Here is a 67605-nt window from a genome sequence, read left to right on the forward strand (position 1 = left end):
CTGACCAACGGCAGAAGATGACGATGAGGACGAAGAGGATCTGAGAACTGGAGATCAGGAGTCGGGTAAGTCTTTCACATACGCGATAGACGAGACCAGACGATTAGGAGTCTGTGAATGCGGGTTTATATGCACGTCTTGATTGGGCAGCGGCAGGTGCAATGACTTAATACTCAGGTGAGCAGGAACGGGAAGGTTGAGCTGTAGGGTCTGACGCTGGTTGGTTGGCTGGATCCGTGACAGTACCCCCTCCTCCACGGGCAGCTCCTGAAGCCCGATGATGGTGGCGACGAGGACGGCCTCTTCCTCTGGGTGCTGGGCGATCGGGGTGATTGGTGTGGAACTCCTGGAGTAAGGCAGGGTCTAGAACATCCTCATGTGGAATCCAGGACCTTTCTTCAGGACCGAAGCCCTCCCAGTCAATGAGATATTCCAGTTGGCCTCCTCGTCGCCGTGAATCCAGGATGGTCCGTACAGTGTAGATGGGGTCTTCCTCCGGTTCGATTGGAGGAGGAGGTACCTCAGCCACATCAGACCCTGTGGGAGAAGGGAGAAGAGAAGGTCGGTGAGGTTTTCGTAGAGATACATGGAAGGTAGGGGTAATTCTGCAATTTGGAGGTAATTTTAGACGATAAGTGACAGGATTGATCTGCCTTAAAATATTGAATGGCCCCATGTATCTGGGACTCAGCTTGCGGCAGGGCAGCCGGAGGCGTATATCCCTAGTAGAGAGCCAGACCTTCTGTCCAGGGAGGTATGTAGGTGTTACTGCTCTGTGAATGTCTGCCTGGATCTTGTGCCTCCTAACTGCCCCTTGCAGATGGACATGTGCTGAGTCCCAGACCCTCTCGCTCTCCTGAAACCAATAGTTGACTGCTGGGACCTCAGAGGGCTCTCCTGACCAGGGGAACAGAGGTGGCTGGAAGCCAAGCACGCATTGGAAAGGTGTTAGGCCTGTGGTGGACTGGCGGAGAGAGTTTTGAGCGTACTCGGCCCAGGGAAGATACCGGGCTCCAAGTATGTTGGTGGCCATGGCAGTACGACCTTAGGAAGCGTCCGATCTCCTGAATTTTCCTTTCAGTCTGCCCATTCGATTGCGGATGGTAGCCAGATGTTAGGTTAACTGATACACCTAGGAGACGGAAGAAGGCCTTCCAAACTCTGGAAATAAATTGAGGTCCTCGGTCCGAGATTATGTCTTCGGGTAGCCCATAGTTCCGGAATACCTGATTGAATAGGGCTTCAGCAGTCTCCATTGCTGATGGCAGACCCCTTAGTGGAATAAGGCGACAGGCCTTTGAGAAACGATCTACCACCACCAGAACACAAGTGTAGGAGTTAGAGTTGGGCAGATCCGAAATGAAATCCACTCCTAGGTGTGACCAGGGTCGGCGAGGAATAGGCAGTGGAAGTAACTTCCCCTCGGGAAGATGGTGTGGTACGCTGGAGATGGCACAGGTAGAACATCCTTGAACAAGGCGTTTGATTTCTCTGGTCATGCCAGGCCACCAATATCTGTTGCGGATGAGCGAGAGGGTTCGTTGGCTCCCTGGATGTCCTGACCCTAAGGAAGAGTGTACTGAGTTCATGAGGGACAGTCTTAGAGCTGATGGGACATAGGTCAGACCCTCGGGGACTCCCGGTGGAGCAGGTTCAGTAAGAGTTGCTTGGGCGATCTGATCATCTAGAGCCCAATGGATGGGACTGACGATGATGGCTGGAGGGAGAATGGATTCTGGTAGACTGGTGGGTTGGTCTGGGGCATGAATGCCGGAAAGGGCGTCGCTCCTTTGATTCTTTGTTCCTGGACGATACGTCACTGTGAATTTAAACCGGGTGAAGAATAATGCCCATCTGGCTTGACGAGGGTTTAGGCGTTTAGCTTCCCGGAGGTACTCTAGGTTGCGATGGTCAGTGATGACTTCAAACGGATGATTGGCTCCCTCCAGCCAGTGACGCCATTCTTCCAATGCTAGTTTGATGGCTAGCAGTTCTCGATTGCCAATATCATAATTCTGCTCCGCCGGGGATAACTTCTTGGAGAAGAAGGCGCACGGATGGAGCTTCGGTGGGACACCCACACGTTGTGATAACACCGCTCCCACACCTGTCGTAGAGGCATCAACTTCAACAATGAAGGGTAATTCCGCGTTAGGGTGGATCAAAGTGGGAGCTGTAGTGAAGGCTAATTTTAGCTGGGAGAATGCCTGAGATGCTGCTGGAGACCATGATAGATGCTTGGGTGTCTTCCGTAGGAGGGAAGTGAGGGGAGCTGCTAAGGTACTAAAGTTACAGATGAAGCGGCGATAAAAATTCGCAAAACCCAAGAATCATTGGAGTTGCTTGATCGAAGTGGGAATGGGCCACTGCCGGACAGCTTCCACCTTCTTCAGATCCATTTGTATTCCCCTGGCATCAATGATGTAGCCCAAGAACTGAATAGAGGAGCGGTGAAACTCACATTTTTCAATTTTGAGGTACAGGTGATTATCCCTAAGTCTTTGGAGGACCTGTGCCACATGGAGATGATGATCGGCCTCGTTCTGCGAGTATATGAGGATGTCATCTATGTAAATGATCACAAACCGATGTAGGTAGTCCCGGAATACCTCATTCATGAAGGCCTGGAATACGGAGGGTGAATTGGCTAGTCCGTATGGCATGACCCTGTACTCATAGTGCCCTGAAGGTGTGATGAAGGCAGTCTTCCATTCATCCCCCCTCCGTATCCGGATGAGGTTGTACGCACTGCGCAGGTCTAGCTTGGTGAAAATGGACGGCCCTCTCAACATCTCGAGTGCCGCTGGTACCAGGGGAAGGGGATATTTGTACTGTACGGTCTGCTTGTTAAGGGCCCGGTAGTCAATGCATGGTCTTAAGCCTCCGTCTTTCTTGGCTACAAAGAAGAAACTGGAAGCGGCAGGGGATGTAGAAGGGCGGATGTAACCCTGACGAAGAGCCTCTTCTACATACTCTTCCATGGCCTTCTGTTCTGGGATGGATAGGGGATACACTCTTCCCTTAGGTAGGGTTGCACCTGGCAGCAGTTCAATAGCACAGTCCCATGGTCTGTGCGGGGGCAAACGGGTGGCGAGTTGCTTACTAAAAACATCCCGGAATGGGCTATACTCCTCTGGGACTGCTATATCATGCTGACCTTGGGGACTCTCGATGGTTGTGGCCTGGAGGAGTAACTGGGTTGATCTAGTAGGGGAAGAGGGTCTAGTAGGGAGTTTTAGACAACTTTCAAAGCAGGAGGCGCTCCAAGAGAGGATGTCGCCAGTAGTCAAGGAAAGGTGAGGGTTATGCTGCCTAAGCCAAGGGCGTCCCAGGATGATATCTGCTGTTGATCCATCCAGCACCAGCAAGGAGATCCTTTCATAATGGGTTACCCCAATGCGTAGGGTAAGGGATGGTGTACAGTGAGAAATAATACCTTTTCCGAGAGGTTTCCCCAGAATGGAGTGTACATTCATCTTCTGGCAAGGGATTTGTGGGATGTGGAACTGGCTGACGAGGTGTCTGGAAATGAAGTTTCCCGCGGAGCCCGAGTCAATGAGGGCCTTCGCTGAAATGGAATTGGTGGCCGAGATCACCGATACAGGAAAGTAGACTAATGATACAACTTCAGCCCTAGAGGTCAGGCTACTCACCGCTGGACGAGGTGGACGAACGGGGCATTCAGACCTGAGATGACCATCTGCTCCACAGTAAAGACACAGCCGTCTTTGACGTTCAGCAGGTGAGAGATGGAAGGAGTCAAATTGCATCGGTTCGATGGCTGATGCTGAAGGATATTGCACTGGGGAAGATAGGGCTACTGCGGTGGTGGTAGGTGAAGTAGGAGGCGCGGGCAATCCCAGATCACATGCTGCTAGCCTCTGGGCTACCCGGATAGAACGTTGGATCAGATTCTCCAAACCAAAGCTATCATCATAGATGGCGAGATGTAATCGGAGAGATGGGGATAGCCCCTGTCTATAAGCTGTGATGAGAGCAGCCTCATTCCATCCGCTCGCAGCTGCTAAGGTGCGGAACTTCACTGCATACTCCGCCACCGAGGATCTTCCCTGCTTTAGGTGATATAATTGGTCATGTACAGAAAGGGAGTTTGCAGATTGATCAAATACCTCCTTAAAATGTGTTACGAAGGTTTCCAGGGTACGAGTTGCAGGCCCAGCTTGTTCCCAGATGGTTTTAGCCCACAGGAGAGCACGGCCAGAGAGCAGTGAGATAATAAATGCGATCCTGGCTCTATCTGTGGGGAAGCGCTGAGGTTGCATCTCAAACAATAAGGTGCACTGCAGTAGAAAGCCGCTGCAATTCTCCGCCGCGCCACTGAACGGCGCTGGTAGGGCCATAGGACCGGCCGGCAGTTCAGGTGAGGAAGCGGCGCCTGGAGGAAAGAGTGACTGCCGGAGCTGATTCACGAGTTCGGCAAATGGATCGATTTGTGACGTGGTCGGAGAACTGGGGTCCATATCTTCGTGAAAATAGAGGTCTGGTCTTCTGTCACGCACCACTGAAGCACAGGAGACAAGATGAGAATTCACAGAATTTTAATGAAGAGATAATACTTGATTGGGGAAACACCGCAGAGATGAACGGATGTGAAAGCCCAGTATCCGAGAGACTTATAAACTTCCACAACGCAAGTCCTGGTGTACTTCAGGGCAGAGGAGAATGGTAGGCAACTGACCAACGGCAGAAGATGACGATGAGGACGAAGAGGATCTGAGAACTGGAGATCAGGAGTCGGGTAAGTCTTTCACATACGCGATAGACGAGACCAGACGATTAGGAGTCTGTGAATGCGGGTTTATATGCACGTCTTGATTGGGCAGCGGCAGGTGCAATGACTTAATACTCAGGTGAGCAGGAACGGGAAGGTTGAGCTGTAGGGTCTGACGCTGGTTGGTTGGCTGGATCCGTGACACAACCTTTTAAAAGGTTAAATTCATTCTTTTTTTTCTTTTTTTTTACTTAATGAAATTCAGTGTGAATATCCCACCTTTCTGTCACAATCCCATGGTGCAGTGAGTGTTACCATGGTAAATGATGGCAATGTTTAGATTGAAAAGACTTCTGGCTGTCTCGTTTGTTGCACAGTGTTTCTCCTGTTTGGCTTTAAACTAGTTTAAATAACACAGTCATTTATGAAGGTAAAGCAATGACTACAGTATTTGCATATATTTATATTTGCAGGGCAGGAGTTGTGGAAGTGTACATAAGACTGTGAGTTTAAATTAAATTTGCATGCACAAGAGAAGATTTGTAAAGGTGTAAATCGTGCTTCAAGCGTAAGAAAAATGATTTGCAGCATTTTACTGTCACTCGTAAGTGTAATTCATGTTTTGTGAAACATGCTTCAGCTTCATGCTAACGCAAAATAAATCTGATTTGCATTCTTCTTACAACTTCTGCAACATTGAGATCCTCTCATCAACTTTATTTTTAACAAGCTGTGACAATGAGATGCTATTATGGTTTTTATTAAGATTTAGATTTTTAGATTCAGTTAAAGGTTATTTTATTTCAAATAACAGAAATGTTTTCTGTAGGTTTCAGTTAAGTAATTAAATAATTCCTAAGGTTTTGATGTTTTTGTCTCTGCATGCTGGTTTAGGCTCAGTCTGGAGCGGATCTCTGTAGCATCAGGACTCTGGTTTGAGCCGGCGCTGCGTGTCCAGCTCCTCCAGCATCCACACAGAGCCCTCAGTCACGCTCCAGAGTGAAGCAAAGCATTACAAAACACATGAAACGCCTGCTGTCCTCTCGTCCTCACTGCAGGTGTCCAGCTGTCTCTGCTGCTCCTGTGTCCTGCACTCCTGCTTACACTATGTTCACAATTACAGACAGTTACCTACATTGATCCTGACAGGACAATCCAACTGTCCAATCAACACGGAGTCATTGAGATGAGTGTGCTGTGATTGGCCACCTGTGGAGCGTAACCAGGGATGCTGTTCAATGTCCTGTAAGCTGGGACGCTCGTCCGCTGCTGCTCTAAGACACCATCTAATCAACTGACGGCAGTCTGTCACATACAACACAGTACTTGAGCAACACAACATCAACTTCTGCTCGCTCCGGCCCTGATTTCTGACTGTGAACAGCTGCATGTTTGCCATCTCTTGCCTGCAGACAGGTGACTCGGGAAGCGCAGTCTGCGAACCCTCCGTGCGCTTTGGAAAGGTAGAGAGCCGCACAGGAGCTTGTAGAGCGTCACACCCAGCGACCAAGCAGTGGCTGCTCCGGCACGATAGCTGTGGGAACGAAACCACTCCGGAGGGGCGTATGAAAGAGTGCCTGAGAGACCCCAGAAGAGCAAGAGATCAGCTCAAACGCTTCCAGTCCAAAACACACACTTCCACAGAGATCTCCTCCTGACCAACCTGCAAACTCTTCATACTGCGAGTCCTTCAGGAGGTGTCCGCAGCCAAAGTCCAGCAGCTTGATCTCGCTGGTATCGGTGCAAATGAGCAGGTTCTGTGGCTTGATGTCCCGGTGGAAGACGCCGCGGCTCTCGCAGTGTTTGAGAGCGTCGATGAGCTGCAGCAGCACCTTCTTGGCCTGGCTCTCATCCAGACAGCCGTTCTCCTCACAGAAACTGTGGAGATCCTGGCAAGGATCCGGCCGTTCCAGGATCATGACGTAGCGTTCGGGATGGTCAAACCACTCCAGCAGCTTCAGGACACTGGGACAGACAGGAGCTGAATTGACTCGTGTCATCAACGCGACCTCCAGCGGCAGCAGACCCTGACCTTCCTGCAGCGGCAGAGACAGCAGACCCTTGAGTCATCGCTAGAGGCCTGAGTGTGGCTTTATGTGTGTATCAAACCCTACATGTGACTGAACTTACAACTTCCACGTCCTCGTGCTCCTCGTCTTTAGTCACGTACTTGATGGCCACCTGCAGACAGATGAACCACAGTATTTTACACCTGCTAATGAAGACAATAACCTCAAGCTCCGTACAGATTAAATACAGTTTATGTCACGAGTGTCGTGAATGAGGACTGTTTGAATGAATCGAGGAGGAAAGAAAATGTCTTACTGGCAATCCATCAGAGCTGCGGGTCCCAGCAAACACAGAGCCGAATCCACCTTGACCCAGCATTGGGCCCTTTATATACGCATCTGCAACAATCACACGATCACAAGAAATGAGAAAACAGGTGACTACAAGACTGTTCCTGTAATCATCATCAGTGAATGAACATGTCAATGGCAAATCACTTAATTCAGCCATGTCTTGAGAATCAGCCTGACCTTCAGCAGAGCGTTTGGTGGGTCTGGGATCTTCATCCTCCGAGCTCTGTCTCTTCCTCTTCCTTTGAGTCGACTCAGAAGGCACAGGACAGATATAGCCAGGCCGGGTCGGGGTTGACAGTGCTTTCTGAATGTGGTCTCCACACTGTCTCCCAGCCTCCTGACCAGCAGCCATCTGGGTTAAAACAGCAGTGGATCTGGAGCGACCCAAAGCTGAGAGAGCACCACTTCACTGTTTCACACTGTGTGACTTTCTTCTGCTTTTAATGAATTTCTTCAAATAAATCAGCTCAACAATGTCTTGAGATTTGTTAACCGTGGTATAAGTGGAATAATTGACTCTGGTCAGATTATTATTGAAAATAATGCACATCCCAGATGAAACCAATCATGTGAAGTAGGGATGTCAACGATTAATCGATGATCGATTAATTGTCGATAAGAGATGCAATCGATTAAGGCTATCGATGGTCGGTTAACCGATTCAATGTTGGGCTGCGTGCGGCTCATGCGCACTCAACACGTGCGAGCGGCTGTGAGTGACGGTGACGATATATAAAAGCATCATCATTCATTCACAATGTACAAATTAAGCTTTTAATGTGATTTAAACTTTAAAGTACATTAAAATAGAAACAACATAAAAGTTCTTCAACATTAAATGCAATAGAAATGTAGTTACTAATCATTTCATCAGATAACTGTTTTATATCGTGCGCTTTGCAGGGCTGCGGGACACAGTGACAGGACAGGTAGTCTATTCATTCCTACAACTTGTTAATTAATTCCTACGAATTATTAATGTGGCAATTGTCCATGTTTCATTAATTTTGTTCCCTAAATAACCCATGATTTAAGTGAAATAAGGGAACAAATTAATAAATCGAACGAATTCTTAATTCATTAAATCTTTAATTTCCCTTCCCATGTTTACCACAGTAAGAGATGCGAAAACAGTTATTAAAAGCGAAAGATAATAAAATAAACCTGGGAAATTAGAGGGTTAGACTATGAAGATTAAGGAAAAGAAACAATAACTAAATATACTGAATTTGTGGAAATTCGTGACCAACCGGCAAACCAGAACAAAGCCGCGTAAATGAAGACTATGGGGTCCAAAAGCATGGTCGCGATGTAACATTTTCCAGTTAACCTATTATTCCTCTAATAAACAAAGCTTTTATACCACACTTGTCATAATCAGATCTTATCATTTCTAAATAAATAATTGCTGGATTCAAAACAGCGATTAATAGGCGCTGTGACCGACACATTCCTGGAGCATTCAGTTTAAATAGACCGTAGTATACCGGTCCTCTCTGCTGTTCCAAGGACGTTTTAGCTCATATGAAGAGGATCATCTTTTCCGTCTATATGCGAATGCGTGTTAAGTACAAGCCTAGTTTACATTATAAATAATAGTTTAACATTCAAATACATTGCGAATATGGAAACATTTCGATTTGTGCCGAATGAGACATGAGCAATAACCTCCAAATAAATCTAGCCAAAGCCGCGCTCGCTCATCCTCGTGTGCACGCATGCACTGTCACGATCTAATGCGCTGTATGCCGGATTTTTAAAAATCTGACATTTTCTAGGACAGAATCCAGCAGGATCAAATTAATGTGAGCAACTGTGTTTTGGTGCAGCAGCGCCGATGTAGTTCACTTAATGTGCAGCGCAGTCACACGCGCTCCACATTTCGGATAATTTTATACAATAATGTCAGTTGAAAACATTGCAATTGTGCTTTAAAATACAACAACGAGCACCACAAAACCATTTAAAGATGCGCGTTCAGCGTTCTCCGTGCGGGATTGGAAACTGTCAACAAAGTAAAATGACCTCAAAAGTATGGCGCGCTCTCTTCATTTTATCAAATGATCATAATCGCATCTATTCATTTTATAATCCTGCTACTAGCATTTTATTCAGATTAAAACCTCTTTAATTCAAGTGAGAAAGCGTTTTGTGTGTGTGTGTGGCTTTTGCACATCCTGTCATACCTCTGACTGTGTGCCTGCAATAGACGCATTTTGCAGTATTATGGTTAACGATTAATCGATTAATTGATCGTTAATTTAAACGACGATCGATCATGGAAATAATCGAAATTTGACATCCCTAATGTGAAGTGACACATAATACACTTTCTTTACTAAAAAAAAAGGCAGTTTTTCATATTCAATGAGTACAATATGTGCTTATTTCACTAGTGTTCGAGATAAATCTGCTAAACTGCACAACGTTATTAATGTAAGGGTAATCTAACAATACAACATCAAACCAAAGCAACAACAAATATGAAAAATTAAAACACTCACCTTGTCTTTCGCCCATGTGAGCCATCGAAAATATCCTTAATATCTCTCCTTCACAATGAGAAAAGAAAACAATAGATAAGAAAAAGAAGAAACTCCTAAAACCAAACAAAAACAAATATATGAAATAAAACTCTCCTCAGAATAATCTAAACTCAGAAATGCTCCGAACTCCTTCAGACATAAAAGTGTGTCTCGAGAGTCTCGTCTTCAAACACACAACAATCAGAAACAGAAGACTTCAGACTTTTATAGCTGCAGATGGAACTTACAGGTTGCTATAGCAACTCAGATTCGATTCACGCACAATCGAGCTCGCGCTGCAGACTGTAGCATGACGTCGTGTAACATTACTTTCGTGACGTAATGTGCGCCGACTGGTGAGATATGTGTAAAATAAAACCTTTACAAAGTTGCTTTTTTAAGGGCTGGAAAAAAAAAACATGTTCACTGAGATAATGATTATTATATCATACGATTAATTTATGATTAGATTGTGATTATTTTCACCAGCAGAGAGCGCTGTGAGCTATTAGTCCTAGAGATGATGAATATAATAATAAAATAAATAAATAATAAAATATTTACTCCAAGAGGACAATTCTGTGAAGACATAGGTATTTTTTTAAAGTTATGCAGGGTATGCCAATTTTATCTCAGTTCCAAATATTGTAATGTAAGGACTGTTTGTCTAATGATACAAGGATTTTTCCTTTCATGATTTATTGTTATCTCTACACATTGCCTGATTTTCTGTAACAGAGTTGACAAACAATACCATGAAGACAGGACAGACCTCAGTAAGAGTCCTCAGTGTTGATCAAGTACACATAACCCATCTAGAGATGGAATCATCTTTGAAGAAAACTTTGTAATGAATGAACTGACCAATTTCAGGCCGTCTATGTAATTGTTTTTTTTTTTCAGACTGATTTATGCCCTGCACCTGGACTAAGTATTTGAAAAGCACTTTATATTTTATTCAGCAGGAAATGCTCAACCTCAGAAAAGGTGAGTTAGCACCCAAAAATTAAGGACTGCCAATATTGTGGAATAAAACCTTATAGTTTTGATGCCATTTGTTGTGATTCTGAGATAAACTGTTTTATGTTAGTTTGTTAAACAATTTTTTTCATGTTTTATGGGGAAATGTTTTCAGATAAAAATGTATATTTTGCTGTGTTTTTAAATTAACATTTGGAATTGAATTAAAATAAAACAGAAAAAAAAAATGCATGAACGTTCCTTTTACTTGAAAAAAAAACAACAAAAAACAACAACAACTGATATAGATTTAACTTTGAAATTACACTGAAAATGTTTTCATTCATCCAATTAAAATATGTAGGGTAATGATTTCACATCTATATTTTTTAACTGAAAAATAAATAACTTGCCCTACACAATATTTACTATGTCTATGAAAACTATAAAAATTAATTTCTTAAGATTTTTTGTTTTGATTAAATCTTAAAACTCTATTTTTTGTTTTTTATTGGATGAATGAAAAAAATTCAGTGCAAGAGACCAAAAAATTAATTCCCCTCAGTCAAAGAAACCTGGGCTTCCATACCACCACAGCAGTGCCATAAACTGATCACCTCCATGCCCCGCTGAATTGAGGAAGTAATATACATTTAGTTATTTAGTAGATGCTTTTATCCAACATGACTTTCAAATGAGAACAGTTGAAGCAATCAAAAAGTGCAATGATATATAAATATAAGTTTGTGTGTATATATATATATATATATATTGCTGCAGACTGTAGCGCGGTGACATCACATACGTACATCACGTATGTCAATATAAAATATAGACTGATGTACCAAGTACACACACAGTAAACATTTAGTGATTAAAATTTGCACACACAAATAAATATCATCCAGAATTCACAAATTCTTTATTTTTTTTTATTGCATAATACAAACTCTCCTACAGTCCAGTCAGTCACCATCAGTCACACTCGCGCGCATTTATTAAAAGTTTACGTCACTCACTGATGACGTTTTCCTAACCAGAAAAAAAATCAGATTGCCCTGCTCTGTCTCTGATTGGCTAGTACTCGTTCCCATCTGGGTCAGAGCCAATTAGAAGCAGGATGTGGGTGGGAAAAAAACTCTGCTGTCTCCTGTGTATATGGGGAAAAGGGAGGGACAGAGTATAATGAGGACTGTATAATAAGCAGGCGGCAAGGAACTCGACCGGAAGTTGAAGTCGGCCGCGTGCCGCCATCTTGTAGCAGAACTTCACTTGCGTTAGCATCCCATTGACTACCATTCATTTTGGCGTCACTTTGACAGAGAATAACTTTACATCTAAGGTGTGTAAAGACTCCGTTTGTCCAGTATTTATTTCTAAAGATACACGACAATGTATAAAGGGCTCCATTACCTTCTATGTTACATTATGGCCCCGTAGAAACAGTTTTTGTAAAAATAGGCTAACGATTGCGTCATAACCACTCGACTCTCTGTCGCATTACCGTACAGACAGGAGGAGAAGCTCGCAGGCAATTAACTTAATATGGCACACTGGCGTTACATTTTAAAATACTATACAAAATAATTAATCAGAATACTTACTCCTGCTCACTCACGACAAAGAACTCCCCGCTCAAGCTCGGCGTCTCTGCAAGATTAACGATGGCAGTTTGCACGCACAACTACTAGAAGATTTACGTCTGTCAGACAGGTTGCTGACGTCGTCAAGCTTAGTTTGAGTCTGCGCGTCAGAAACGGAAGTGCTAAAAAACGCTAAAAATGGGCTTCACTTGTCTCAATTGAGTTTCAATGGGGTCGCTGTGTCCATTTCTTTTACTGTCTATGATAAAAAGCAGACTTGGAATCACTGTTTTCGAAGTGCCTACTGATCGCTAGTGACGCCTGCTGGTCAAAACTGTGTACATGCAAACAAATAAAACACTTCAGGCTAAAACATGCTTACACCGCTTCATAAGCACATTTTATTGAAAGTTTAATACATTAAATGCTATAAAAATAATAAAATACCATTAAATATGAAGTGCCTGTATAGTATGTGGTTTTAAAAATGTTTTATATTCATTAGCAGGGCTTGCTTTATATGTTTTATGAAGAGATTTTATACAGAGGCCAGTTAGAGACTATTAACTACTTCTCATCCTTTTAATTTCTCAGATGTCTCATAAACAATTCTAAAAATTGATGAAACTGATCCGAGATCAGGTCAAACTCATAGACTGTAAAAACACTCGGTTCGCCGCTGGGGGGCGCTCTCGATGTACTCGCCTGATTGACGGGTTCACAGAGATTGAACCATTGAAATTTCGGCTACATTCTTAAACTGAAAAATGCTGTCTTCAGAGGACACACTCCAAGGAAGGCATCAAGGCACTTCTGTATCTTCATCTAAGAGCTGGGCGATAGGCCAAAAAAAAATTCACAATTTTTTTTTTTTTCATATAAGTTGATATCGATAATTATCACAATATAAGTCAAATCTTTATTTTTCTCCAGTTTAAAGCTACATTTATGTTCTAAAGTGAAAGTTGTAGAAACCAGACCATTAACGTTTCTTTACAAAATACATATCTAAATAGAAAAATTTATTTCTCAGTTTTCTGCATGTTCTAATGAGTGATATCGTTTAAAATCCAGAAATAGGTTTGGGTTGCCTGATAATATTAATAATAAAAACACTTTTTTGTCTCTTAGAAATGCACATTAGGATGCAGAGATAACATTTTTGTTCATTAAAATCAGTAGCATCTATAAAAATAATACCAACCTTTTATAAGGTTTTTATATTTATTCTGAACAAGGTTTTTTTTTTTTTACTTAATGAAATTCAGTGTGAATATCCCACATTTCTGTCACAATCCCATGGTGCAGTGAGTGTTAACATGGTAAATGATGGCAATGTTTAGATTGAAAAGCCTTCTGGCTGTCTCGTTTGTTGCTCAGTGTTTCTCCTGTTTGGCTTTAAACTAGTTTCACGAGTTCACATCTTTGTATATTAATACAGTAAGTTTATGCGTATTTGGCGTGCTGTCCGGGTGGAGGGCTCCGAGCTCGGGATGTGGCCCGAACCCAGAGTACTCCCCCCGGTTGTGGTAAGAGTAGATGGATCTATAGTGAGGAGAATGGGGTGGAGGAGGGATGCTGAAAACTGTCAATGAACAGAGGTAGGTTCTGCTGTTATTTACACCTTGTCATGAGTTGATTACTGATTGGTCTCCACTTGTGTTAATCAGGTTAATGAACTGCGACTGCTCCTCTCGAACTTTGTTATAAAACTACATTTAAATAACACAGTCATTAATGAAGGTAAAACAATGCCTACAATATTTGCATATATTTATATTTATATTTGCAGGGCAGGAGTTGTGGAAGTGTACATAAGACTGTGAGTTAAAAATTTGCTGCACAAGAGAAGCTTTGTAAAGGTGCAAATCGTGTTTCAAGCGCAAGAAAAAATTATTTGCAGCATTTTACCAAAGAGTATAGAAGCCCAAGAGGCGAAACTCTGTTGTGTTATGGGTAACAGTCTGTAGATGGCGCTGCGGAGGCGCCGCCGCCATTATGGACTGAAAGCTGCTGAAATCGTTAGCGCCAGTTTGCGCGCCACACAACCAAACTGTGAAGAAGATGAGCAAGTGGTCAAAACACAAGCAGTGTTCTGCAATAAATTGCAAAAATTACCAGTCCACCAGAAGCGATTTGGCATTTCATCGATTTCCAAAGGATGCACAAAGGTATAACTCATTTAAGTAGAAATATTTTAATGATGTCGTGATTTAAAGGGGGGGTGAAATGCTCGTTTTCACTCAATATCCTGTTAATCTTGAGTACCTATAGAGTAGTACTGCATCCTTCATAACTCCAAAAAGTCTTTAGTTTTATTATATTCATAAGAGAAAGATAGTCTGTACTGATTTTTCCCGGAAAAACACGACCAGCTGGAGGCGTGACGTGTGGGCGGAGCTAAAGAATCACGTGCGCCAGTAGGCTTTTGCATTGAGAGCGTTTGGAAGTTTTGACATTACCGTGAGGAAAAAAAACCATCATCCAAAACAAACCATGGCTAACAGTCAGATTCAGCCGTGTATTTATGATCCCGAGGCTGAAACTGAACGAGAGCAGCAGCAGCAACAACTCGCTCCGAGCGGGGCTCAAACCCGGGTCTCCGGCATGGGAGGGGACGCACTAACAAGGAAGCAGAGATATTTTAAGCAGTTTTACTCACCGCCTGCGGTTACAACACACGATCGTGACCCTTTTTCATTGGGATTGCATCATCCTTAAGAAATAAATGATACGCAAATCCGGTGTCAAACTGGGTCTTGTTTGTAAAACAAGCATCTTCGAAATGCAGGGAACAAACACAAACACTTGCACAACTCCGTTGATGCTCTGTAAAAATGAACTCCATCCACTGGTCCCTTAATGCTGTTTCTCTTTTGGTAATCTGTGCAGGGTTGTCTTGCCCTGGCAACCAAAAACACACTTCTTTTGTGCTCTCAGTGCTCTGCTATACAGGAGCGCGCTCTTCCGGCAGACGTGCCTCAGGACCCATATAAGGAAATTCCGCTCCATCTAACGTCACACAGAGCCATACTCGAAAAAAACTTTCCGAAACTTGCGACAAACTGGAAGGAGTATTTTGGGAACAAAAATACTCCTTCAAACGTACAACTTAATTTTTGAAACTTTGTCCATGTTTAGCATGGGAATCCAACTCTTTAACAGTGTAAAAAACTCAGTATGCATGAAATAGCATTTCACCCCCCCTTTAACTTGAATGTTGAATGTGAACGACAGCATTGTTAGCATTGGTAAATGAATGTTAGGCTAGTGCATCTCTGTCAAGTTTGCCTTATAAACTAATGATTGACATATTATTAGATCGGATTTATTTTCCATAGCATAGACGTGCTTTTTTAAGAATAAAATTGGTGTTTTGAGTGTGGTGGATGAAATGGTAACGTTAACAATTTTCAGGCTCAACCTGGCGGGAATTTCTTTTAGCAGGGAATGCTAAATGAAAGATGCTTGCATGAGTTGATTAAAACCCGCACCAGCTTAAAATTAAATAACAGAAATCACAATCTACTACTGTGTGTTGATGGTATGCAACAGGAGAAGTTACTTAATTTTGCTTAATGCCTGACCAAAATGAATGGTACATTTAACTGAGGCAAAGTGTTTGCACCCAGATAGCAATTGCTATCCCGTGCGTGCTTTAGCTACATGAAAATGCACACCAGGTGCAATGCCATTTTATGTTCGCACTATAAATAGATTTAAGTGTAACAGAAGTTAATGCTATGATCTTCAATTATGTGTCTGACAGTCAAGGTCTATCAGCAATTGCAAAAGTGCATTTGAGTTGTAGCATCAAATGTACTGTGGAAAATGACAACTAGAGTAAAGAGGGAATAGGTCTGAGATCAATGCAATTTTTAAAAATGTTCATATTATATTATCTCCAGTCACACCCAATTGCATGGACATTAATGGTGTTACCGATTACCAGACAAATATGCAGATAGCCTAGTCTCTGCATTTCTGCATAAAGTGCAATGCTATTTTCTTGTTCAAAATAATTTTGACACTTGAAAACATTTATTCATCATGTTTAATATATATACATTGCAGGTGTGCCAGGTGGGTCCAAAATCTAAGGAATGCATCCCTTCATGGCATACCTTTGGATCAGCTGCATCGGACCTACAGGGCGTGCGGTGCCCCTTTCCACAGCAGCCAGTTCAAAAGACCATCTGATGTGTATGTGTAATATAAAACTGTAATATCAGCCGTTCTATCAATCAGTTCAAAGGATCAGTTCTTCCAATCAGTTATTGTTCATTTTTAGAAATCTATACAAAACTTGAACTGATATTTATTGTTTGTTTGTTCAAATCTCTACTAGTGTAGAGGTTTTGCTGTTCGTTTTTAGAAATCTATACAAAACTTGAACTGGCTAGTAGTACACTAGTTTCCGAAAGATGGTCAGAGTTATTTTTTGTTCATGTGTGCATTTGCTAGATTATACACCTTTTTGACTAATGCTTCCATTCTATGTCAATGCCTCTTCTCCCACAAAAAGAAAAAAAAAATACAAACAAACTTCTCATACACAAATGCACACACAATAGATTAATAACCGAGATCTTATGGCACCACCTCCATTTTAGTACTGTTTATAGTTCATGTGTGCACTTGCTAGATTGCACATCTTTTTTTGTACCTTTCCGTCTGTAAGAGGACATTCACAGATTGATTTTGTTCTTGCCATTGAAACGTTTTCTGTGTGCACTTTCACTGAAGATGTTGAAAAACAAGTTGTTAATATTTTTGTGAAATTATGTAAAAGATGAACTGTCTTTAGAAATGCTCATTTATAATTTTATTTATTTTTCCAAATCATATATATGGTGATGTTCACTAATGTCAAAATCAACATTTGAATAAATCTTATTACTGTGTCTCTGCCTATATATATTATTTCATGAATTTCTGTTATTCATATAACTAGGAAAATGCATAATAGAACATAAATATTGATAGATTAAAGGTTTGCAGTAATTTTACAATTGTATCTTTGCAAACCGTAAGTGGTAGGCTAATGAAGGCGATTCGGTGAGGGACATACCCTTACGAAAAAGTACTATAGGAATCTTATAGTATTTTGGGACAAAATATTATAGTAATCTTATAAGAATACTAGGCCTATAGTAATTTGGGACATACTACAGAAGTACTATAAGACTACTATAGAAATACTATAGCAGCTTAAATATTATAGAGGTATTACATAACACCACAGAAGTATGTTATGTTCTGTAATACCTCTATAATATCCTAGAGACGCTATAGTATTTCTATAGTAGTCTTATAGTACTTCTATAGTAATATTTTGTCCCAAAATACTATTTTCCTAAGGGTAATTAGGCCATGCATAACCGACACATAGACGTATATTTTCTGTCATTTAACGTCGGTCATCCTCATTAATGGATTTTAAATTGTTTTCATATTTAGATATGACGGCCAGAAAGGAATAAGTTATGTTAAGTTTTTGTTATGTTAAGTTTTTCAGTGCCATTGACTCCCATTATTTCTCGTCGTTTTGCTTCAGTTTTCAGTCCATAATGACGTAATGGGGACAACTGTTGCTATGGAGCGTTCTATTGAGTTTCGCCTCTTGGCTTCTATACTCTTTGATTTTACTCTCACTCGTAAGTGTAATTCATGTTTTGTGAAACTGCAGCTTCATGCTAACGCAAAATAAATCTGATCTGCATTCTTCTGACGACTGCGACATCTTTATTTTTAACAAGCTGTGACAATGAGATGCTATTATGGTTTTTATTAAGATTTAGATTTTTAGATTCAGTTAAAGGTTATTTTATTTCAAATAACAGAAATGTTTTCTGCAGGTTTCAGTTAAGTAATTAAATAATTCCTAAGGTTTTGATGTTTTTGTCTCTGCATGCTGGTTTAGGCTCAGTCTGGAGCGGATCTCTGTAGCATCAGGACTCTGGTTTGAGCCGGCGCTGCGTGTCCAGCTCCTCCAGCATCCACACAGAGCCCTCAGTCACGCTCCAGAGTGAAGCACAGCATTACAAAACACATGAAACGCCTGCTGTCCACTCGTCCTCACTGCAGGTGTCCAGCTGTCTCTGCTGCTCCTGTGTCCTGCACTCCTGCTCACACTATGTTCACAATTACAGACCGTTACCTACATTGATCCTGACAGGACAATCCAACTGTCCAATCAACACGGAGTCATTGAGATGAGTGTGCTGTGATTGGCCACCTGTGGAGCGTAACCAGGGATGCTGTTCAATGTCCTGTAAGCTGGGACGCTCGTCCGCTGCTGCTCTAAGACACCATCTAATCAACTGACGGCAGTCTGTCACATACAACACAGTACTTGAGCAACACAACATCAACTTCTGCTCGCTCCGGCCCTGATTTCTGACTGTGAACAGCTGCATGTTTGCCATCTCTTGCCTGCAGACAGGTGACTCGGGAAGCGCAGTCTGCGAACCCTCTGTGCGCTTTGGAAAGGTAGAGAGCCGCACAGGAGCTTGTAGAGCGTCACACCCAGCGACCAAGCAGTGGCTGCTCCGGCACGATAGCTGTGGGAACGAAACCACTCCGGAGGGGCGTATGAAAGAGTGCCTGAGAGACCCCAGAAGAGCAAGAGATCAGCTCAAACGCTTCCAGTCCAAAACACACACTTCCACAGAGATCTCCTCCTGACCAATCTGCAAACTCTTCATACTGCGAGTCCTTCAGGAGGTGTCCGCAGCCAAAGTCCAGCAGCTTGATCTCGCTGGTATCGGTGCAAATGAGCAGGTTCTGTGGCTTGACGTCCCGGTGGAAGACGCCGCGGCTCTCGCAGTGTTTGAGAGCGTCGATGAGCTGCAGCAGCACCTTCTTGGCCTGGCTCTCATCCAGACAGCCGTTCTCCTCACAGAAACTGTGGAGATCCTGGCAAGGATCCGGCCGTTCCAGGATCATGACGTAGCGTTCGGGATGGTCAAACCACTCCAGCAGCTTCAGGACACTGGGACAGACAGGAGCTGAATTGACTCGGGTCATCAACGCGACCTCCAGCGGCAGCAGACCCTGACCTTCCTGCAGCGGCAGAGACAGCAGACCCTTGAGTCATCGCTAGAGGCCTGAGTGTGGCTTTATGTGTGTATCAAACCCTACAAGTGACTGAACTTACCACTTCCACGTCCTCGTGCTCCTCGTCTTTAGTCACGTACTTGATGGCCACCTGCAGACAGATGAACCACAGTATTTTACACCTGCTAATGATGACAATAATCTCAAGCTCCGTACAGATTAAATACAGTTTATGTCACGAGTGTCGTGAATGAGGGCTGTTTGAATGAATCGAGGAGGAAAGAAAATGTCTTACTGGCAATCCATCAGAGCTGCGGGTCCCAGCAAACACAGAGCCGAATCCACCTTGACCCAGCATTGGGCCCTTTATATACGCATCTGCAACAATCACACGATCACAAGAAATGAGAAAACAGGCGACTACAAGACTGTTCCTGTAATCATCATCAGTGAATGAACATGTCAATGGCAAATCACTTAATTCAGCCATGTCTTGAGAATCAGCCTGACCTTCAGCAGAGCGTTTGGTGGGTCTGGGATCTTCATCCTCCGAGCTCTGTCTCTTCCTCTTCCTTTGAGTCGACTCAGAAGGCACAGGACAGATATAGCCAGGCCGGGTCGGGGTTGACAGTGCTTTCTGAATGTGGTCTCCACACTGTCTCCCAGCCTCCTGACCAGCAGCCATCTGGGTTAAAACAGCAGTGGATCTGGAGCGACCCAAAGCTGAGAGAGCACCACTTCACTGTTTCACACTGTTTGACTTTCTTCTGCTTTTAATGAATTTCTTCAAATAAATCAGCTCAACAATGTCTTGAGGTTTGTTAACCGTGGTATAAGTGGAATAATCGACTCTGGTCAGATTATTATTGAAAATAATGCACATCCGAGATGAAACCAATCATGTGAAGTGACACATAATACACTTTTTATAAAAAAGGTACAATATGTGCTTATTTCACTAGTGTTCGAGATAAATCTGCTAAACTGCACAGCGTTATTAATGTAAGGGCAGTCTAACAATACAACTTCAAACCAAACAAACAAATATGAAAAATTAAAACACTCACCTTGTCTTTCGCCCATGTGAGCCATCGAAAATATCCTTAATATCTCTCCTTCACAATGAGAAAAGAAATAATAGATAAGAAAAAGAAATAACACCTGAAACCAAATAAATCAAATAAAACTCTCCTCAGAATAATCTAAACTCAGAAATGCTCCGAACTCCTTCAGACATAAAAGTGTGTCTCGAGAGTCTCGTCTTCAAACACACAACAATCAGAAACAGAAGACTTCAGATTTTTATAGCTGCAGATGGAACTTACAGGTTGCTATAGCAACTCAGATTCGATTCACGCACAATCGAGCTCGCGCTGCAGACTGTAGCATGATGTCCTGTAACGTTACTTTCGTGACGTAATGTGCGCCGACTGGTGAGATATCTGTAAAATAAAACCTTTACAAAGTTATTTTTTTAAGAGCTGGAAAAAATATGTTCACTGAGATAATGATTATTATAAGGTTATTATAGCGTTAGGGGTGGGCTAATGGGGCTGGAGCCCCGAATGTTTTCAGTAAAGCCCCGAATATTTTTATTACCACCATGCCATCAATGAGTTTTCATGCCCAATAAAGTAATTTATATTAGAATTTAAGTAAATATCTCTCGACTCTCACGTCCACAGTGTCTGTACTTGTAAATTTACCCAAGTAAGTAACGCGTTGTCATTCAAACCCGACGAAAACCGCCCACTGAGTCTAGTGCTTCTGACTGACATGGAAACTGGCCAACCAGCGATGAGCGTCTGTACGATCCAGCCAATGAAATGAGATCTTTTGGAGCCAGGCGGTTTGATGGCGTGTAGTATTTTACTAGATCAATTCATTTGAAAATTAAAATGGATATTTCAAAATTAATCTTCTTCTTCTTCAAAAAAGGAAGTAACCCCTCCCCCCAGCCAAAACACTTGAACACCAAGATACATCAGCTTCAGGTATCTGTAACTTTTAATCATATTATTATATTTATTTTTAGGTGTGTTTATTTTTAAAATGTGTCTGAATTAACGTTACATTTTGAACATCTAACAGTTAACGGTTGCGCAGCATAGTCTTTAGGACACACACAGACACACACACGCACACACACTTTTTCTGAATGAATCATCCGTTTCTAACGAATCCATTGATTAAATGACTGACCGACTCACTGTCTCACTCATTAAGGCAGTGGCATGCCGCCACCTAGTGGCAAAGTACCATTCAATTTTTTTTTTTTTTCATAATTTCATATTTCTGTATTCCAAATTTTATATTTGATACATTTGCCTCATAAAATTATTTATGCAATTTGTAAGTGCTGTGTAAGTGCTCCTTCAAAAATATAAGTGTATAGAGCCCTGCGTTTATAATTATACTTGGCTTTAAGTGTACATAAACACAGAGATAAAGTCCTTTGACCAGATATCTTTGTAGAGTAAGAGTGTGTCAGTGCACTGCTTAATGTTTGCTTCTTATCCCTGTTCTACCAGGACGAGTGTAGCCAGTCAGGCTTGATTGGAAAATAAAATAAAACAGAGACAGAGACAAAAAAAAAGTGAGATAGAGACACAACATCAGCATATGTGTCAGGATACAAGAGATAAACTTTAAATAAAATGTTTTAAATTTGTTTTTTTGTTTTTATTGTTTTTGTATATTTTAAAAAAGGTAAATCTTTCTGATTTATTAAAATAAAAAGTCACATTCATGTATTTTTCTGGGCTAAGCCCAGGATCTCCACTCACCCTAGAACCACCCCTGCTGAAACTTAAACTTTCACAGCTCCGATATTAATATTATGAGAAATAATAAACAAATTACACTTGCACAATTACATTTGCAGGCAGCGCATACTTTGTGATCAAAATGAACCTAAAATACAAAATATTAAGCCTGATTATTGATAGAAAAAATTCAGATCCAAAAGCATAAACAATAGGCCTAATTGAAAAGGTCTTTGCTACTGTAGCCTCCTCACAGCTTGTGGAGATGTTCAAGTTCCCTTTCATAGGTCACTTCAATGCTGCGGTGACGTCACCACTATGGGAACACCTTCGGTGTGACGAATGTCTGAAGCCCTATACAATCCCGCCAAACCTATTGGACAAATAGCGCTTGTCACAGCTCTACGCATGCGCACGAATCGTATACCTGGGTGCCGTGCGCCATTTCGCTCAGATTTCATTCCTTCAGGGAAGCGAATCATCTGTGCCCTAAGACTCATCTCGCGTTCTCCAGCGGTTTCTACGAGCAGTGTTTAACTCCTTAACTCCTCCGCGATGAGTCAACGAAAGGTAAGAGCCGTATAATGGGTTTATCACAAAGAGGCACTCATGAGAGATTCGTTAGCAGCCTTCTTTACATGTTCTCTCTGTGATAGCCTACGGCTATGGTTAAAAAAAAAAAATAATAAAAAAAAAAATAAAGGTATCCGCGCTCTGTAGTGTATTTCTTAAGTCGCCTCGTGTCTAACCCCCACCGTTCGCTTCTGTGGTCGCCGAGGCCCCGCACGAGGTGTTGTTTGGGGCGAGATGTGCGGCTTGACTATGAATACAGTGATGCACTGGAGTTTTTCCACTTGCTCGCTCTCCCCCACTCGAGCGTGTTAATCAGAGCAGATTTGCTTTTTCTACTATGTTTGTCTAACTGCGGCTTCGAACTCAGAGTAGGCTCTGGCCGGCATACGCGGTTCTCTCCCTCCGAGTGGACAGGAGAAACGCGCCTCCCCTTCCTCAGTGAGCTATTTATGTGGCTATCCGCGTGGTGGATAAACTATCGCCACCCCCAACCCCCCCGCCCCCATGAGCCGCTACCCTTCTCACGGTCCTCCACCAAGAGTTTTTGAGGTCCTGGAAGCAACCTTAATCAACACGTGTCACGAACGCCGCCATGTCAGTGACATGACTGCTATTATACAGTGATGCCGTGTTGACTACCTCTCTAGCCGAACGGATCACGCCGAACTCGGCCGCGGCCTAAGTCTCGTCGAAGGCATATCGAGTCGTGTCTAATTTCGGCAAATTTACTTCTCTTATGGCAGTTCTTAGCGAAAAGCCTCTCGTTCTCAACCCCCACGCTCTAACATTGACTGTCTTGCAGCAAAGGCACCTCGAGCGTCATTGAACTGATCAATCATTTGAGCTCCCCCTCAGACACTCTGCACAATTCAGTCTTCAGAGTTTGAGAGACGGCACAAGAGGCTGGCAAAGATGGCCAGTTTATGACGGCTCACACAGCTGCCGCGTTCTCGCTAGCGGCGTGGCCCGATGTTTATCTTGTTGGATGAAATCCTGCCGTGGACACGCTTCAGGATTAAACACAACGAAACGTAGCGAGTTTGGCGGATGCGCTTTCCTTCATGTTTAATTTAAAGTTTACGTCACTCACTGACTGACATTTTCCTAACCAGAAAAAAAAAATCAGATTGCCCTGCTCTGCCTCTGATTGGCTAGTACTAGGTCAGAGCCAATTAGAAGCAGGACGTGGGTGGGAAAAAACTCTGCTGTCTACTGTGTGTATGGGGAAAAGGGAGGGACAGAGAGAACAGGCTAGAACTACGTTTAAATAACTTATAGAAACGATCTGCTTCATAACTTATTATGGAGCTGGAAACAAGCCCAAATAAGTAACTACACATTAGAAACAAGCACCTCCCCCATTTTTAAGCACTTCCGTTTCTGATGCGCAGACTCAAACTGCCATCGTTAATCTTGCAGAGACGGCGAGCTTGAGCGGGGAGTTCTTTGGCGTGAGTGAGCAGGAGTAAGTATTCTGATTAATTATTTTGTATATAGGGCTGGGTACCGAACTTCGATACCTTTATGGTATCGAACGAAAAACTTCGATACTATGAGTATCGAACAATTATTTATCTTTCGGTGCCAAATTTCGGTTCCAAAAACCAAGCGGCCGTGTTTTTTTTTTTTTTTGCCAAGCGGCTGTGTCTGTGTGAGCTTGTAGCATATGTGCATGTAAGGACCTAAATTCGCCGTGAATGGCTGTCGACCACCACGTGACTTGACTGGGAGGATTTTTGAAGATACTCGTAGTCACACAACACAAGTGTAGTTGTTTTTTCTCAAAACGTTTCCGTTTTACGATGTCAAAAGGTCTAAAGTGTGGCTACACTTTTTTAAAAGTGGATGCCGAGTCAGCAAAGTGCAACATATGCGATAAGAGTATTGCAACCAAAGCCGGCTTGCCCTCCCTCCCTGTTTAGTTTGGTCTACTCCATTGCGTATCTTGAAACACGCCCCCTATCACGTTGTCTAAAAAACAGAGAGAGAGACAGATTGATCCGGTACAGCGAATTTCTCTAAGCAGCAGGCCACTGTATACGTTCACTTAAAACATAACCGACTGTGTTTACGAGAATACTTGCAGAGACAATTACTTTGATATAATTGTGTGTATGTGTTCATTCAGAAGCTACGAAACGCGAAAGATGAATTCATTATCTGTACACGCATTGTCTGAAATGCTGCTCGTAGCGCATGCTTTGAATGAGTGAGTGCAAGCTCAACGCGCGCGAATTGTTTAAAACGCTTGAATCAGCAATATTTAGAAACGAGTGCAAACGATCAGCTATGATACCGTTTCACCCCTTCAAGCGAGTGAACAACGCGAAGCAAGTTAGGAATTTTACATTACTATTCACGATAGCCCATCGGACTGGAAAACACAATAGCCTCGGGACGTGGAGGTAGCGATTTTGCGAGCCCTGCACCTCAGATCTATCCAGTTTGTGAAATACTGATTTGCACACTGGTTTCGTTAAACAAAATAAATAATTATTTTAAAAGATTGACTCAAAAGAATCATCGGTTCACTAATCGGATCATGAACTTGCCAAAGATTATCTATTATTGAACATCTTGAATGAATAAAGACTTCAAGTTCATCTGTAAAGCACATAAAGCTATCGTTTGAGTTTATAAACTTCAATTTCAAGCATGATTTGTATGGACCTGATAACTGAATGCAAAGTGTGAGTTCTAGAATAATGTTTGTGTCTTGATGAGCAAGTATAGCTCACTAGGAGTAGCTAAATGAACAGCTGTTGTTCATTTTTTTTTATTTTTATTTTTTTTTTTTTTATGGAGGATCAGTTGCCATATTGGTTAAAATCCCCAAACTGTTTACTTAAATATTAAATTAATAAATGACATCAAAACAGGAGCGTTTGCGTTATGATGTGGTGGGCTGCTGTGGGCCAGAAAGTCCAGGGCCACTTTTTGGTCCCAGTCTGCCCCTAAATGGCGCACCCCTATCCAAAAAGCACAACCAGTTGTATTAATAATGTTATCCTGAGTGTGAAGTGTTACCAGAAATTGTTTTAATTAAGGTGAAAAATAAAAGTTTTGTGTTTCATGTATTTGTGTTGATGTTGAAATGGATTTTAAAACATATGGTATCGAAAAAAGGATCGTTAGGAACCGGTATCGAAACTGAGGTATCGAAATTGGCACCGGATCGAAAGATTTTGAACAATACCCAGCCCTATTTGTATAGTATTTTAAAATGTAACGCCAGTACGCCATATTAAGTTAATTGCCTACGAGCTTCTCCTCCTGTCTGTACGGTAATGCGACAGAGAGTCGAGTGGTTATGATGCAATCGTTAGCCTATTTTTACAAAAACTGTTTCTACGGGGCCATAATGTAACAAAGAAGGTAATGGAGCACTTTATACATTGTCGTGTATCTTTAGAAATAAATAATGGACAAACGGAGTCTTTAAACGCCTCAGATGTAAAGTTATTCGCTGTCAAAGTGACGCCAAAATGAATGGGAGTCAATGGGATGCTAACTCAAGTGAAGTTCTGCTACAAGATGGCGGCACGCAGCCGACTTCAACTTCCGGTTGAGTTCCTTGCCGCCTGTGTATAACAAGCGGACTTGGCATCACTGGTTTTGAAACGCCTACTGATCGCTAGTGACGCCTGCTGGTCAAAACTGTGTACATGCAAACAAATAAAACACTTCAGGCTAAACCATGCTTACACCGCTTCATAAGCACATTTTATTGAAAGTTAAATACATTAAATGCAATAAAAATAATAAAATACCATTAAATATGAAATGCCTGTATAGTATGTAGTTTTAAAAATGTTTTATATTCATTAGCAGGGCTTGCTTTATTTGTTTATAAAGAGGCCAGCTAGAGACTATTAACTACTTCACATCCTTTTAATTTCTCAGATGTCTCATTAAAATGTCTAAAAATTGATGAAACTGATCCGAGATCAGGTAAACTCATAGACTATAAAAACACTCATAGACACTGGTTCAGTGGTTCTCAATGTACTCGCCTGATTGACGGATTCACAGAGATCACCCCCAGAGCCGAACCATTGAAATTTCAGCTACATTCTTAAAGGGGGGGTGTTTTTTACACTGTTAAAGAGTTGGATTCCCATGCTAAACATGGACAAAGTTTCAAAAATTAAGTTGTACGTTTGAAGGAGTATTTTTGTTCCAAAAATACCTCTTCCTGTTTGTCACAAGTTTCGGAAAGTTTTTTTCGAGTATGGCTCTGTGATGTTAGATGGAGTGGAATTTCCTTATATGGGTCCTGAGGCACGTCTCCCAGAAGAGCGCGAGCTCCCGTAGAGCAGAGCACTGATAGCAAAACAGAGCGATTCACTGATCAGAGCGAGAGCGTCGCGAAATGTCACAAAAGAAGTGTGTTTTTGGTTGCCAGGGCAAGACAACCCTGCACAGATTACCAAAAAAAACAGCATTAAGGGACCAGTGGATGGAGTTTATTTTTACAGAGCATCAACGGAGTTGTGCAAGTGTTTGTGTTTGTTCCCTGCATTTCGAAGATGCTTGTTTTACAAACAAGGCCCAGTTTGACGCCGTATTTGCATATCGTTTATTCCTTAAGGATAATGCAGTCCCAACGAAAAAGGGTCACGATCGTGTGTTGGAACAGCAGGCGGTGAGTAAAACTGCTTCAAATATCTCTGTGTTGTTAACTTAGCTATCGGCGCGTAAGCACATCAAGTAAACAACATGCAATGTTGGCATCAAACTGCACTTTCCACATGTACAGCTTAAAAAAAAAAAAAAAAAAAAAAGACGACATAAAGTGGAACTTAGTCATTTTCCAAAACCGCTAAGCAAATATATACAGTTTCAGTACATACCACATAGAGACGTCATTGCTGATGCTGCTCTTGTTAAATTTCAGCCTCTGGATCTGATTCTGGATCATAAATATACGTTGAATCTGACTGTTAGCCATGGTTTGTTTTGGATGATGGGTTTTCCGACACGGTAATGTCACAGCTTCCAAACGCTCTCAACGCAAAAGTCTACTGGCGCTCGTGATTCTTTAGCTCCGCCCACACGTCACGCCTCCAGCCGCTCGTGTTTTTCCGGGAAAAATTGGTACAGACTATCTTTCTCTTATGAATAAATACTTTTTGTAGTTATGAAGGATGCAGTACTACTCTATATGTACTCAAGATTAACAGGATATTGAGTGAAAACGAGCATTTCACCCCCCTTTAAACTCAAAAATGCTGTCTTTAGAGGACACACTCCAAGGAAGGCATCAAGGCACTTCTGTATCTTCATCTAAGAGCTGGGCGATATGGCCAAAAAAAAAAATTCACGATTTTTTTTTTTTCATATCAGTTGATATCGATAATTATCACAATATAAGTCAAATCTTTATTTTTCTCCAGTTTAAAGCTAAATTTATGTTCTAAAGTTAAAGTTGTAGAAACCAGACCATTAACGTTTCTTTACAAAATACATATCTAAATAGAAAAATGTATTTCTTGGTCTTCTGCATGTTCTAATGAGTGATTTTGTTTAAAATCCAGAAATAGGTTTGGGTTGCCTGATAATATTAATAATAAAACCACTTCTTTGTCTCTTAGAAATGCACATTAGGATGCAGTGGTAACATTTTTGTTTATTAAAATCAGTAGCATCTATAAAAATAATACCAACCTTTTATAAGGTTTTTATATTTATTCTGAAAAAGTTTTTTTTTTTTTACTTAATGAAATTCAGTGTGAATATCCCACATTTCTGTCACAATCCCATGGTGCAGTGAGTGTTACCATGGTAAATGATGGCAATGTTTAGATTGAAAAGCCTTCTGGCTGTCTCGTTTGTTGCTCAGTGTTTCTCCTGTTTGGCTTTAAACTAGTTTAAATAACACAGTCATTTATAAAGGTAAAGCAATGACTACAATATTTGCATATATTTATATTTATATTTGCAGGGCAGGAGTTGTGGAAGTGTACATAAGACTGTGAGTTTAAATTAAATTTGCATGCACAAGAGAAGATTTGTAAAGGTGTAAATCGTGTTTCAAGCGTAAGAAAAAATGATTTGCAGCATTTTACTGTCACTCGTAAGTGTCATTCATGTTTTGTGAAACTGCAGCTTCATGCTAACGCAAAATAAATCTGATTTGCATTCTTCTGACGACTTCTGCTACATTGAGATCCTCTCATCAACTTTATTTTTAACAAGCTGTGACAATGAGATGCTATTATGGTTTTTATTAAGATTTAGATTTTTAGATTCAGTTAAAGGTTATTTTATTTCAAATAACAGAAATGTTTTCTGTAGGTTTCAGTTAAGTAATTAAATAATTCCTAAGGTTTTGATGTTTTTGTCTCTTCATGCTGGTTTAGGCTCAGTCTGGAGCGGATCTCTGTAGCATCAGGACTCTGGTTTGAGCCGGCGCTGCGTGTCCAGCTCCTCCAGCATCCACACAGAGCCCTCAGTCACGCTCCAGAGTGAAGCACAGCATTACAAAACACATGAAACGCCTGCTGTCCACTCGTCCTCACTGCAGGTGTCCAGCTGTCTCTGCTGCTCCTGTGTCCTGCACTCCTGCTCACACTATGTTCACAATTACAGACAGTTACCTACATTGATCCTGACAGGACAATCCAACTGTCCAATCAACACGGAGTCATTGAGATGAGTGTGCTGTGATTGGCCACCTGTGGAGCGTAACCAGGGATGCTGTTCAATGTCCTGTAAGCTGGGACGCTCGTCCGCTGCTGCTCTAAGACACCATCTAATCAACTGACGGCAGTCTGTCACATACAACACAGTACTTGAGCAACACAACATCAACTTCTGCTCGCTCCGGCCCTGATTTCTGACTGTGAACAGCTGCATGTTTGCCATCTCTTGCCTGCAGACAGGTGACTCGGGAAGCGCAGTCTGCGAACCCTCCGTGCGCTTTGGAAAGGTAGAGAGCCGCACAGGAGCTTGTAGAGCGTCACACCCAGCGACCAAGCAGTGGCTGCTCCGGCACGATAGCTGTGGGAACGAAACCACTCCGGAGGGGCGTATGAAAGAGTGCCTGAGAGACCCCAGAAGAGCAAGAGATCAGCTCAAACGCTTCCAGTCCAAAACACACACTTCCACAGAGATCTCCTCCTGACCAACCTGCAAACTCTTCATACTGCGAGTCCTTCAGGAGGTGTCCGCAGCCAAAGTCCAGCAGCTTGATCTCGCTGGTATCGGTGCAAATGAGCAGGTTCTGTGGCTTGACGTCCCGGTGGAAGACGCCGCGGCTCTCGCAGTGTTTGAGAGCGTCGATGAGCTGCAGCAGCACCTTCTTGGCCTGGCTCTCATCCAGACAGCCGTTCTCCTCACAGAAACTGTGGAGATCCTGGCAAGGATCCGGCCGTTCCAGGATCATGACGTAGCATTCGGGATGGTCAAACCACTCCAGCAGCTTCAGGACACTGGGACAGACAGGAGCTGAATTGACTCGGGTCATCAACGCGACCTCCAGCGGCAGCAGACCCTGACCTTCCTGCAGCGGCAGAGACAGCAGACCCTTGAGTCATCGCTAGAGGCCTGAGTGTGGCTTTATGTGTGTATCAAACCCTACATGTGACTGAACTTACAACTTCCACGTCCTCGTGCTCCTCGTCTTTAGTCACGTACTTGATGGCCACCTGCAGACAGATGAACCACAGTATTTTACACCTGCTAATGATGACAATAACCTCAAGCTCCGTACAGATTAAATACAGTTTATGTCACGAGTGTCGTGAATGAGGGCTGTTTGAATGAATCGAGGAGGAAAGAAAATGTCTTACTGGCAATCCATCAGAGCTGCGGGTCCCAGCAAACACAGAGCCGAATCCACCTTGACCCAGCATTGGGCCCTTTATATACGCATCTGCAACAATCACACGATCACAAGAAATGAGAAAACAGGCGACTACAAGACTGTTCCTGTAATCATCATCAGTGAATGAACATGTCAATGGCAAATCACTTAATTCAGCCATGTCTTGAGAATCAGCCTGACCTTCAGCAGAGCGTTTGGTGGGTCTGGGATCTTCATCCTCCGAGCTCTGTCTCTTCCTCTTCCTTTGAGTCGACTCAGAAGGCACAGGACAGATATAGCCAGGCCGGGTCGGGGTTGACAGTGCTTTCTGAATGTGGTCTCCACACTGTCTCCCAGCCTCCTGACCAGCAGCCATCTGGGTTAAAGCAGCAGTGGATCTGGAGCGACCCAAAGCTGAGAGAGCACCACTTCACTGTTTCACACTGTTTGACTTTCTTCTGCTTTTAATGAATTTCTTCAAATAAATCAGCTCAACAATGTCTTGAGGTTTGTTAACCGAGGTATAAGTGGAATAATTGACTCTGGTCAGATTATTATTGAAAATAATGCACATCCCAGATGAAAAAAAATCATGTGAAGTGACACATAATACACTTTTTTATTAAAAAAAAAAAAAAGGCAGTTTTTCATATTCAATGAGTACAATATGTGCTTATTTCACTAGTGTTCGAGATAAATCTGCTAAACTGCACAACGTTATTAATGTAAGGGCAGTCTAACAATACAACATCAAACCAAACCAACAACAAATATGAAAAATTAAAACACTCACCTTGTCTTTCGCGCATGTGAGCCATCGAAAATATCCTTAATATCTCTCCTTCACAATGAGAAAAGAAAACAATAGATAAGAAAAAGAAGAAACACCTAAAACCAAATAAAAACAAATAAATCAAATAAAACTCTCCTCAGAATAATCTAAACTCAGAAATGCTCCGAACTCCTTCAGACATAAAAGTGTGTCTCGAGAGTCTCGTCTTCAAACACACAACAATCAGAAACAGAAGACTTCAGACTTTTATAGCTGCAGATGGAATTTACAGGTTGCTATAGCAACTCAGATTCGATTCACGCACAATCGAGCTCGCGCTGCAGACTGTAGCATGACGTCATGTAACATTACTTTCGTGACGTAATGTGCGCCGACTGGTGAGATATGTGTAAAATAAAACCTTTACAAAGTTACTTTTTTTAAGGGCTGGAAAAAAAACATGTTGACTGAGATAATGATTATTATATCATACGATTAATTTATGATTAGATTGTGATTATTTTCACCAGCAGAGAGCGCTGTGAGCTATTAGTCCTAGAAATGATGAATATAATAATAAAATAAATAAATAATAAAATATTTACTCCAAGAGGACAATTTTGTTAAGACATAGGTATTTTTTTAAAGTTATGCAGGGTATGCCAATTTTATCTCAGTTCCAAATATTGTAATGTAAGGACTGTTTGTCTAATGATACAAGGATTTTTCCTTTCATGATTTATTGTTATCTCTACACATTGCCTGCTTTTCTGTAACAGAGTTGACAAACAATACCATGAAGACAGGACAGACCTCAGTAAGAGTCCTCAGTGTTGATCAAGTACACATAACCCATCTAGAGATGGAATCATCTTTGAAGAAAACTTTGTAATGGATGAACTGACCAATTTCAGGCCGTCTATGTAATTTTTTTTTTTTTCCAGACTGATTTATGCCCTGCACCTGGACTAAGTATTTGAAAAGCACTTTATGTTTTATTCAGCAGGAAATGCTCAACCTCAGAAAAGGTGAGTTAGCACCCAAAAATTAAGGACCGCCAATATTGTGGAATAAAACCTTATAGTTTTGATGCCATTTGTTGTGATTCTGAGATAAACTGTTTTATGTTAGTTTGTTAAACTATTTTTTTCATGTTTAATGGGGAAATTTTTTCAGATAAAAATTAAAATTTTGCTGTGTTTTTAAATTAACATTTGGAATTGAATTAAAATAAAACAGAAAAAAAAAATGCATGAACATTCCTTTTATTTGGAAATTGAAAAAAAAACTGATATAGATTTAACTTTGAAATTACACTGAAAATGTTTTCATTCATCCAATTAAAATATGTAGGGTAATGATTTCACATCTATATTTTTTAACTGAAAAATAAATAACTTGCCTTAAACAATATTTTCTATGAAGACTATAAAAATTAATTTCTTAAGAATTTTTGTTTTGATTAAATCTTAAAACTCTCTTTTTTTTTAATTGGATGAATGAAATAAATATTCAGTGCAAGAGACCAAAAAATTAATTCTCCTCTGTCAAAGAAACCTGGGCTTCCATACCACCGCAGCAGTGCCACAAACTGACCACCTCCATGCAGGGCCGGCTCTAGGTTATTTGGTGCCCAAGGCGAGAGCGTATATATATATATATACACACACACACAAAATTTCATAATAGATGAAAAAATATAAATAAAAAGATTAGAAAGGTAGTTAGATTTTTTTTTTTAAGAATAGAATTAGAATAGTGAGTGTTAAAGTTAGAGGGTCAAATAAAGATGGAGAGATGTGTTTTAAGCCGATTCTTGAAGATGGCTAAGGACTCAGCTGCTCAGATTGAGTTGGGGAGTTCATTCCACCAGGAGGGAACATTTAATTTAAAAGTCCGTAAAAGTGACTTTGTGTTTCTTTGGGATGAACAATCAAGCCACGTTCACTTGCAGAACACAAGCTTCTAGAGGCACATAAGACTGAAGTAATGAATTTAGGTAAATGGGTGCAGAGCCAGTGGTAGTTTTGTAGGCAAACATCAATGCCTTGAATTTTATGCGAGCAGCTTTTGGAAGCCAGTGCAAATTGATAAACAGAGGTGTGACGTGTATTCTTTTTGGGTCATTAAAATTAATCTTGTTGCCGCATTCTGAATTAATTGTAAAGGTTTGATAGAATTGGCTGGAAGACCTGCTAGAGCGCATTGCAATAGTCCAGCCTGGACAGAACAAGAGCTTGAACAAGGAGTTGTGCAGCCAACACGTTCTCACTCCCAACTCGTCACATATGGACGCTTGGTCAGGACCCCTTGGCGTCACGTTTTAACTCACTGGGTATCCCTTTGGCGTTATTTTTCAACGAGCAGGGCAGTCCAATTGACTTCTATGGAACCCTGAACCCTAGCCTGAGGCGCCGAAATTTGACGCTTTGGGTAAGCACCGGCAGCCCTTTGTTTGCTGTGGATGAAAAAAAAAAAAGAAGAAGTTTGCTGTGGATGGATTGAGACTACAATAAATACGAATAGATAGGAATAGGCTACAATAAATGATCTATGCCGAGGCTGGTCAAATGGTGTCCCCCATATCATCCTTATCTGGCCACACAACTAGGTTTTAATGTTAAGAAATCCCTCGCCGTCTGATATCAAAGCGCCCTCTGAGAAATAGGGGGAGCGTTCGTCGTGCTGTTTAACAGCATTCAGCGGTGAGTTTAACAACGCTCTACTGCAGGTAGAATAGCATCCAGATGTGAGTTTACCAAAACAACGCTCAACTGCAGGTAAAACACTATTCAGAGATGAGTTTAACAACGCTCCGCGGTGCATGCAGTAAGCAGTTTAAGAAACTAGCAGTACCTCTGGTCTTACCTTATATTGATGATCGATTGTATACAATTGCCTACAAAACTACCACTGGCTCTGCACCCATTTACCTAAATTCATTACTTCAGTCTTATGTGCCTCTAGAAGCTTGCATTCTGCAAGTGAACGTGGCTTGATTGTTCATCCCAAAGAAACACAAAGTCACTTTTACGGACTTTTAAATTAAATGTTCCCTCCTGGTGGAATGAACTCCCCAACTCAATCTGAGCAGCTGAGTCCTTAGCCATCTTCAAGAATCGGCTTAAAACACATCTCTTCCATCTTTATTTGACCCTCTAACTTTAACACTCACTATTCTAATTCTATTCTTAAAAAAAAAAATCTAACTACCTTTCTAATCTTTTTATTTATATTTTTTCATCTATTATGAAATTTTGTGTGTGTGTGTATATATATATATATATACGCTCTCGCCTTGGGCACCAAATAACCTAGAGCCGGCCCTGCATGGAGGTGGTCAGTTTGTGGCACTGCTGCGGTGGTATGGAAGCCCAGGTTTCTTTGACAGAGGAGAATTAATTTTTTGGTCTCTTGCACTGAATATTTATTTCATTCATCCAATTAAAAAAAAAGAGAGTTTTAAGATTTAATCAAAACAAAAATTCTTAAGAAATTAATTTTTATAGTCTTCATAGAAAATATTGTTTAAGGCAAGTTATTTATTTTTCAGTTAAAAAATATAGATGTGAAATCATTACCCTACATATTTTAATTGGATGAATGAAAACATTTTCAGTGTAATTTCAAAGTTAAATCTATATCAGTTTTTTTTTTCAATTTCCAAATAAAAGGAATGTTCATGCATTTTTTTTTCTGTTTTATTTTAATTCAATTCCAAATGTTAATTTAAAAACACAGCAAAATTTAAATTTTTATCTGAAAAAATTTCCCCATTAAACATGAAAAAAATAGTTTAACAAACTAACATAAAACAGTTTATCTCAGAATCACAACAAATGGCATCAAAACTATAAGGTTTTATTCCACAATATTGGCGGTCCTTAATTTTTGGGTGCTAACTCACCTTTTCTGAGGTTGAGCATTTCCTGCTGAATAAAATATAAAGTGCTTTTCAAATACTTAGTCCAGGTGCAGGGCATAAATCAGTCTGGAAAAAAAAAAAAAATTACATAGACGGCCTGAAATTGGTCTCAAAGATGATTCCATCTCTAGATGGGTTATGTGAACTTGATCAACACTGAGGACTCTTACTGAGGTCTGTCCTGTCTTCATGGTATTGTTTGTCAACTCTGTTACAGAAAAGCAGGCAATGTGTAGAGATAACAATAAATCATGAAAGGAAAAATCCTTGTATCATTAGACAAACAGTCCTTACATTACAATATTTGGAACTGAGATAAAATTGGCATACCCTGCATAACTTTAAAAAAATACCTATGTCTTCGCAAAATTGTCCTCTTGGAGTAAATATTTATTTATTATTTATTTATTTTATTATTATATTCATCATCTCTAGGACTAATAGCTCACAGCGCTCTCTGCTGGTGAAAATAATCACAATCTAATCATAAATTAATCGTATGATATAATAATCATTATCTCAGTCAACATGTTTTTTTTTTCCAGCTCTTAAAAAAAGTAACTTTGTAAAGGTTTTATTTTACACATATCTCACCAGTCGGCGCACATTACGTCACGAAAGTAATGTTACATGACGTCATGCTACAGTCTGCAGCGCGAGCTCGATTGTGCGTGAATCGAATCTGAGTTGCTATAGCAACCTGTAAATTCCATCTGCAGCTATAAAAGTCTGAAGTCTTCTGTTTCTGATTGTTGTGTGTTTGAAGACGAGACTCTCGAGACACACTTTTATGTCTGAAGGAGTTCGGAGCATTTCTGAGTTTAGATTATTCTGAGGAGAGTTTTATTTCATTTATTTGTTTTTATTTGGTTTTAGGAATTTCTTCTTTTTCTTATCTATTCTTTTCTTTTCTCATTGTGAAGGAGAGATATTAAGGATATTTTCGATGGCTCACATGCGCGAAAGACAAGGTGAGTGTTTTAATTTTTCATATTTGTTGTTGGTTTGGTTTGATGTTGTATTGTTAGACTGCCCTTACATTAATAACGCTGTGCAGTTTAGCAGATTTATCTCGAACACTAGTGAAATAAGCACATATTGTACTCATTGAATATGAAAAACTGCCTTTTTTTTTTTTTAAATAAAAAAGTGTATTATGTGTCACTTCACATGATTGTTTTCATCTGGGATGTGCATTATTTTCAATAATAATCTGACCAGAGTCAATTATTCCACTTATACCTCGGTTAACAAATCTCAAGACGTTGTTGAGCTGATTTATTTGAAGAAATTCATTAAAAGCAGAAGAAAGTCAAACAGTGTGAAACAGTGAAGTGGTGCTCTCTCAGCTTTGGGTCGCTCCAGATCCACTGCTGTTTTAACCCAGATGGCTGCTGGTCAGGAGGCTGGGAGACAGTGTGGAGACCACATTCAGAAAGCACTGTCAACCCCGACCCGGCCTGGCTATATCTGTCCTGTGCCTTCTGAGTCGACTCAAAGGAAGAGGAAGAGACAGAGCTCGGAGGATGAAGATCCCAGACCCACCAAACGCTCTGCTGAAGGTCAGGCTGATTCTCAAGACATGGCTGAATTAAGTGATTTTGACATGTTCATTCACTGATGATGATTACAGGAACAGTCTTGTAGTCGCCTGTTTTCTCATTTCTTGTGATCGTGTGATTGTTGCAGATGCGTATATAAAGGGCCCAATGCTGGGTCAAGGTGGATTCGGCTCTGTGTTTGCTGGGACCCGCAGCTCTGATGGATTGCCAGTAAGACATTTTCTTTCCTCCTCGATTCATTCAAACAGCCCTCATTCACGAAACTCGTGACATAAACTGTATTTAATATGTACAGAGCTTGAGATTATTGTCATCATTAGCAGGTGTAAAATACTGTGGTTCATCTGTCTGCAGGTGGCCATCAAGTACGTGACTAAAGACGAGGAGCACGAGGACGTGGAAGTTGTAAGTTCAGTCACATGTAGGGTTTGATACACACATAAAGCCACACTCAGGCCTCTAGCGATGACTCAAGTAGAGCCCGACCGATATATCGGCCGGCCGATATTATCGGCCGATATGAGCTTATTGCATTTAAATCGGCATCGGCGTTTATAATGGCCGATGGAACATGAGAAACGGAGTCTCATGCTTTACTCATGTTATGAGTGTTGCATAGTTTACCCACCAGAGGGAGCTCTGCAGCTCCAGAGTTGACAACAGCGCCAGAAATTCACTAGCGAAGAAAGCGATAAGCCAAGCCAGCCACGGAGATTTTTTTTCTGTTTTGACGGTGAGTCTGTCGTTCTTCATGTGAAATGATTTAGTTCATACACTGTATATACAATGATGTGGTAGTTCTAGCTAACGGTCCTATCATTATCACTTATAAATATTCTGTAACATCACTTACAGCCACTAATGCATTGCTATATTAGATTAGCCACGAAGCTAATACCATGTTTATCAGTGGAAGAGTGCGAACGTTAATAAGATGTCAAACTATAACGTTATCGTTTAACTTATTCTAAATATATCTGCAGTGTTTCCCACATAATGACCGGGTAACTGTGGCAGGGGGGCAATGACTAGAAGTTATGTACAGCGTGCCTCGAAAAAACAACAGCTGTTATGTTATTGAATGAATTCATTAAAAATAGGTCATTGCACTTACATCAAATCACGATATGGACGAATATCTGTAAGTATTAAGCCGGAATAGTCTTTTTAAATATGAATCCTGCATGTTCTGCGCGTCTCTGTTAATGAATGGCGCAGAAGCGCCTCTTCATTCATTAAACACACGTAAGCGCGCATTAAGCTCGCGGTGAATTCAGCGTCCGCTGTCTCACTAAATAATCACGTGAACACATGAACAACATCCCCAGAACTGCTCTGACAGTCACTTCATGAGCATTTGACCGTTTGATTTAAGTAAAAACAGCGCCACATCACATACACAGAACTGTAAATGTACGCCAACCCGTCAAAATAAAAGTCCAGTTAAAGGCTGTTGTTCAGCAGAATGTACAAAAGCCTATCATAGACCCGATTACTAAAATATTCGATATTTACAGCCTTATGTTATTCTAACGCTAATATAGCTTCCTTTTTAGCAGGCCCCTTAAATGCTTGCTATTAACGTGATTGAAGGTGGTTCTTCTCAAAATTGACAGCGGTGTGTTCATGACACTAACGTTAACCATTCAACTTCGAGTAGGTGGGTCAGAAATGATTAACCAGAGGGGACATGTAAATAAATGTGAGCTGAACAAGCGCTTTTTTTTATTTATTTTTATTTTTTACAGATTGTTTCAAAGCAGCTTTAAAGACATAACAGGAAAATGTTGTAATATTGTTAAATAGAAGTAGGTAATAGGTAATACCTATTGGTTGACAAATAAAAAAAATATATATTTCTCATTTTTGCCTATGTAGGAGATCCCTGTTTATTATAATTCTAATTCTAATGATGACACGAGTAATGATACATGGTGATATTATTAATACACATGCTTATTCTTTCTCTGTCTCTTTCTGGCCTACAGATACCTGAAAAAGGTGAATGCTGTAGCAGCAAAGTGTGGGACTACTTCTGCAAATACTTTAACTTTAGTATTATAATTTATTTACAGAACACACACAGACTGTTAAAACCAGCTTCAACTGGAAGAAAGTAAAAGTGTTTTTTTTGACCATTAAAAAATATATACTTTTGATGTGCAATTGTTTAGTCATTGAGACTATAATCTAAGGCTTTTTTTTTTACATAATCTCTTCTGGAAAATGGTTTATACAGCCCACATACATAGAACAGGCAGATATTTTGCTATTGAATGTTGTGTAAGTGCAGTATATAGGAAATGGGTCTAATATCCAGTTTATTTTCAAAATCAAAATATCGGCTTATAAATCGGCTCTTTTCGAGTTAATATCGGCATCGGCATCGGCCCCCAAAAATCCATATCGGTCGGGCTCTACTCAAGGGTCTGCTGTCTCTGCCGCTGCAGGAAGGTCAGGGTCTGCTGCCGCTGGAGGTCGCGTTGATGACCCGAGTCAATTCAGCTCCTGTCTGTCCCAGTGTCCTGAAGCTGCTGGAGTGGTTTGACCATCCCGAACGCTACGTCATGATCCTGGAACGGCCGGATCCTTGCCAGGATCTCCACAGTTTCTGTGAGGAGAACGGCTGTCTGGATGAGAGCCAGGCCAAGAAGGTGCTGCTGCAGCTCATCGACGCTCTCAAACACTGCGAGAGCCGCGGCGTCTTCCACCGGGACGTCAAGCCACAGAACCTGCTCATTTGCACCGATACCAGCGAGATCAAGCTGCTGGACTTTGGCTGCGGACACCTCCTGAAGGACTCGCAGTATGAAGAGTTTGCAGATTGGTCAGGAGGAGATCTCTGTGGAAGTGTGTGTTTTGGACTGGAAGCGTTTGAGCTGATCTCTTGCTCTTCTGGGGTCTCTCAGGCACTCTTTCATACGCCCCTCCGGAGTGGTTTCGTTCCCACAGCTATCGTGCCGGAGCAGCCACTGCTTGGTCGCTGGGTGTGACGCTCTACAAGCTCCTGTGCGGCTCTCTACCTTTCCAAAGCGCACGGAGGGTTCGCAGACTGCGCTTCCCGAGTCACCTGTCTGCAGGCAAGAGATGGCAAACATGCAGCTGTTCACAGTCAGAAATCAGGGCCGGAGCGAGCAGAAGTTGATGTTGTGTTGCTCAAGTACTGTGTTGTATGTGACAGACTGCCGTCAGTTGATTAGATGGTGTCTTAGAGCAGCAGCGGACGAGCGTCCCAGCTTACAGGACATTGAACAGCATCCCTGGTTACGCTCCACAGGTGGCCAATCACAGCACACTCATCTCAATGACTCCGTGTTGATTGGACAGTTGGATTGTCCTGTCAGGATCAATGTAGGTAACTGTCTGTAATTGTGAACATAGTGTGAGCAGGAGTGCAGGACACAGGAGCAGCAGAGACAGCTGGACACCTGCAGTGAGGACGAGAGGACAGCAGGCGTTTCATGTGTTTTGTAATGCTGTGCTTCACTCTGGAGCGTGACTGAGGGCTCTGTGTGGATGCTGGAGGAGCTGGACACGCAGCGCCGGCTCAAACCAGAGTCCTGATGCTACAGAGATCCGCTCCAGACTGAGCCTAAACCAGCATGAAGAGACAAAAACATCAAAACCTTAGGAATTATTTAATTACTTAACTGAAACCTACAGAAAACATTTCTGTTATTTGAAATAAAATAACCTTTAACTGAATCTAAAAATCTAAATCTTAATAAAAACCATAATAGCATCTCATTGTCACAGCTTGTTAAAAATAAAGTTGATGAGAGGATCTCAATGTTGCAGAAGTCGTCAGAAGAATGCAAATCAGATTTATTTTGCGTTAGCATGAAGCTGCAGTTTCACAAAACATGAATGACACTTACGAGTGACAGTAAAATGCTGCAAATCATTTTTTCTTACGCTTGAAACACGATTTACACCTTTACAAATCTTCTCTTGTGCATGCAAATTTAATTTAAACTCACAGTCTTATGTACACTTCCACAACTCCTGCACTGCAAATATAAATATAAATATATGCAAATAAATGACTGTGTTATTTAAACTAGTTTAAAGCCAAACAGGAGAAACACTGAGCAACAAACGAGACAGCCAGAAGTCTTTTCAATCTAAACATTGCCATCATTTACCATGGTAACACTCACTGCACCATGGGATTGTGACAGAAAGGTGGGATATTCACACTGAATTCCATTAAGTAAAAAAAAAGAATGAATTTAACCTTTTAAAAGGTTGCTATTATTATTATTATTATTACAGATGCTACTGATTTTAATGAACAAAAATGTTATCTCTGCATCCTAATGTGCATTTCTAAGAGACAAAAAAGTGGTTTTATTATTAATATTATCAGGCAACCCAAACCTATTTCTTGATTTTAAACAATATCACTCATTAGAACATGCAGAAGACCAAGAAATACATTTTTCTATTTAGATATGCATTTTGTAAAGAAACATTAATGGTCGGGTTTCTACAACTTTCACTTTAGAACATAAATTTAGCTTTAAACTGGAGAAAAATAAAGATTTGACTTATATTGTGATAATTATCGATATCAACTGATATGAAAAAAAAAATTGTGAAATATCGCCCAGCTCTTAGATGAAGGTACAGAAGTGCCTTGATGCCTTCCTTGGAGTGTGTCCTCTAAAGACAGCATTTTTGAGTTTAAAGGGGGGTGAAATGCTCATTTTCACTCAATATCCTGTTAATCTTGAGTGCCTATAGAGTAGTACTGCATCCTTCATAACTCCAAAAAGTCTTTAGTTTTATTATATTTATAAGAGAAAGATAGTCTGTACCAATTTTTCCCGGAAAAACACGAGCGCCTAGAGGCGTGACGTGTGGGCGGAGCTAAAGAATCACGAGCGCCAGTAGGCTTTTGCGTTGAGAGCGTTTGGAAGCTGTGACATTACCGTGAGGAAAAAAACATCATCCAAAACAAACCATGGCTAACAGTCAGATTCAGCGTATATTTATGATCCAGAATCAGATCCAGAGGCTGAAATTTAACAAGAGCAGCATCAGCAACGACTTCTCTATGTGGTATGTACTGAAACTGTATATATTTGCTTAGCGGTTTTGGAAAATGACTAAGTTCCACTTTATGTCGTCCTTTTTTTTTTTTTTTTTTAAGCTGTACATGTGGAAAGTGCAGTTTGATGACAACATCGCATGTTGTTTACTTGATGTTCTTACACGCCGATAGCTAAGTCAAAAGGGGGGTGAAATGCTATTTCATGCATACTGAGTTTTTTACACTGTTAAAGAGTTGGATTCCCATGCTAAACATGGAAGTTGTACGTTTGAAGGAGTATTTTTGTTCCCAAAATACTCCTTCCGGTTTGTCACAAGTTTCGGAAAGTTTTTTTCGAGTATGGCTCTGTGATGTTAGATGGAGTGGAATTTCCTTATATGGGTCCTAGGGCACGTCTGCCGGAAGAGCGCGCGCTCCCATATAGCGAGGCTGAGCAGCACAGACATTTCACTTATCAGAGCGAGAGCGTCGCGAAAAGTCACAAAAGAAGTGTGTTTTTGGTTGCCAGGGCAAGACAACCCTGCACAGATTACCAAAAAAAAAAAACAGCATTAAGGGACCAATGGATGGAGTTTATTTTTTACAGAGCATCAACGGAGTTGTGCAAGTGTTTTTGTTTGTTACCTGCATTTCGAAGATGCTTGTTCACAAGGCCCAGTTTGACGACGGATTTGCGTATCGTTTATTTCTTAAGGATGATGCAATCCCAAGGAAAAAGGGTCACGATCGTGTGTTGGAACCGCAGGCGGTGAGTAAAACTGCTTCAAATATCTCTGCCTCCTTGTTAGTGCGTCCCCTCCCATGCCAGAGACCCGGGTTCGAGCCCCGCTCGGAGCGAGTCGTTGCTGCTGCTGCTTGTTCAGTTTCAGCCTCTGGATCTGATTCTGGATCATAAATAAACGGCTGAATCTGACTGTTAGCCATGGTTTGTTTTGGATGATGGGTTTTCCCTCACGGTAATGTCACAGCTTCCACATGCTCTCAACGCAAAAGCCTATAGACCCCTTTTGCGCGGACGTCACAGGTACGTCACGGCGCTAGCTGGAGGCAAAACAAACGGAAAACTGGAGGCGGCTGATACAAACCAACACAGGGTCGGCTACTCAAGGAGCTTAAAATGTCGTCTTGTTGTGTTGTTGGTTGCCAGAATCGACGGAGAACATTTTATATACATTGTTGTGGTTAATTGTGACCGGAATTTAAGAACATGGTAAGAAAGAATAAATAAAGAAAGTTTATAATTAATTTGCAGTCTTCGGAATTTTTATTTCTAGAAAATATTTACATCTTAATAATAATTTTACTGTAATGTCAGTTTTTATTTAATCTTAGGATTTATACGACCTCAGTTTATCTTTACTTTACACGCTCGGTTTCTCTATCAGGTAAGTGTAGATGTCAGGCCACTCAATCGGAGATAATCCTGTCAGATCGTCCATCCAATGAGTGATTGTGTACGGGTCGACCAATCTGGTTCCGTCCGTTAAAGTTAACTTTTTCAAATAATTATCGCGGTCCCGGACAGTGAGTGACCTTAAATATTCAGATCAGAATCAGAATCAGAAAGAGCTTTATTGCCAAGTATGCTTACGCATACAAGGAATTTGTTTTAGTGACATAAGCTTCCAGTACACAGAGACAACAACACACAGAAAAAGAAAAAAAAAAGAGATTTACAAATTGGCAAATAAATAAGTGTATAAACAATTGTGCTATAAATGATAATGGAATAGGATTGAGTGAGATGCAGGAATGTTCTAGGATGGAGGGTTAACCAATAAATATAAGGATATTGCACGTTTATAAGCATAAGTAGGGAACATTTAACTGTTCATGAGGTAGATTGCCTGGGGGAAGAAACTGTTCTTGTGCCTTGCTGTTCTGGTGTTTGCGGCTCTGAGGCGCCGGCCAGATGGCAAAAGTTCAAAGATGGGGTGACTTGGATGTGAGGGATCCAGAGTGATTTTCTGAGCCCTTTTCCTCACTCTGGATGTATACAGTTCTTGAAGGGTGGGCAGGGGAGCACCAATAATCCTTTCAGCAGTCCGAACAGTTCTCTGTAGTCTTCTGATGTCTGATTTTGTTGCTGAACCAAACCAGACAGTTATTGAAGTACAGAGGACAGACTCAAAGATGGCCGAGTAGAACTGTTTTAGCAGCTCCTGTGGCAGGTTAAACTTCCTCAGCTGGCGAAGGAAATACAACCTTTGCTGGGCCTTTTTAACAATGGAGTCAATGTGATTGTCCCACTTCAGTTCCAGAGAGATTGTGGTTCCCAGGAATCTGAATGACTCCACTGCAGTCACAGTGCTGTTCATTATGGTGAGTGGGGAAAGTGCAGGGGGGTTTCTCCTGAAGTCCACGATCATCTCCACTGTTTTGAGCGTGTTCAGCTCCAGGTTGTTAAGACTGCACCAGACAGCCAGCTGCTCAACCTCTTGTCTGTAAGCAGACTCATCACCGTCCTGAATGAGGCCGATGACTGTAGTGTCGTCTGCAGACTTTAGGAGCTTGACAGAGGGGTCTTTAGAGGTGCAGTCGTTGGTGTACTGGGAGAAGAGCAGAGGGGAGAGAACACATCCCTGAGGGGCACCAGTGTTGGTGAAGCAGCTGTTTGATGTGAATTTCCCCAGTCTCACTTACTGTTGCCTATCCGTCAGAAAGCTGGTGATCCACTGACAGATAGAGCTAGGAACAGAGAGCTGGGTCAGTTTGGTCTGAAGGGCTGTTGGGATGATGGTGTTGAATGCCGAACTAAAGTCCACAAATAGGATCCTCACATAAGTCCCTGTTTTGTCCAGATGTTGCAGGATGAAGTGCAATCCATGGGATGGGGATGATGGTGGAGCGTTTGAAGCAGGAAGGCACTTCACACAACTCCAGGGATCTGTTGAAGATCTGTAAAAAGATGGGGGCCAGCTGGTCAGCACAGATTTTCAGACAGGCTGGTGTAACACCATCTGGGCCTGGTGCTTTTCTCCTTTTGTTCTTCTTGAAGACCTGGCGCACATCATCTTCACAGATTTGAAGAGCAGGAGGTGTGGAGGGTGGGATTGCAAGATGTGTTAATGGTTGTGCAGGGAGATGGTCAGAATGGGTGATGGGGATTTCAAATCTGCAATAAAACTCATTCAGGTCGTTAGCAAGTCGTTGATTAGCCTCTGTGCAAGGGGATGGTGTCTTGTAGTTTGTGATGGCTCTTAGACCTCTCCACACTGAAGTTGAGTCGTTGGAAGTAAACTGGTCTTCCAACTTTTTAGCGTAGGTCTTTTTAGCCGCTCTGATCTCTTTGTTCAGTGTGTTCCTGGCCTGATTGTACAAGACCCTGTCCCCATTTCTGTAGGTATCCTCTTTGGCCTGACGAAGATGTCTTAGTTTTACTGTAAACCATGGCTTATCATTGTTGAATGTTAAATAAGTCCTGGTAGGAATGCATATATCCTCACAGAAACTAATATAGGATGTTACAGTCTCTGTGAGTTCGTCCAGATCGGTGGTAGCAGCTTCAAAAACACTCCAATCAGTGAGGTCAAAACAAGATTGTAAATCCTGCTCTGTTTCACTGGTCCATCTCTTCACAGTCCTTACTACAGGCTTAGCAGATTTAAGTTTTTGCTTGTAGGACGGTATAAGATGAACCAGACAGTGATCGGAACGTCCCAAAGCTGCTCGTGGAACAGAGTGATATGCATCCTTTATTGTGGTGTAACAGTGATCCAATATATTACTGTCTCTGGTGGGACATGTAACATGCTGTCTGTATTTTGGCAGTTCACGGGAAAGATTGGCTTTGTTAAAGTCCCCAAGAATGATTAAAACAGAGTCCGGGTGATGTTGTTCTGTCTCTGTGATCTGATCAGCAAGTTTCTGTAAAACAGGAAAAACGAACAAAAACAGCACAAACACTGGAGAGCCAAGCACTGAAGCAGCCATCTGCGGCGCCATCGAGTAAAGCAGATATATTCCGATTTTCTCCAGCCACTGTTAAAAAAACAAGCTAAGAAAACTCACTAGCTACCGTTTGTTCAAGTGTTGAGGGGAATCTTTTTGCCTCCAGCTAAGCCCCGCCCACACAAATACGTCACCTTGTTTACCAACTGTAAAAGGGTCTATTCGCACTCGTGATTCTTTAGCTCCGCCCACACGTCACGCCTCCAGTCGGTCGTGTTTTTCCGGGAAAAATCGGTACAGGCTATCTTTCTCTTATGAATATAATAAAACTAAAGACTTTTTGGATTTATGAAGGATGCAGTACTACTCTATATGTACTCAAGATTAACAGGATATTGAGTGAAAACGAGCATTTCACCCCCCCTTTAACAACAGAGATATTTTAAGCAGTTTTACTCACCGCCTGTGGTTCCAACACACGATCGTGACCCTTTTTCGTTGGGACTGCATCATCCTTAAGGAATAAACGATATGCAAATACTGTGTCAAACTGGGCCTTGTTTGTAAAACAAGCATCTTCGAAATGCAGGGAACAAACAAAAACACTAACACAACTCCGTTGATGCTCTGTAAAAATAAACTCCATCCACTGGTCCCTTAATGCTGTTTCTCTTTTGGTAATCTGTGCAGGGTTGTCTTGCCCTGGCAACCAAAAACACACTTCTTTTGTGACATTTCGCGACGCTCTCGCTCTTATCAGTGAATCGCTCTGTTTTGCTATCAGTGCTCTGCTCTACGGGAGCTCGCGCTCTTCTGGGAGACGTGCCTCAGGACCCATATAAGGAAATTCCACTCCATCTAACGTCACACAGAGCCATGCTCGAAAAAAATGTTCCCAAACTTGTGACAAACCGGTAGATGTATTTTTGGAACAAAAATACTCCTTCAAACTTACAACTTAATTTTTGAAACTTTGTCCATGTTTAGCATGGGAATCCAACTCTTTAACAGTGTTAAAAACACCCCCCCCCCCCCCCTTTAAGAATGTAGCGGAAATTTCAATGGTTCGGCTCTGGGGGTGATCTCTGTGAATCCGTCAATCAGGCGAGTACATCGAGAACCATCGAACCAGTGTCTATGAGTGTTTTTATAGTCTATGATTTTACCTGATCTCGGATCAGTTTCATCTATTTTTAGACATTTAAATGAGACATCTGAGAAATTAAAAGGATGAGAAGTAGTTAATAGTCTCTAACTGGCCTCTTTATAAACAAATAAAGCAAGCCCTGCTAATGAATATAAAACATTTTTAAAACCACATACTATACAGGCACTTCATATTGGTATTTTATTATTTTTATTGCATTTAATGTATTTAACTTTCAATAAAATGTGCTTATGAAGCGGTGTAAGCATGGTTTAGCCTGAAGTGTTTTATTTGTTTGCATGTACACAGTTTTGACCAGCAGGCGTCACTAGCGATCAGTAGGCACTTCGAAACCAGTGATGCCAAGTCCGCTTGTTATACACAGACGGCAAGGAAGTCGACCGGAAGTTGAAGTCGGCTGCGTGCCGCCACCTTGTAGCAAAACGTCTGAGGCGTTTAAAGACTCCGTTTGTCCATTATTTATTTCTAAAGATACACGATAATGTATAAAGTGCTCCATTACCTTCTTTGTTACATTATGGCCCTGTAGAAACAGTTTTTGTAAAAATAGGCTAACGATTGCGTCATAACCACTCGACTCTCTGTCGCATTACCGTACAGACAGGAGGAGAAGCTCGCAGGCAATTAACTTAATATGGCGTACTGGCGTTACATTTTAAAATACTATACAAAATAATTAATCAGAATACTTACTCCTGCTCACTCACGCCAAAGAACTCCCCGCTCAAGCTCGCCGTTTCTTCAAGATTAACGATGGCAGTTTGAGTCTGCGCATCAGAAACGGAAGTGCTTAAAAATGGGGGAGGTGCTTGTTTCTAATGTGTAGTTACTTATTTGGGCTTGTTTCCAGCTCCATAATAAGTTATGAAGCAGATAGTTTCTATATGTTATTTAAACGTAGTTCTAGCCTGTTCTCTCTGTCCCTCCCTTTTCCCCATACACACAGGAGACAGCAGAGTTTTTTCCCACCCACGTCCTGCTTCTAATTGGCTCTGACCTAGTACTAGCCAATCAGAGGCAGAGCATTTTCTGGTTAGGAAAATGTCAGTCAGTGAGTGACGTAAACTTTAAATTAAACATGAAGGAAAGCGCATGCGTCAAACTCGCTACGTTTCATTGTGTTTAATCCTGAAGCGCGTCCACGGCAGGATTTCATCCAACAAGATAAACATCGGGCCACGCCGCTAGCGAGAACGCGGCAGCTGTGTGAGCCGTCATAAACTGGCCATCTTTGCCAGCCTCTTGTGCCGTCTCTCAAACTCTGAAGACTGAATTGTGCAGAGTGTCTGAGGGGGAGCTCAAATGATTGATCAGTTCAATGACGCTCGAGGTGCCTTTGCTGCAAGACAGTCAATGTTAGAGCGTGGGGGTTGAGAACGAGAGACTTTTCGTTAAGAACCGCCATAAGAGAAGTAAATTTGCCGAAATTAGACATGACTCGATACGCCTTCGACGAGACTTAGGCCGCGGCCGAGTTCGGCGTGATCCGTTCGGCTAGAGAGGTAGTCAACACGGCATCACTGTATAATAGCAGTCATGTCACTGACATGGCGGCGTTCGTGACATGTGTTGATTAAGGTTGCTGCCAGGACCTCAAAAACTCTTGGTGGAGGTCCGTGAGAAGGGTAGCGGCTCATGGGGGCGGGGGGGCGGGGGGGGTGGGGGGTTGGGGGTGGCGATAGTTTATCCACCACGCAGATAGCCAAATAAATAGCTCACTGAGGAAGGGGAGGCGCGTTTCTCCTGTCCACTCGGAGGGAGAGAACCGCGTATGCCGGCCAGAGCCTACTCTGAGTTCGAAGCCGCAGTTAGACAAACATAGTAGAAAAAGCAAATCTGCTCTGATTAACACGCTCGAGTGGGGGAGAGCGAGCAAGTGGAAAAACTCCAGTGCATCACTGTATTCATAGTCAAGCCGCACATATCGTCCCAAACAACACTTCGTGCGGGGCCTCGGCGACCACAGAAGCGAACGGTGGGGGTTAGACACGAGGCGACTTAAGAAATACACTACAGAGGGCGGATATCTTTATTTTTTTTTTTAAAAATTTTACCATAGCCGTAGGCTATCACAGAGAGAACATGTAGAGAGGCTGCTAACAAATCTCTCATGAGTGCCTCTTTGTGATAAACCCATTATACGGCTCTTACCTTTCGTTGACTTATCGCGGAGGAGTTAAACACTGCTCGTAGAAACCGCTGGAGAACGCGAGATGATTCTTAGGGCACAGATGATTCGATTCCCTGAAGGAATGAAATCTGAGCGAAATGGCGCACGGCACCCAGGTATACGATTCGTGCGCATGCGTAGAGCGGTGACAAGCGCCATTTGTCCAATAGGTTTGGCGGGATTGTATAGGGCTTCAGACATTCGTCACACCGAAGGTGTTCCCATAGTGGTGACGTCACCGCAGCATTGAAGTGACCTATGAAAGGGAACTTGAACATCTCCACAAGCTGTGAGGAGTCTACAGTAGCAAAGACTTTTTCAATTAGGCCTATTGTTTATGCTTTTGGATCTGAATCTTTTCTATCAATAATCAGGCTTAATATTTTGTATTTTAGGTTCATTTTGATCACAAAGTATGCGCTGCCTGCAAATGTAATTGTGCAAGTGTAATTTGTTTATTATTTCTCATAATATTAATATCGGAGCTGTGAAAGTATAAGTTTCAGCAGGGGTGGTTCTAGGGTGAGTGGAGATCCTGCGCTTAGCCCAGAAAAATACATGAATGTGACTTTTTATTTTAATAAATCAGAAAGATTTACCTTGTTTAAAATATACAAAAACAATAAAAACAAAAAAACAAATTTAAAACATTTTATTTAAAGTTTATCTCTTGTATCCTGACACATATGCTGATGTTGTGTCTCTATCTCACTTTTTTTTTTGTCTCTGTCTCTGTTTTATTTTATTTTCCAATCAAGCCTGTGACTGGCTACACTCGTCCTGGTAGAACAGGGATAAGAAGCAAACATTAAGCAGTGCACTGACATACTCTTACTCTACAAAGATATCTGGTCAAAGGACTTTATCTCTGTGTTTATGTACACTTAAAGCCAAGTATAATTATAAACGCAGGGCTCTATACACTTATATTTTTGAAGGAGCACTTATACAGCACTTACAAATTGCATAAATAATTTTATGAGGCTAATGTATCAAATATAAAATTTGGAATACAGAAATATGAAATTATGAAAAAAAAAAAATTAGAATGGTACTTTGCCACTAGGTGGCGGCATGCCACTGCCTTAATGAGTGAGACAGTGAGTCGGTCAGTCATTTAATCAATGGATTCGTTAGAAACGGATGATTCATTCAGAAAAAGTGTGTGTGCGTGTGTGTGTCTGTGTGTGTCCTAAAGACTGTGCTGCGCAACCGTTAACTGTTAGATGTTCAAAATGTAACGTTAAATCAGACTCAATTTAAAACCTAAAAATAAATATAATACTATGATTAAAAGTTACAGATACCTGAAGCTGATGTATCTTGGTGTTCAAGTGTTTTGGCTGGGGGGGGGGGGGTGTTACTTCCTTATTTGAAGAAGAAGAAGATTAATTTTGAAATATCCATTTTAATTTTCAAATAAATTGATCTAGTAAAATACTACACGCCATCAAACCGCCTGGCTCCAAAAGATCTCATTTCATTGGCTGGATCGTACAGACGCTCATCGCTGGTTGGCCAGTTTACATGTCAGTCATAAGCACTAGACTCGGGTTTGAATGACAACGCGTAACTTACTTGGGTAAATTTACAGAAACTGTGGACGTGAGAGTCGAGAGATATTTATTTAAATTCTAATATACATTACTTTATTGTGCATGAAAACTCATTGATGGCATGGTGGTAATAAAAATATTCGGGGCTTTACTGAAAACATTCGGGGCTCCAGCCCCCTTAGCCCACCCCTAACGCCGCCCCTGAGTTTCAGGATGTTTAATATTTTTTGCAAATCAATCCTGTTACATTATCATGCTTTTTTTATACAGTGCACACAAACAACTATGTTTTAACATGTTTAGTTAGTGTGTGTCTACCCTGAAATCAATGACGTGTCTCTCTTGATAACTGATGATGATGATGATGATGATGATGATTCGTTGTTCATAATCTCTAGGACTAGCTCACAGCGCTCTCTGCTGGTGAAAATAATCACAATCTAATCATAAATTAATCGTATGATATAATAATCATTATCTCAGTGAACATATTTTTTTCCAGCTCTTAAAAAAGCAACTTTGTAAAGGTTTTATTTTACAGATATCTCACCAGTCGGCGCACATTACGTCACGAAAGTAACGTTACACGACGTCATGCTACAGTCTGCAGCGCGAGCTCGATTGTGCGTGAATCGAATCTGAGTTGCTATAGCAACCTGTAAATTCCATCTGCAGCTATAAAAGTCTGAAGTCTTCTGTTTCTGATTGTTGTGTGTTTGAAGACGAGACTCTCGAGACACACTTTTATGTCTGAAGGAGTTCGGAGCATTTCTGAGTTTAGATTATTCTGAGGAGAGTTTTATTTGATTTATTTGGTTTTATTTGGTTTCAGGTGTTTTTTCTTTTTCTTATCTATTCTTTTCTTTTCTCATTGTGAAGGAGAGATATTAAGGATATTTTCGATGGCTCACATGGGCGAAAGACAAGGTGAGTGTTTAAATTTTTCACATTTGTTTGTTTGGTTTGAAGTTGTATTGTTAGATTACCCTTACATTAATAACGTTGTGCAGTTTAGCAGATTTATCTCGAACACTAGTGAAACAAGCACATATTGTACATTTTTTATAAAAAGTGTATTATGTGTCACTTCACATGATTGTTTTCATCTGGGATGTGCATTATTTTCAATAATAATCTGACCAGAGTCGATTATTCCACTTATACCTCGGTTAACAAACCTCAAGACATTGTTGAGCTGATTTATTTGAAGAAATTCATTAAAAGCAGAAGAAAGTCACACAGTGTGAAACAGTGAAGTGGTGCTCTCTCAGCTTTGGGTCGCTCCAGATCCACTGCTGTTTTAACCCAGATGGCTGCTGGTCAGGAGGCTGGGAGACAGTGTGGAGACCACATTCAGAAAGCACTGTCAACCCCGACCCGGCCTGGCTATATCTGTCCTGTGCCTTCTGAGTCGACTCAAAGGAAGAGGAAGAGACAGAGCTCGGAGGATGAAGATCCCAGACCCACCAAACGCTCTGCTGAAGGTCAGGCTGATTCTCAAGACATGGCTGAATTAAGTGATTTGCCATTGACATGTTCATTCACTGATGATGATTACAGGAACAGTCTTGTAGTCGCCTGTTTTCTCATTTCTTGTGATCGTGTGATTGTTGCAGATGCGTATATAAAGGGCCCAATGCTGGGTCAAGGTGGATTCGGCTCTGTGTTTGCTGGGACCCGCAGCTCTGATGGATTGCCAGTAAGACATTTTCTTTCCTCCTCGATTCATTCAAACAGCCCTCATTCACGACACTCGTGACATAAACTGTATTTAATCTGTACGGAGCTTGAGATTATTGTCATCATTAGCAGGTGTAAAATACTGTGGTTCATCTGTCTGCAGGTGGCCATCAAGTACGTGACTAAAGACGAGGAGCACGAGGACGTGGAAGTTGTAAGTTCAGTCACATGTAGGGTTTGATACACACATAAAGCCACACTCAGGCCTCTAGCGATGACTCAAGGGTCTGCTGTCTCTGCCGCTGCAGGAAGGTCAGGGTCTGCTGCCGCTGGAGGTCGCGTTGATGACCCGAGTCAATTCAGCTCCTGTCTGTCCCAGTGTCCTGAAGCTGCTGGAGTGGTTTGACCATCCCGAACGCTACGTCATGATCCTGGAACGGCCGGATCCTTGCCAGGATCTCCACAGTTTCTGTGAGGAGAACGGCTGTCTGGATGAGAGCCAGGCCAAGAAGGTGCTGCTGCAGCTCATCGACGCTCTCAAACACTGCGAGAGCCGCGGCGTCTTCCACCGGGACGTCAAGCCACAGAACCTGCTCATTTGCACCGATACCAGCGAGATCAAGCTGCTGGACTTTGGCTGCGGACACCTCCTGAAGGACTCGCAGTATGAAGAGTTTGCAGGTTGGTCAGGAGGAGATCTCTGTGGAAGTGTGTGTTTTGGACTGGAAGCGTTTGATCTCTTGCTCTTCTGGGGTCTCTCAGGCACTCTTTCATACGCCCCTCCGGAGTGGTTTCGTTCCCACAGCTATCGTGCCGGAGCAGCCACTGCTTGGTCGCTGGGTGTGACGCTCTACAAGCTCCTGTGCGGCTCTCTACCTTTCCAAAGCGCACGGAGGGTTCGCAGACTGCGCTTCCCGAGTCACCTGTCTGCAGGCAAGAGATGGCAAACATGCAGCTGTTCACAGTCAGAAATCAGGGCCGGAGCGAGCAGAAGTTGATGTTGTGTTGCTCAAGTACTGTGTTGTATGTGACAGACTGCCGTCAGTTGATTAGATGGTGTCTTAGAGCAGCAGCGGACGAGCGTCCCAGCTTACAGGACATTGAACAGCATCCCTGGTTATGCTCCACAGGTGGCCAATCACAGCACACTCATCTCAATGACTCCGTGTTGATTGGACAGTTGGATTGTCCTGTCAGGATCAATGTAGGTAACTGTCTGTAATTGTGAACATAGTGTGAGCAGGAGTGCAGGACACAGGAGCAGCAGAGACAGCTGGACACCTGCAGTGAGGACGAGTGGACAGCAGGCGTTTCATGTGTTTTGTAATGCTGTGCTTCACTCTGGAGCGTGACTGAGGGCTCTGTGTGGATGCTGGAGGAGCTGGACACGCAGCGCCGGCTCAAACCAGAGTCCTGATGCTACAGAGATCCGCTCCAGACTGAGCCTAAACCAGCATGAAGAGACAAAAACATCAAAACCTTAGGAATTATTTAATTACTTAACTGAAACCTACAGAAAACATTTCTGTTATTTGAAATAAAATAACCTTTAACTGAATCTAAAAATCTAAATCTTAATCAAAACCATAATAGCATCTCATTGTCACAGCTTGTTAAAAATAAAGTTGATGAGAGGATCTCAATGTTGCAGAAGTCGTCAGAAGAATGCAGATCAGATTTATTTTGCGTTAGCATGAAGCTGCAGTTTCACAAAACATGAATTACACTTACGAGTGACAGTAAAATGCGGCAAATAATTTTTTCTTACGCTTGAAACACGATTTACACCTTTACAAATCTTCTCTTGTGCATGCAAATTTAATTTAAACTCACAGTCTTATGTACACTTCCACAACTCCTGCCCTGCAAATATAAATATAAATATATGCAAATACTGTAGTCATTGCTTTACCTTCATAAATGACTGTGTTATTTAAACTAGTTTAAAGCCAAACAGGAGAAACACTGAGCAACAAACGAGACAGCCAGAAGGCTTTTCAATCTAAACATTGCCATCATTTACCATGTTAACACTCACTGCACCATGGGATTGTGACAGAAAGGTGGGATATTCACACTGAATTCCATTAAGTAAAAAAAAAAAAGAAAAAAAAGAATGAATTTAACCTTTTAAAAGGTTGCTATTATTATTATTATTATTATTATTACAGATGCTACTGATTTTGATGAACAAAAATGTTATCTCTGCATCCTAATGTGCATTTCTAATAGACAAAAAAGTGGTTTTATTATTAATATTATCAGGCAACCCAAACCTATTTCTTGATTTTAAACAATATCACTCATTAGAACATGCAGAAGACCAAGAAATACATTTTTCTATTTAGATATGTATTTTGTAAAGAAACAATAATGGTCTGGTTTCTACAACTTTCACTTTAGAACATAAATGTAGCTTTAAACTGGAGAAAAATAAAGATTTGACTTATATTGAGATAATTATTGATATCAACTGATATGAAAAAAAAAAATCGTGAATTTTTTTTTTTTGGCCATATCGCCCAGCTCTTAGATGAAGATACAGAAGTGCCTTGATGCCTTCCTTGGAGTGTGTCCTCTAAAGACAGCATTTTTGAGTTTAAAGGGGGGGGGGGGGGGTGAAATGCTCGTTTTCACTCAATATCCTGTTAATCTTGAGTGCCTATAGAGTAGTACTGCATCCTTCATAACTCCAAAAAGTCTTTATTCATAAGAGAAAGATAGTCTGTACCGATTTTTCCCGGAAAAACACGAGCGCCTGGAGGCGTGACGTGTGGGCGGAGCTAAAGAATCACGAGCGCCAGTAGGCTTTTGTGTTGAGAGCGTTTGGAAGCTGTGACATTACCGTGAGGGAAAAACCATCATCCAAAACAAACCATGGCTAACAGTCAGATTCAGCCGTTTATTTATGATCCAGAATCAGATCCAGAGGCTGAAATTTAACAAGAGCAGCATCAGCAATGACGTCTCTATGTGGTATGTACTGAAACTGTATTTATTTGCTTAGCGGTTTTGGAAAATGACTAAGTTCCACTTTATGTCGTCTTTTTTTGTACATGTGGAAAGTGCAGTTTGATGACAACATCGCATGTTGTTTACTTGATGTGCTTACGCGCCGATAGCTAAGTTAACAACACAGAGATATTTGAAGCAGTTTTACTCACCGCCTGCGGTTCCAACACACGATCGTGACCCTTTTTCGTTGGGACTGCATTATCCTTAAGGAATAAACGATGTGCAAATCCGGCGTCAAACTGGGCCTTGTTTGTAAAACAAGCATCTTCGAAATGCAGGAAACAAACACAAACACTTACACAACTCCGTTGATGCTCTGTAAAAATAAACTCCATCCACTGGTCCCTTAATGCTGTTTTTTTTTGGTAATCTGTGCAGGGTTGTCTTGCCCTGGCAACCAAAAACACACTTCTTTTGTGACATTTTGCGACGCTCTCGCTCTGATCAGTGAATCGCTCTGTTTTGCTCTCTGTGCTCTGCTATACGGGAGCGCGCTCTTCCGGCAGAAGTGCCTCAGGACCCATATAAGGAAATTCCACTCCATCTAACATCACAGAGCCATACTCGAAAAAAACTTTCCGAAACTTGTGACAAACCGGTAGATGTATTTTTGGAACAAAAATACTCCTTCAAACGTACAACTTAATTTTTGAAACTTTGTCCATGTTTAGCATGGGAATCCAACTCTTTAACAGTGTAAAAAACACCCCCCCTTTAAGAATGTAGCCGAAATTTCAATGGTTCGGCTCTGGGGGTGATCTCTGTGAATCCGTCAATCAGGCAAGTACATTGAGAACCACTGAACCAGTGTCTATGAGTGTTTTTATAGTCTATGAGTTTACCTGATCTCGGATCAGTTTCATCAATTTTTTGACATTTTAATGAGACATCTGAGAAATTAAAAGGATGTGAAGTAGTTAATAGTCTCTAACTGGCCTCTTTATAAACATATAAAGCAAGCCCTGCTAATGAATATAAAACATTTTTAAAACTACATACTATACAGGCATTTCATATTTAATGGTATTTTATTATTTTTATTGCATTTAATGTATTTAACTTTCAATAAAATGTGCTTATGAAGCGGTGTAAGCATGGTTTAGCCTGAAGTGTTTTATTTGTTTGCATGTACACAGTTTTGACCAGCAGGCGTCACTAGCGATCAGTAGGCGTTTCAAAACCAGTGATGCCAAGTCTGCTTTTTATTCACCTTATTCCGCCCCACCCACTTTTAATACTTCGCATTTCCGCATTTTGTCATCCGACTTCCGCTAAACCGATACGGCACGTCCGGTTACTAGTTTAGTAGTTGTACGATTTTTTATAGTTTGCTATAACTGTGGAGAAATGACAAAGAACGTTATTTTATAAATTGGGAGCACGATGAAAACGTCTTACGACGATCAAATGGTCTCAAATTGTCCCATCCATCGTCGCTGTTAACGTGGGTAATGTTAGACGATATGAAGAAGTGGTCAGAGTTAACCTATATATTTAACTGCCCTGTCAGGAGGAGTTGATGGAGCAGCAAGGAAAAATGATTTAAAAAAAAAAATGTACCGAGGCTTACCAGTATTTACATAGTGAGACAGTTGGTCGTGTACTGTTACACAGCGAGGGTTTTTTCGTCTTTTTAAAATTGAACGTGCAACCAGCCAGTCGAGCAGTCTAACCTCTCAGCATGGTGCTGGTTAGTTTGTGTGTGTGTGTGTGTGTGTGTGTGTGTGTGTGTGTGTGTGTGTGTGTGATGTTAATATACACGAAGTTATAAATGTTTAAAAGTATAATAACGTGTTTGATGACCATCATCAGACTAAGTATTTTGTCTAATAACTTAATTGCACAGTGGAGTAAGGTAAGTGAACGTTTATCAATTACACATTAGAAAAGGAGGAGGCTGGAACTTGGAAGTGAAAAACGCCTTATATCCAGGTATGCATAATTATTAGGCAGATTTTATTTTACAGATAAAACAAGCCAAAAAAAGATTATATATCACTTATAAAAGATTAAATGCAAAATTAATAGTTAAGATTGGTTTGGAATTGGTAAATTTTACCAAAAAAATATGATCAGAAAATCAGCTTGCCTCTTAATTCTGCGGTGTATATGCAAAAGGTAAGGTAAAGGTAAGATTTGGTAGGTGTACGTCAAGTCTAATCAATGAATAATGTAAACGTCAAGTGTAATAATAATGAATGATTCTGAAATAAGACAACTGTGAAATCTTTGAAATGTATTTTAGGTTTGCCATGTTCTGTACAGGGCTGAGGACCTGTAAGCTGCTCATCTGGGTTCCATCACAGCAAGTTACATGTGCCACACAATCAGCAATTCTGTGCCAAGACTGTAGCTAGACTACAAACCTTTTATTTTAAGTGTATGCTTCCTCGCGTCAGATGAGTTTCAGACAGGCTACCTGCTGCTTTCAACAAGATAGTTGCAGCTTTGTAAATAAGCAGGAATGAGAATAATTAGGTTAAGGATAGGATATTAGGTAATGGGGGTGGGGTGTAGAGGGTGTGGGTGAAGAACTATATCAAATAAGTTGTTTTAAATCAGTTGTGTTAAACAAGAGACAGACTGTGATTTGTTTTTTAGAACATGGATCATTTAATATAAGTTGTATAAAATCATTTGTGATGTATTGATCAGTGTTTGTTGTTTTCAGGAAGCAAGAGACACCTTCTACTGACCATCCTATAAAATTTCAACATTTAATTTCCATATGTAATAAACCAAGATGGAATTAACTTGCAAACTTGACATGAGTTATTCCTTCAAATCAGAGATTAAAGATGAAAAAAATATCAAATTAAGATAAATAAATAAAAACTATTTACAGCAGGTAATGTCAGGTGACACTGTAAAGGTTCATAATAACTATTACAGCAGGTAACTTTTGGTGACTTTGTAAAGGTTCATAAAAAATAACTATCACAGCAGGTAACTTCTGGTGACTTTCAGCAAGATCAGGGGCATGTGGATCTGATCACCCTCACAGCTGTCCACTGCATCACTGGCGGTCATCGATACATCTGTGGAAATAATTAAACATTTTTACATTAGAACTTACAATATATCATGAAAATTAATATATTATGTGACCCGAACTTAGAACTGTGTGTGTGTGTGTGAGAGAGAGATGCATTAGAGACAAAACAGTATACACACTCTTAACTGTAGTGTTCAAACGTAGGTCAGTATCTGAATGAGAAATGAGGCTAGCTGGCCTGCTATCACCTGCAATCTCTGTAGCAGGAATAATGTGAGCTATTGTAATGTACTATAATATCTTGTACTACCCTAAATATTAAATAAATGGGTGGACAATGGTCATCATGGAACATTCGTTGTACTTTGTTAACTGCCTGTTACTGATCATAAATGTATTCATAGAACGGACTTCATAAATCTAACGTTAGGCGAGCAAACACATAGCTAGTTAAGGTTAGCTTACCCGAATCTGATAACCTTTCCATCCCCCGGCGTGACCTCTTTAACGGGACATCGTAGTCGAGCCATTTCTCGGGGTAAAAGTGTTCGTCAGTCGCCTTCCCGTCCATGAAATGCTACGAACACACATAAGAGCGCTTGGGTGGGCGCTTCAAATTTAGCGCCTTCATCCATTTCCTCAGTTGCTTCTCTTCTTTAGGTGGTGGGTGTAAATTGTAAAGTGCACCACAGCACTCCGACCGCGTCACAATGTGTTCGCTACATCGTTGGTGCAATTATTTTTTTAATACAATTGTTATGCAGCCCCTAACTGAGCATATATCATACTTCTGTTCGTTCTGCGTTCTGTTATCTAGCCAGCCACTAGCTTAGGTACGTTACATCCAGTCCCTCAGCCGGAAGTAAGATGACTAAACGAGCGCAATGGCGGCACCGTTGTTGCCATGGAAAATAAGGTGATACAGGCGGCAAGGAACTCGACCGGAAGTTGAAGTCGGCCGCGTGCCGCCATCTTGTAGCAGAACTTCACTTGCGTTAGCATTCCCATTGACTCCCATTCATTTTGGCGTCACTTTGACAGCGAATAACTTTACATCTGAGGCGTTTAAAGACTCCGTTTGTCCATTATTTATTTCTAAAGATACAAGACAATGTATAAAGTGCTCCATTACCTTCTTTGTTACATTATGGCCCCGTAGAAACAGTTTTTGTAAAAATAGGCTTACGATTGCGTCATAACCACTCGACTCTCTGTCGCGTTACCATACCAAGGGGCAAGGAACTCGACCGGAAGTTGAAGTCGGGTGGGGGCTGCCATCTTTTAGCAGAACTTCACTTTTTTTTTTTTTTTTTTTTTTTTTTTTATTGCAGTTTTAGAACAAGAACATACAAGGGCAATAACGTATCAATTACATCAAAATATAAACAATAATAAATGAAACAATAAAATACATAAATAAATACAAATTATTCAAAAACAAGATTTAGGGCTTTAAAATAATTTACAGTTTTTTTTGCTTTGTTATTTCTTGTTTCTTTTAATGTATACAGATAGTGACCTATTTCTATTTTAAAGTGAGTAAAATTAGGTTTTTTCCCCGCCCATTTACATTTGTGAGTAAAGAATTTTCCATATATAATGAGCAAATTTACAATATACCAAATTTTGAAATCAACAGCATACTCATAAAAAAATAAAACATCCTTTTGTTTGAGTTCTAATTCTATGTTCGTGCTTTGCTTAACAAAAAAAACCAGATCACACCAAAATAATTTTGTATAGATACAATCATAAAATAAATGTTCAATACTCTCATTTTTCTCATCACAGAAAGCACATTTCAAGTCAATGTCTTTACAAAATTTTGCAATTACCTCTTTTACAGGATAAATACGATGAACAATTTTAAATGATACCTCTCTAACTTTATTTGTTATACAAAACCGTCTTGAGATCTTAAAAGTCTCGTTCCAATTAATATCTTGAAATTGTGATCTCCAAAAACCAATGGCTAAAGGGACACAGGAAATTCGACAGATCATTCTAAGAAAATTATTATTACATTTTTTTTCTTTTATATTTATACCTTCCAATTTAAGACTAAAATCTAAATTTGGTTTGTGATCTACATCATTTTCTAATAATTTCCTAAGCTCTGAGGAAATAGAATTTATTACCATCTTGTACTCTTTGATAGGTATATAGAAGCAAAATTTTTCTAGAAATTCTAAATAGGTAAGAACCTGACCATTACTATTTAAAAGTTGTGAAACCAACAAAATATCGTTTCTAAACCAATTAACTAAAAAGAGAGATTTATTTTGGTGTGTAATATATTTATTGTTCCAAATTAAGCATTTGTGAGGGGAAAAATTGTGTTTGTATATAATCATCCATGACAACAATGCCTGCTTGTGAAAATTGGAAAGTTTTATGGGGAGCTTACTAATATTAAAATTACAATTAAGAAGAAATTCAATGCCACCTACATTTTTAAAAATAATATTAGGGATGTAATACCATAGTTTATTTTTTGAACGAATATAATTTTGTATCCACTTGATTTTAAAAATAGTGTTAGACAATTCAAAATCAAGTACATTTAGCCCACCTTGGTTAATTGGATTACAAAGTGTTTTTTTATTCAAATAATGAAGTTTATTTTTCCAAATAAAATTATATATAGATTTATTTATTGCATTAATAATACGTTTTGGAATGTCTATAGCCATTGCAATGTATACTAGTCTAGATAAACCTTCAGATTTGGATAATAAAACTCTTCCATTTAGAGATAGGTCTCTCATTAGCCAAATGTTGAATTTCTTTTGAACTTTATTAATTAATGGAATGTAATTAAGATTTATTCTTTCTTTTTGGTCTTTGCATATCTTAATTCCTAAATAAGTAACATGGTCTTTTATTGGAATCCCACAACATTCAGTTAAGTTACTGGGTCTTTCTTTTAAAGCAAATAATTCACACTTTTTAAGATTTATAGCTAACCCTGATACTAAATAGAATTCATTAAGACACCCAAGAGCTATTTTTAATTCTTTTATGTCTTTTAGAAAAATTGCTGTATCATCTGCTAACTGGGAACATTTAATCACATTACTGTCCAACTGGATACCTTGAAATGGATTGATTTTAATATGAAGATACAATACTTGCATTATCAATAAAAATAACAGAGGAGATAATGGATCTCCTTGTTTAACACCTCTAGCTATATTAAATCTAGGAGTGGTTCCGAAGGGCAGTTTAACAGAACTATTGCAATTATTATATAATGTTCGAATTGCACGGATAAAGTTTTTGCCAAAATTATAGAAATCAAGAACTTTAAATAAAAAATTGTGGTTTACAGTATCAAATGCTTTATAATAATCTATAAAGAAAATATAACTATCATCATTTAAAAGAAAATTATAGTCAATTAAATCTAATATTAATCTAATGTTATTACCAATATATCTACCACTTAAGAAGCCAGACTGACAATCGTCTATAATTTCATTTAAAACTAACTTTAGACGACTAGCAAATATGTGTGAAAGTAATTTACTATCATTATTGATAAGAGTTATAGGTCTCCAATTTTCTATATTTAATAGGTCTTTACCTGGCTTAGGAATCAGTGTAATCAATCCCTGTAACATAGTTGGCAACATTACTTCATTTTGCAATATTTCCTTAAAGACACATAAAAGAAACTCTGAAATATCTTCTTTGAATTCTTTGTAAAATTCACAGGTCAGCCCATCGTTCCCTGGTGCTTTATTATTTTTAAGCTTTTCAATACCTTTATGAATTTCTTCTAGAGTTATGTCTTGATCACATATGCATTTAGAATGCTCATCTATAACTTTCACATTATTTTTAAGGGAGTCCAGAAAAAGAGCACTGTTACTTATATTATTAGTTTGAGAGTATAATTTTTCATAAAACTTCGCAACAAAATTAGATATTACTTTTGGGTCCACTGTAAGAGAATCATTAATTCGAAGTTTCTTTAAAGAGGAAAAATCACCATTTTGCCTTTCAAGATTGAAAAAATACTTAGAATTCGATTCACCTTTTTCTAACCATATTCTCCTTGACCTTATAAAAGCACCCTTAGCTTTGTGTTCATAAATTTGTTCTAATTCCATTTGTAATTTTATTAAAATACTTTTATCTTGTTCATTTTCCACTTGTTTGTCATATATATCCATTATGTTTTGAATTAAAACATTTTCTCTATTTTTTTTTGCATTGGCTATTTCCTTACTTCTCGAGACAGCAAATTTTCTAATTTCATATTTCATAATTTCCCAATTTGTTCCATATAAACCTGAAATTCTAGCATTATTATAACATCTCTTTATTACAATTTTAACCTTATCCTTAAACTGAATATCTTCAATAAGTGAATTGTTTAATTTCCAATAGTTAAATTTGGATCCTCGAGTTCTTGTATCACCAAGGCAAATAACTATATGGATCATTTTATGATCGCTGAAAACTGAAGGCACAATGTCAGTCTCCTGAACTTGATTTCCAAGTTCCTCAGATGTTAACCAAAAGTCAATTCTAGATTGTAGAGAACTATCCCTATTACTCCATGTAAAGTCCATCTTATCAATATTCCTATGCCTCCATTCATCTCGACAATTTAATTGGGAACATAAATTAAATATATCAGTATATTGGGACTGTCTATTAACACGGGGAGGAAAGCAATCCACATAAGGATCATTAATAGTATTCCAATCACCACCTATAATCAACTTGGCATTTGGGTATATTCTAAAGAAATCCAGAATTTCTTCTCTAAAATTTTGTAATAACACCCTGTTTTTTAGAATATAATTATCACCATAAATATTCCCCAAAATTAAAATATTATTTTCTTCTTCCACAACCAAAATTAACCATCTTCCGCAAGAATGAGCTTTACTTTTGAGAATTTTTCCTTTATAATTTCCTTTCAAGACTGCGACCCCTGCTGACTTATTACTCCCATAAGCCAACCAGATATCACTACCCCATTGATTTTTCCAAAAAACTAAATCAGAAGTTACTGCATGAGTTTCCTGCAAAAAATAAAAGTCCGCCTTAAATCTTTTAAGAAATAAAAAGATAGCTTTTCTCTTTAACAAATCACGAATGCCCTTAACATTGAACGAATATAAACATAAAGACATAGTGTAAAAAAACAAGTCAAGTGTTTTCCAATCACCCAAGAACAGTTGTGTAAATCACCTTATTATGTGACATAAATAATGCCAAGTCTACCTATCTTTTTCAACTGAAAATAATAATAATAATAATAATAATAATAATAATATAAATAAATAATAATAATAAAATAGTAATTTGATAATTAGCTTAGTCCTAATATACAAACCAAAATAAAGATAGGTTACTCAAAGCAACATAAGGCTTAAGTTATATTATAACTCGTATAACTCGTAGACAAATGTATAATATTACATTTTACTTTCAAGTCTCTTAGAAAGGATAACCTTTGCCCTTAACCTCAAAAAACTGAAATATCAGCTTACATGAGACATAATCTATCCACGGATTTCTTTGCCATCGATTATAGCTTTGGCACCGACAAAAAAAGCCTTCTTCCCTTGTTTGCGTGCAGCTTCAATTTGAGGCCAAAGTCTGTTGCGTGTGTCTTTGTCTTTCGTTGTTAGGTCTTCTCCGAATCTTAACTTTCTGGACTGGAGATATTCTGATCCCTTCGAGCTCTTCCACAGTAGCTCCTTTGCTGATCTCGCTGTAAACCTCAAGATGATCGGTCGAACTTTCTCTGCGCTTTTCCTTCCGACGCGATGAACAACATCAATGTGATGAGCAAAGTTATCTCCAGACTCCGGGACCACGGCGCGGCATATGTCGATCACCCGTTGCTTGACATTCTCTCCTTCCTGCTCTATTAAACCGTACAGCCTTAAATTCCACCTTCTTTGGTACCTCTCAGCTTCATTAACTCTTTCTTCCAATTCTGATATTCTCTTCTGGTGTTCTTCGTTCGACTCCTTAAGCGTCACAATGTCTTTCTTAACATCATGCATCTCTTTGAAGAGATATTCAGTGGCTTCTTTTAAAGAGTTTATGCATTCTCGGTTTTGTTTGATCTCTTGATGTAGGGTTTCAGTATTTTGATTCATTTTCTCTGCCAATATTTGCACAATGTTATTTTGTACCTCAGAAAGCGTTGGCTCCGGTTTACTTTTCTTGGGATCTGGCGTGCATGGCTCCGAATCCGGGACTGGAGTTAGCTCTGGACTACTGCAGCGAGCATATGAATGCACCTCCATAACTTCCATTTTTTGATTATCAGTGCGGTCAGTGGAACGATCTTTTCCAGAAACAGATTTTCCTTTGTCCGTATTTCTCCCTCGTCTCCTTTCCGCCATTAAATCAAACAACTGAGGGAAAAGTTTCCACCTGTATGTAGCTTTCGGCCGTCACTTTGTAGATTATTATAAAGGCTAAAGGTTACCGATTACACATTTGTTACACTGTTGTTCAATGCCTCACTCAATACATCAAATCAATATTTATAACGTCGTTCAGTGGGTGTGAAAAACGAATATAAACTCTAACAGCAAAATACTCCGTCTGCCTCGGACGCCATCTTGGCTCCTCCCCCGCAGAACTTCACTTGCGTTAGCATTCCCATTGACTCCCATTCATTTTGGCATCACTTTGACAGCGAATAACTTTACATCTGAGGCGTTTAAAGACTCTGTTTGTCCATTATTTATTTCTAAAGATACACGACAATGTATAGACCCTTTTACAGTTGGTAAACAAGGTGACGTATTTGTGTGGGCGGGGCTTAGCTGGAGGCAGAAAGATTCCCCTCAACACTTGAACAAATGGTAGCTAGCGAGTTTTCTTAGCTTGTTTTTTTAACAATGGCTGGAGAAAATCTGAATATATCTGCTTTATCTGAATATTTAAGGTCACTCACTGTCCGGGACCGCGATAATTATTTGAAAAAGTTAACTTTAACGGACGGAACCAGATTGGTCGACCCGTACACAATCACTCATTGGATGGACGATCTGACAGGATTACCTCCGATTGAGTGGCCTGACATCTACACTTACCTGATAGAGAAACCGAGCGTGTATAGTAAACAGAAACTGAGGGTGTATAAATCCTTAGATTAAATAAAGAGTGACATTACAGTAAAATTATTATTAAGATGTAAATAGTTTCTACAAATAAAACTTCTGAAGACTGCAAATTAATTATAAACTTTCTGTATTTATTCTTTCTTACCATGTTCTTAAATTCCGGTCACAATTAATCACAACAATGTATATAAAATGTTCTCCGTCGATTCTGGCAACCAACAACACAACAAGACGACATTTTAAGCTCCTTGAGTAGCCGACCCTGTGTTGGTTTGTATTAGCCGCCTCCAGTTTTCCGTTTGTTTTGCCTCCAGCTAGCGCCGTGACGTACCTCTGACGTCCGCGCAAAAGGGGTCTATAAAGGGCTCCATTACCTTCTATGTTACATTATGGCCCTGTAGAAACAGTTTTTGTAAAAAATAGGCTAACGATTGCGTCATAACCACTCGGCTCTCTGTCGCATTACCGTACAGACAGGAGGAGAAGCTCGCAGGCAATTAACTTAATATGGCGTACTGGCGTTACATTTTAAAATACTATACAAAATAATTAATCAGAATACTTACTCCTGCTCACTCACGCCAAAGAACTCCCCGCTCAAGCTCGCCGTCTCTGCAAGATTAACGATGGTAGTTTGCACGCACAGCCACTTAGAAGATTTACATCTGGGCAGACAGGTTGCTGACGTCGTCAAGCTTCGTTTGAGTCTGCGCGTCAGAAACGGAAGTGCTAAAAAACGCTAAAACTGGGCTTCATTTGTCTCAATTGAGTTCCAATGGGGTCGCTGTGTCCATTTCTTTTACTGTCTATGTACCGTACAGACAGGAGGAGAAGCTCGCAGGCAATTAACTTAATATGGCGTACTGGCGTTACATTTTAAAATACTATACAAATAGGGCTGGGTATTGTTCAAAATCTTTCGATCCGGTGCCAATTTCGATACCTCAGTTTCGATACCGGTTCCTAACGATCCTTCACACTCAGGATAACATTATTAATACAACTGGTTGTGCTTTTTGGATAGGGGTGCGCCATTTAGGGGCAGACTGGGACCAAAAAGTGGCCCTGGACTTTCTGGCCCACAGCAGCCCACCACATCATAACGCAAACGCTCCTGTTTTGATGTAATTTATTAATTTAATATTTAAGTAAACAGTTTGGGGATTTTAACCAATATGGCAACTGATCCTCCGTAAAAGAAAAAAAAAAAAAAAAAAAAAAAAGAACAACAGCTGTTCATTTAGCGACTCCTAGTGAGCTATACTTGCTCATCAAGACACAAACATTATTCTAGAACTCACACTTTGCATTCAGTTATCAGGTCCATACAAATCATGCATGAAATTGAAGTTTATAAACTCAAACGATAGCTTTATGTGCTTTACAGATGAACTTGAAGTCTTTATTCATTCGAGATGTTCAATAATAGATAATCTTTTAAATCTTTTAAAATAATTATTTTGTTTAACGAAACCAGTGTGGAAACCAGTATTTCACAAACTGGATAGATCTGAGGTGCAGGGCTCGCAAAATCGCTAGCCCCACGTCCCGAGGCTATTGTGTTTTCCAGTCCGATGTCCTATCGTGAATAGTGATGTAAAATTCCTAACTTGCTTCGCGTTGTTCACTCGCTTGAAGGGGTGAAACGGTATCATAGCTGATCGTTTGCACTCGTTTCTAAATATTGCTGATTCAAGCGTTTTAAACAATTCGCGCGCGTTGAGCTTGCGCTCACTCATTCAAAGCATGCGCTACGAGCAGCATTTTAGACAATGCGCGTACAGATAATGAATTCATCTTTCGCGTTTCGTAGCTTCTGAATGAACACATACACACAATTATATCAAAGTAATTGTCTCTGCAAGTATTCTCGTAAACACAGTCGGTTATGTTTAAAGTGAACGTATACAGTGGCCTGCTGCTTAGAGAAATTCGCTGTACCGGATAAATCTGTCTCTCTCTCTGTTTTTTAGACAACGTGATAGGGGGCGTGTTTCAAGATACGCAATGGAGTAGACCAAACTAAACAGGGAGGGAGGGCAAGCCGGCTTTGGTTGCAATACTCTTATCGCATATGTTGCACTTTGCTGACTCGGCATCCACTTTTAAAAAAGTGTAGCCACACTTTAGACCTTTTGACATCGTAAAACGGAAACGTCCTCCCCGTCAAGTCACGTGGTGGTCGACAGCCATTCACGGCAAATTTAGGTCCTTACATGCACGTATGCTACAAGCTCACACAGACACAGCCGCTTGGCAAAAAAAAAAAAAAAAAACATGGCCGCTTGGTTTTTGGAACCGAAATTTGGCACCGAAAGATAAATAATTTTTCGATACTCATA

General features: G+C 40.5%; 1 protein-coding gene, 1 long non-coding RNA gene and 5 pseudogenes across 2 annotated transcripts; 2 read left to right on the forward strand and 5 right to left on the reverse strand.

Moving 5' to 3' along the window:
• Window positions 1-5840: 5840 nt before the first annotated feature.
• LOC127974319 (serine/threonine-protein kinase pim-3-like) lies at window positions 5841-6732 on the reverse strand (annotated as a pseudogene).
• Window positions 6733-18027: 11295 nt separating this feature from the next.
• LOC127974320 (serine/threonine-protein kinase pim-3-like) lies at window positions 18028-19192 on the reverse strand (annotated as a pseudogene).
• A 9602-nt stretch (window positions 19193-28794) lies between these two features.
• LOC127974322 (serine/threonine-protein kinase pim-3-like) lies at window positions 28795-30028 on the reverse strand (annotated as a pseudogene).
• Window positions 30029-30131: 103 nt separating this feature from the next.
• LOC127974297 (serine/threonine-protein kinase pim-2) lies at window positions 30132-30848 on the reverse strand. The gene is made up of 3 exons (XM_052577479.1): window positions 30569-30848; window positions 30354-30436; window positions 30132-30209 (listed from the first exon to the last, which is right to left on the reverse strand). The coding sequence occupies exons 1-3, from the start codon at window positions 30741-30743 to the stop codon at window positions 30132-30134; spliced, it is 336 nt and encodes a 111-aa protein (XP_052433439.1). The 5' UTR covers window positions 30744-30848.
• Window positions 30849-36495: 5647 nt separating this feature from the next.
• Window positions 36496-39995, forward strand: LOC127975097 (serine/threonine-protein kinase pim-3-like; annotated as a pseudogene).
• An 11807-nt stretch (window positions 39996-51802) lies between these two features.
• Window positions 51803-53369, forward strand: LOC127974298 (serine/threonine-protein kinase pim-3-like; annotated as a pseudogene).
• Window positions 53370-57751: 4382 nt separating this feature from the next.
• LOC127975099 (uncharacterized) lies at window positions 57752-58995 on the reverse strand. Its single transcript, XR_008157441.1, has 2 exons — window positions 58623-58995; window positions 57752-58200 (listed from the first exon to the last, which is right to left on the reverse strand). It is a non-coding gene; the product is annotated as an uncharacterized LOC127975099 (long non-coding RNA).
• Window positions 58996-67605: the final 8610 nt, after the last annotated feature.

Source organism: Carassius gibelio, chromosome B16 (assembly GCF_023724105.1).
Source record: "Carassius gibelio isolate Cgi1373 ecotype wild population from Czech Republic chromosome B16, carGib1.2-hapl.c, whole genome shotgun sequence".
In the NCBI taxonomy this organism is placed as follows: domain Eukaryota; kingdom Metazoa; phylum Chordata; class Actinopteri; order Cypriniformes; family Cyprinidae; genus Carassius; species Carassius gibelio.

Coding starts and splice junctions, on each gene's coding strand:
- LOC127974297 (XM_052577479.1), bottom strand. CDS start 30,743: ATGGCTGCTGGTCAGGAGGCTGGGAGACAGTGTGGAGACCACATTCAG. Junction 30,437..30,568: donor CACCAAACGCTCTGCTGAAG/GTCAGGCTGATT, acceptor TGATTGTTGCAG/ATGCGTATATAAAGGGCCCA. Junction 30,210..30,353: donor GCAGCTCTGATGGATTGCCA/GTAAGACATTTT, acceptor ATCTGTCTGCAG/GTGGCCATCAAGTACGTGAC.